We start from the raw sequence: 58,313 nt of genomic DNA, 5'->3' as shown, positions 1-58,313 counted from the left end.
TTAAACCAAGCTTACATCCCTTGGATAAAACCCACTTGGTCATGATGTATTATCCTTTTTATATATTCTTGTATTAGATTTGCTAAAATGTTAAGAATTTTTGCATCTGTGTTCAAGAGGAATATTGGTCTGAAATTTTCTTTTCTTGTAATGTCTTTGTCTGGTTTTGATACAGAGCAATACTGGCTACATAGAATGAGTTGTAAAGAATTCCTAACTTCAGTTTTCTGGAAAAGTCTGTATAGAATTGGTAATCTTTGTTCTTTAAATATTTGGTAAAATTCACAGTGCAGCCATCTGGACCTGGAATTTTCTTTGTGGGAATGTTATTAACTACAAATTCAGTTTCTTTAATTGATACATAGGCTAATCAGCATATAATAGATATAGGGCTAATCATTTATTATCTATTTGTTATTGAATAAACTTCATAGTTTGTGTCTTTCAAGGAATTTATCCATTTCATCCAAGCTGTCAAATTCATTGGCATGAAGTTGTTTATAACATTCCTTTGTTATCCTTTTAATATCTGTAGAATCTATAGTGATATCACCACTCTTGTTCCTAATGTTGGTGAATTGTGTGCTATCTTTTGCTGATCCATCTAGCTAGAGGTTTATCAATATTATTTGTCTTCTCAAAAAAAACCCAGCATTTGGTTTTATTCATTTTCTCTATTACTTTTCTGTTTTCTATTTCTATTTCTGCTCTGATCTTTATTATCTCCTTTTTCCTATTTATTTTAATTTTCATTTTCTCTTCTTCCTCTAAGTTCTTAAGGTGAAAGCTGAGGTCACTGATTTGAAATCTCCTTTTCTGGTATAGGCATTTGGTGCTGTAAATTTCCCTCTAAGTACTGCTTTACCTGAATCACACACATATTTTTATGTTTTCATTCTCATTCCATTAAAAGTACTTTGATTCCTCTTCTAATATTTTTCTTTGACCCATGGATTATTTAGACACATGTTATATAAGTTTCAAATATTTGGAGATGTCCCAAATATTGGGACACCTTGTTATTGATTTCTAATTTAATTCCATTGTGGTCAGAGGACATAAATTACCATCTGAATCATCTTAAAAGTATTGAGACTTGTTTTATGGCCTAGAATATAGTCAATCTTAATAAATGTTCCATGTGCACTAAAAAAAAAAAAAAAAAAAAAAAAATGTGTACAGCAGTTCTCCCTTATCCACGGTTTCACTTTCCACAGTTTCAGTTACCCATGGTCAACCAGAGTTTGAAAATATTAAATGGAAAATTCCAAAAATAAACAATTATAAGTATTAAATTGTGCACCCATCTAAGTATGATGAAATCTTACACTTTCCTGCTTCATACTGCCCTGGATCCCCAACCATTGACATTGTCTGCTCCTAACATTCAACCACTGACATCATCATGGCCTGATGACCCAGGATCACCCAAAGTAGATGACTTTCCTTCTGACATATCTTCAGGAAGTCAATAGTAGCCCAATGCTACATCACAATGCCTATGCCATTCACTTCACTTCATCTAATCATGTAGCCACTGTATCATCTCACATCATCACAAGAAGAAATGTTGCTACAGTACAATAAGATTGTGAGAGAAAATTTTTATCACATAATTTTTATAGTATATTGTTATAATTGTTCTATTTTGTTAGTTATTATGGTTAATCTCTTACTGTGCCTAATTTATACATTAAACTTTATCATAGGTATGTATGTATAGAAAAAACGTATTATTTATAGGGTTTGGTACCATCTACGGTTCCAAGAATCCACTAGGGGTCTTGGAACATATCGACCAGGGATAAGGGGGGACTACTGTATTCTGCTGTCATTAGGTTGAGTGTTCTATAAATGTCACTTAGGTCAAGTTGGTTAATAGTTATTCAGGTCTTCTATATCCCTACTGACTTTATATCTACATAACCCATTGGTCAGGGAGGCCCTTAGGTCATTAACTCTGACTCAAGCCTGCAGCACCTGAGAAGCATCTAGGGCAAAAAGCAAGAACTATCAGCTTCTAAGTTGACCTATCCCAATTATATATATTTAAGGACTGTAGAAATAAACAAAGAGTGTGGCCAGACCCACTGTACCCACTGAGATGGACTTCGGCCAGGACTTTATTTATCATTGGGCTTCCATAAAACCAGAGGACCATAATGGTGTTTTGGGTCCTTTGGGATCCATATCAGCTCAGATCCTGTCCAACAGTCCTTGGTTTAAAATCTTAATATTCCTCTTTCTCCACTGCACAGTTACCCTGGTAAATGGTGTTAAATGACTGACCCTTTAGGGAAGCATCAAGGGGATGTTTATCATATATACTTGAGAATCCTTCCTCAAAGAGATCTGGGCTTCCCCTTCCATCAATGGGCTCTAGATCTGAACTGCCTTAGATTCAGAAATTGAGTGAGTAACCTTGGTTATACAAGTCAAATAACATCCTAATCAGCCATGCTTCTATCTTTCCCCTTGGAACATCATGATCTTAACCTTCTTCACAGATCCATGCCTTCGCACCTATTAATTATGTCTATTGGGCCTCTGACAGTTAAGTTCCACAACCTGGCCTTTGACATTTCTGCATCCCATCATCTACACTTATATAAAGGAGCCCAGTATCATGGCAGCATCTTCTACCATCAACTCTACCCTGCAGAGGTTAGCCACTGCCAAACTTCTGTGTTGCCAGTATATTCTTCACCATTACATTTCTTAATGCCTTAGTTACAAGCATCATCTGAGCCTTCCCAAAGAAAACAGTCAAGTGGTAGCTTCTCCAGTTTTAAACAACAAATCCATTCTAACATTGCTGTTTTCTTGAGCTTTCTGACCCCCTCCTCAATACTATGCCAAATAACTTCTGGCATTTCTACCATTTCTTCCATATGCTATCCTAGCATTGTGTTAGGACCAACTCCAGATACCCTTGCCAGGACATTAAAGCCTGAGTCATGAGTAAGTGCTACGATGTCACTCTTTCCTGTCAAGCCTTATATTCCACTCCCTGATCCAACACTCTCAAGATCTATTCCCAAACATGTTTCCTAGGTTCCTTCCAGTACATTTAGACCAGAACCTGCAGTTCATGCAGATTGTAACCTATCCTCCTATAGGAAGGACAGTATATCTGCTCTAAGGGTATGCTGAGATCTGATCCTAGTTATCAGTTTAGAGTCAATGAGGCATAGCAGGGATGGGTCTTAAGGAGAACAAGTATTATCTTGCAATGCAAGCGCCTCAAATAGTCTTTGCAGGATCTCCAGGCAAGGGCAGGCTGCTCTCCTCTAGCAACGTGGAGGAGACTGCTTCGGCCAGCTCAAAAGTTCAGGAAAACCTGAGGGTTCAATATTTCTCAGTCTTACCAACACACATGTCCCCATTGCATGTTTCAGGGTTCCTTTTCCTGTAGGCATGCTAACTTTGGTGGAGGAAATGATCAAGGCTGTGCATTCAGTTTCCTTTGCAGCCTTGCCACCTTTACTATTAAATTTGGGCTGGAATGTCAGCACAGACGGCCTACATCCGCATGAGATGAGATTTTTCTTGAAAGGTGCTATTGAGGCACTCTGGTTTCCACAGCATGCCTTAAGTGGCTAACATGAACCTATGCCATATTCTTTTTTCAAGGTTTCCAAAGCAGTTAACAAAGGCTAAAGAACACCTCCATCTTTATAGTTTCCGTTAGTCCCATTCCACAGTAATGTCACTGCTACAGTATAACCTAACACTTCACCTTCCCACCTGCTATTCACGCAAATCCACTACAGTAACTGTAATGCATCTACATGCCAGGAGTTATCACTAGCCCACTTATCACCAGCTATGGGTCTTTATTGTCATCTATTCAAGGAATATTGCAGTCACAGAATCCCATCCTGAGGGTTTGCTTTTTAAAGCCATTCCTGATACCTATCATAGCCTGGGTTTAACCCCTCACAAAAAAGCAAAGCCTAAGACAAATGTTCAAATACAGGTAAGTATATTTGGGAAGTGATCTGAGGGAACCAGAGGGAGGAGTCAGGGAGTGGAAAAGGGGAAAAGAGAAAGTTAACATAAGGATGTATTATGGGGTTGACCATTGCTATGGGTGACTAGTGCTCAATCCTATTTTCTGAGAAAGATTATGAAAGGCATCTCTGAACTGTCTTCCCAGCAGAAGGAAGGGGAACTGTTTATCTATCTATTGGCTTCCACCTCCCATTAGTCAAGTTTGGTCCCAAGGTCATTAACCCACCCGTGTATTTCATACACGTATGATGCAGAAGGGTTCCAGTGGGCATCCCAAGCCACAGTGTCAGAGGATCTTTCGAGAAGACAGCAAGACAAAGTGCCATCAAATGGCTTCCACGTGAAGCTGTCAGAAGCCTGCTTGGAAGTGTCTCACAACAGTACCGGAGTTAGAGGTGCACCAAGAGAATCTGAAGTGGCACACGGGAGGCATCAATACAGTTATAAACAATGCATAGTTAACAGAGCAACTTAAAAATCATTAGATACCACTAGAAAATGATTATGTATTTTTAAAATACACTTTTTTATTTTAAAACAAATCAACATTACAAAGTTTGAAAAATAAAAATTAAGGATTTTCATGTAACTATTTTGAATGAAATACATTTGTTCAAAACCCTCAATAACATCTTTAATTTTTAAAATAGCCTGAAAAAGTTAAATTATTATAAACTAAAAATATTTACTGTACGTTAAGCTTTTGGCTAATATGAAAATAACCTTATTTGTTAGGAGAGATAAAAAGTTTATATAAAGTAATAAACCATGAATTTTGACAAAAGTAGTATAAGGTATTTTCACTTAAATTAAGGAAACATTCAAAAAGATATTTTTACACAGAAAAAGAAGTAAATTATTTAAGGAAAAATAAATTGTATTATTATACTTAAATAATTAACACACAAAAGACATATTTGGATGCTGGTTTTAATTTCCCCAGTAGTCTTCATGAAGGTTTTGTAGTTGATGGCAATGGTGCTTTTCCCTTCTGCTTAGCAGCCTTTTCCATTTTTATCTGAAAATTTAAAATATTTGTTGATATAATAATTTGTAAAACATCCTGAAGAAACAAAAAGGTTGCACATACCTCATTTGGGTTCATGTCTTATTTATCACAGCCATTTTACACAGTTACTTAGCGGTTATTAAGCTGCTAAATACTAAAGCCACAATCTGATTGTCGAAGGGACCTAACTGCATTTTTAAAATATGGTTTGTTGGGGTATGCAAGCTCCCAACTCCTCTCCCTCCTGTGTTTCCTCTCTTCTTCTCTCTCAGAGACAGGGCAGACTTCAGTAACACCTTAGAGACAGAGAATGGGTCAGAGGGAGGGGGAAGAGGCAGACAGTCTCACTTCCACACACACACCCCTTCACACACACAGCCCAGCACACGGGAGAGATTTGAGGAGTGCTGACTGAACAGAGGACTCGGAGAATAAGCACAAAAGCGAGAACCCTGCAGAGAGGGGTCCTGTCAAGGGCTCTGTCTCTATCTCAGTGTGTGAGTATGTGTGTGTGTTTGTGTGTGTGTGTGTGTCTGTATCTCAAACACAGTCAAAGAATGACAAAATTTTTTAGTTAAAAACGTAATCAGGGACTACCCTGGTGGCGCAGTGGTTAAGAATCCACCTGCCAATGCAGGGACACGGGTTCGAGCCCTGGTCCGGGAAGATCCCACATGCTGTGAAACAACTAAGCCTGTGTGCCACAACTACTGAGCCTGCACTCTAGAGCCTGCGAGCCACAACTACTAAGCCCGCATACTGCAATTACTGAAGCCCGCGTGCCTAGAGCCCGTGCTCTACAACAGGAGAAGCCGCCACAACTAGAGAAAGCCTGCACACAGCAACGAAGACCCAACACAGCCAAAAATAATAAATAAATAAAATTTTTTAAAGTCATCAAGTACTGTTTGATTTCAACTTTACAAAAGCATTTTAACAAAAATAACATATAATGAATATTGCTTTGGAGAAAGGATTAAATTAATTTTAATTGCCACTAAAGTTAAAAAAAAGAAAAGCTTAAATGCCTAACCTTACATCCAGCCTATGCACATTCCCTACAGCGTTACAGGATACACCTAATCCAGTTGGATTATCTCTGGAACACATACTGCTTAAAGGACAGTTACCTATAATTCTGATTTCTACATTTCAACAGTTACCTTCCTGAAGGTTGTCCTTCTCCACTGTAACTGAAACAAAGAAGAAGCTTGCATACCCTAAGCAGCAGCCTTCTGATCTTTTAGAAACATATAAACCCTTTCCTTGGGGGAAAAAAAAAAAGACTCCATAGAACACAAAACCCACCTTCCTTTTACTGCCACTCACACTCACACACGCCAATTCCAAGGCAGCACCACTGCCTTACCCCTGCAAAAGAAGGGGAGAGAAAAGATGGGGCATGGTGGGTGGTGGCAAGGCCTCTTTCTTCCTAATATGATGGGAATAATACAAAGAAACCAGAAGAGGCCTGGCAAAACCAGTCTACCCAATCTCACCAAACTGCAAGTAACCTCCTAAAAATAAAAGTGAATGAATCTCACCTCTGTCTCTTCCCCATTTTCTCCCTCTCTCTCTCCTCTTTGAGTTGGCTGGGAACCTCATTCAAAAATCATACACTCGGGACTTCCCTTGCGGTCCAGTGGTTAAGATTCCACACTTATCTGCAGGGTGCACGAGTTCGATACCTGGTCAGGGAACTAAGATACTGCATGCTGCGCGGCATGGCCAAAAAAATAAATAAATAAAAATCGTACACTCATATCACTCTTGTACACTGTAAAGGTCAACAGGCCTACTGAAGGACCCCCAAAGAACACTCTGTTCTGAGGCAAAGATTATGGGCCTCAGAGTCAGAAGAATACCTGAATCCTACCTCTACTGTTGATTAACCATCTGAGGCAAACTACTAACCAACAGTTTTGCCTTTGTAAAAAAGGTCATAGTAAGAGGCACTATGTAATAGGGTTGTTCTAAAGGTTTAAATAAAATTTTATATATATATATATAAATCTAGGTACTTAATAAGCACTCAAATGCTAATCCCCTTACCCCTCTCATTTAGGGCGAAGTGTTACATTTGCAGTAACATCAAAAAAGATCAAATATGCTAAACAAATTAAAAAAGCCAAAGCAGCGTTTACTCATTTCAAATAGTACTTAGCAAATACAGCCACCTAATACATTATCCAAAGAGCAAAAACACCTCCTCTTTCTCCTCCCTAATTTTTTGAAATTCTTTTATACAGCAGGTCCTTATTAGTCATCAATTTTATACACATCAGCGTATACATGTCAATCCCAATTGCCCAATTCATCACACCACCACCCCGACACCCCCGCAGCTTTCCCCACTTGGTGGCCATACATTTGTTCTCTACATCTGTGTCTCAATTTCTGCCCTGCAAACTGGTTCATCTGTACCATTTTTCTAGGTTCCACATATATGAGTTAATATACGATATTTGTTTTTCTCTTTCTGACTTACTTCACTGTGTATGACAGTCTCTACATCCATCCATCTCTCAACAAATAACCCAATTCCGTTCCTTTTTATGGCTGAGTAATATTCCATTGTATATATGTACCACATGTTCTTTATCCATTCGTCTGTCGATGGGCATTTAGGTTGCTTCCATGACCTGGCTTCTGTAAATACTGCTGCAATGAACATTGGGGTGCATTTGTCTTTTTGAATTATGGTTTTCTCTGGGTATATGCCCAGTAGTGGGATTGCTGGATCATATGATAATTCTATTTTTATTTTTTTAAGGAACCCCCATACTGTTCTCCATAGTGGCTGTATAAATTTACATCCCCACCAACAGTGCAAGACAGTTCCCTTTTCTCCACACCCTCTCCAGCATTTGTTGTTTGTAGATTTTCTGATGATGCCCATTCTAACTGGTGTGAGGTGATACCTCACTGCAGTTTTGATTTGCATTTCTCTAATAATTAGTGATGTTGAGCAGCTTTTCATGTGCCTCTTGGCCATCTGTATGTCTTCTCTGGAGAAATGTCTATTTAGGTCTTCTGCCCAGTTTTGGATTGGGTTGTTTGTTTTTTTAATATTGAGCTGCATGAGCTGTTTATATATTTTGGAGATTAATCCTTTGTCCGTTGATTCATTTGCAAATATTTTCTCCCATTCTGAGGGTTGTCTTTTCACCTTATTTATGGTTTCATTTGCTGTGCAAAAGCTTTTAAGTTTCATTAGGTCCCATTTGTTGATTTTTTTTTAATTTCCATTACTCTAGGAGGTGGATCAAAATAGATCTTGCTGTGATTTATGTCAAAGAGTGTTCTTCCTATGTTTTCCTCTAAGAGTTTTATAGTGTCCGGTCTTACATTTAGGTCTGTGATCCATTTTAAGTTTATTTTTGTGTATGGTGTTAGGGAGTGTTCTAATTTCATTCTTTTACATGTAGCTTTCCAGTTTTCCCAGCACCACTTACTGAAGAGACTGTCTTTTCTCCATTGTATATCCTTGCCTCCTTTGTCATACATTAGTTGACCACAGGTGTGTGGGTTTATCTCTGGGCTTTCTATCTTGTTCCATTGATCTATGTTTATGTTTTTGTGCCAGTACCATATTGTCTTGATTACTGTAGCTTTATAGTACAGTCTGAAGTCAGGGAGTCTGATTCCTCCAGCTCCATTTATTTCCCTCAAGACTGCTTTGGCTATTCGAGGTCTTTTGTGTCTCCATACAAATTTTAAGATTTCTTGTTCTACTTCCATAAAAAATACCATGGGTAATTTGACAGGGATTGCATTGAATCTGTAGATTGCTTTGGGTAGTATAGTCATTTTCACAATATTGATTCTTCCAATCCAAGAACATGGTATATCTCTCCATCTGTTGGTATCATCTTTAATTCCTTTCATCAGTCTCTTATAGTTTTCTGTATACAGGTCTTTTGTCTCCTTAGGTAGGTTTATTCCTAGGTATTTTATTCTTTTTGTTGCAATGGTAAATGAGAGTGTTTCCTTAATTTCTCTTTCAGATTTTTCATCATTAGTGTATTGGAAGGCAAGAGATTTCTGTGCATTAATTTTGTATCCTGCAACTTTACCAAATTCATTGATTAGCTCTAGTAGTTTTCTGGTGGCATCTTCAGGATTCTCTATGTATAGTATCACGTAATCTGCAAACAGTGACAGTTTTACTTCTTCTTTTCCAATTTGTATTCCTTTTATTTCTTTTTCTTCTCTGATTGCCGTGGCTAGGACTTCCAAAACTATGTTGAATAATAGTGGTGAGAGTGGACATTCTTGTCTTGTTCCTGATGGGTTTGTCATATATGGCCTTTATTATGTTGAGGTAGGTTCCCTCCATGCCCACTTTCTGGAGAGTTTTTATCATAAATGGGTGTTGAATTTTGTCAAAAGCTTTTTCTGCATCTATGGAGATGATCATATAGTTTTTGTTCTTCAATTTCTTAGTAGGGTGTATCACATTGATTGATTTGCATATATTGAAGAATTCTTGCATCCCTGGGATAAAACCCACTTGATTATGGTGTATGATCCTTTAATGTGTTGCTGGATTCTGTTTGCTACTATTTTGTTAAGGATTTTTGCATCTATATTCATCAGTGATATTGGTCTATAATTTTCTTTTTTTGTAGTATCTTTGTCTGGTTTTGGTATCAGGGTGATGGTGGCCTCATAGAATGAGTTTTGGAGTGTTCCTTCCTCTGCAATTTTTTGGAAGAGTTTGAGAAGGATGGGTGTTAGCTCTTCTCTAAATGTTTGATAGAATTCATCTGTGAAGCCATCTGGTCCTGGACTTTTGTTTGTTGGAAGATTTTTAATCATAGTTTCAATTTCATTACTTGTGATTGGTCTGTTCATATTTTCTATTTCTTCCTGGTTCAGTCTTGGAAGGTTATACCTTTCTAAGAATTTGTCCATTTCTTCCAGGTTGTCCATTTTATTGGCATAGAGTTGCTTGTAGTAGTCCCTTAGGATGCTTTGTACTTCTGCAGTGTCTGTTGTAACTTCTCCTTTTTCATTTCTAATTTTATTGATTTGAGTCCTCTCCCTCTTTTTCTTGATGAGTCTGGCTAATGGTTTATCAATTTTGTTTATCTTCTCAAAGAACCAGCTTTTAGTTTTGTTGAACTTTGTTACTGTTTTCTTTGTTTCTATTTCATTTATTTCTGCTCTGATCTTTATGATTTCTTTCCTTCTGCTAACTTTGGGTTTTGTTTATTCTTCTTTCTCTAGTTCCTTTAGGTGTAAAGTTAGATTGTTTGAGATGTTTCTTGTTTCTTGAGGTAGGCTTGTATAGCTATAAACTTCCCTCTTAGAACTGCTTTTGCTGCATCCCATAGGTTTTGGATCATCATGTTTTCATTGTCATTTGTCTCTAGGTATTTTTTGAGTTCCTCTTTGATTTCTTCAGTGATCTCTTCGTTATTTAGTAACGTATTGTTTAGCCTCCATGTGTTTGTGTTTTTCACGTTTTTTCCCTGTAATTCATTTCTAATATCATAGCATTGTGGTCAGAAAAGATGCTTGATATGATTTCAATTTTCTTAAATTTACTGAGGCTTGATGTGTGACCCAAGATGTGATCTATCCTGGAGAATGTTCCATGGGCACTTGGGAAGAAAGTGTAATCTGCTATTTTTGGATGGAATGTCCTATAAATATCAATTAAGTCTATCTGGTCTATTGTGTCATTTAAAGCTTCTGTTTCCTTATTTATTTTCATTTTGGATGATCTGTCCATTGGTGTAAGTGAGGTGTTAAAAGTCCCCCACTATTATTGTGTTACTGTCGATTTCCTCTTTTATAGCTGTTAGCACTTGCCTTACGTATTGAGGTGCTCCTATGTTGGGTGCATATATATTTGTAATTGTTATATCTTCTTCTTGGATTGACCCCTAGATCATTATGTAGTGTCCTTCCTTGTCTCTGGTAACATTCTTTATTTTAAAGTCGATTTTATCTGATATGAATATTGCTACTCCAGCTTTCTTCTGATTTCCATTTGCATGGAATATCTTTTTCCATCCCCTCACTTTCAGTCTGTATGTCTCCCTAGGTCTGAAGTGGGTCTCTTGTAGACAGCATATATATGAGTCTTGTTTTTGTATCCATTCAGCAAGGCTGTGTCTTTTGGTTGGAGCATTTAATCCATTCACATTTAAGGTAATTATCGATATGTATGTTCCTATGACCATTTTCTCAATTGTTTTGGGTTTGTTTTTGTAGGTCCTTTTCTTCTCTTGTGTTTCCCATTTACAGACGTTCCTTTAGCATTTGTTGTAGAGCTGCTTTGGTGGTGCTGAATCCTCTTAGCTTTTGCTTGTCTGTAAAGCTTTTGATTTCTCCATCGAATGTGAATGAGATCCTTGCCGGGTACAGTAATCTTGGTTGTAGGTTCTTCCCTTTCATCACTTTCAGTATATCATGCCACTCCCTTTTGGCTTGTAGAGTTTCTGCTGAGAAATCAGCTGTTAACCTTATGGGAATTCCCTTGTATCCTATTTGTCATTTTTCCCTTGCTGCTTTCAATAATTTTTCTTTGTCTTTAATTTTTGCCAATTTGATTACTATGTGTCTCGGCGTGATTCTCCTTGGGTTTATCCTGTATGGGACTCTCTGCACTTCCTGGACTTGGGTGGCTATTTCCCTTCGCATGTTAGGGAAGTTTTCAACTATAATCTCTTCAAATATTTTCTCTGGTCCTTTCTCTCTCTCTTCTTCTGGGACCCCTATAATGCAAATGTTGTTGCATTTAATGTTGTCCCAGAGGTCTCTTAGGCTGTCTTCATTCCTTTTCATTCTTTTTTCTTTATTCCATTCCACAGCAGCGAGTTCCACCATTCTGTCTTCCAGGTCATTTATCCATTCTTCTGCCTCAGTTATTCTGCTATTGATTCCTTCTCGTGTAGATTTCATTTCAGTTATTGTATTGTTCATCTCTGTTTGTTTGTTCTTTAATTCTTCTAAGTCTTTGTTAAACATCTCTTGCATCTTCTCGATCTTTGCCTCCATTCTTTTTCTGAGGTCCTGGATCATCTTCATTATCATTATTCTGAATTCTTTTTCTGGAAGGTTGCCTATGTCTGCTTCATTTAGTTGATTTTCTGTGGTTTTATCTTGTTCCTTCATCTGGTACATAGCCCTCTGTCTTTTCATCTTGTCTGTCTTTCTGTGAATGTGGTTTTTGTTCCACAAGCTGCAGGATTGTAGCTCTTCTTGCTTCTGCTGTCTGCCCTCTCCTTAATTTTTTTTTTTAATTTCCTGGCATTAACTCAGTGTCTTGCACCTAGCTGACCTTTAATAATTGTTTCCTTAATAAAATTCTCCTTTATTGAGGAAAAGAGACCAAAGGCCATCCACAATTGAAGAAAATAATTTGACCTGATATATTACAGAAGCTAAAAAGCAACTCTTTAACAATATGTAAAAGTAGGTAGCAAACTATGTTACCACAAAGGCTTCAATTATCAAAACCAATTGACACTAATCATAGATTCTTCCCCACACCCAATGATACCAATGAGTAGCAAAGGATACAAGCAAAACCAGATTCAGATGTAGCACTGCTTTCTAAAGGGGCCCTGAACCCATCAGATTTAGTTTCCTAATCATCCTTTTTCCCTCAATGGTGCTGGTCGTAGTTTTTTGGAGTAAAAGATGAGTACTAACAACGTGTATGATACACGTCAGCTCAGAGGAAGTTGTTTAGGTTTTGAGTTTCTTAGGTTTTATACTCCATTCATCACACAGGCTGGAGAGGTTATAAACTGTATCTCATAAATCCATAAATTACACAGTCTGAAGAGTTATAAACCACATCCTATAAATCCATAAACTCTAGGTCTATTTATAATAAGCAGACTGTATGGGCCAGGTATATCCCCTAAAACATTCACAGATAAGAACTATCCCCTTTACCTTGCCACAAGCAAATACCATCAGCATGTTTTTCAAGGCAGTCAACACTACCCAAGCTCCTGGATGAGGGAAGGAAGGAGTTCTAGAACACTGTCCCTCATAAGCCTATGAGGAAAAAAAGTTCAGCTGTGAATGTGTGTGTTCTAAGAACACAGATTGATTTGATTAAAAGTCTATCCTTGATGATGCTGCAAACATAGCCTCTTGTTTCCTCACTCTATTTCATCCTCCCCCCTGAAATTCTACCACCACCTCTTTCTCTTAGATCAGAGCTTTCCAAAAGAACTTTCTGCACTGCCCAACAAGGTAGCCACTAGCCACATGTGGCTACTGAGACCCTGAAACATGGCTAGTGTGACTGAGGAAATAATTTTTAATTTATTTAAATTTAGACATATATAGCCACATATGATGAATGGCTATAGCACAGACAATATTTATCACTGCCTTAAGTCATACCAAGGATTGTCCCCCTTTACTTTAAAATTCTTCATTAGGAAAGACATGCTAATCTCTCTGTCCCCTACTCACTTCCTCTGCTCTTGGATGGTGAATTTATTTAATGGTCTCCTTTTTCCACACCTTTAGTTACTCAACAAGCTCTTGTTTAAGAGTTGTAGAGAATACAAGAAAAAGTGATGAGTGTCTTTACTTTCATGGCACTTACTACCTAGTCAGAGAGACAATGAATGCCCACAAAGCAACTATGAAATAATCCTAAGGAAAGCACTTTGGGGAATGTACCATATGGCTGGATACAATCCCCCATGCCTCATCAAGCCAGCATCCCCTCACCTGGCAATAAGCAAGAACAAAACAAAACTTTCAAATATGAACACTGACATGAAACACATCACATGTGTAAGTAGATGATGTGTGAAAGCAAATATCAATTATACCTGTATTTATCTTTTCAATTTTCCATAAATATTTATTGAAAACATGTTATGTACAAGGCACTGTACTTAGTTCTGGGGAAAATACAGATAATAAAAAATACTATACTTATCCCCAAGCAGTTTATAGTGTGGTGGTGAACTGATGAAAATCATCATTACTGAAAGCAGGGAACACATCAACACTGTAGTTGCTGAGCCCTGAAAATTGTTAAAATATGTTTATGTTTAGTGTTCTGCTTCTTAAAGGCTATTGGGTAATTCTAACTTGAGTCTGCCTATACCTAGAAGCCACTAAGGAGAAGAAATACTATACATTAAGAATTCAATATACAGGGACTTCCCTGGTGGCCCAGTGGTTAAGAATCTGCCTGCCAATGCAGGGGACATGGGTTCGATCCCTGGTCCAGGAAGATCCCACATGTCACGGAACAACTAAGCCTGTGCACCACAACTACTGAGCCTGCGCTCTAGAGCCCACAATCCACAACTACTAAGCCCACATGCCACAAATACTGAAGCCCGCGTGCCTAGAGCCCGTGCTCTGCAACAAGAGAAGCCACCGCAATGAGAAGCTCGCACACCGCAACAAAGAGTAGGCCCTACTCACTGCAACCAGAGAAAGCCCGCACACAGCAATGAAGACTCAACGCAGCCAAAAATAAATAAATTACTTAATTTTAAAAAAAGAATTCAATATATATATAATTTACAAATCTGCTCAGGTTGATCTTTATTATTGACAATTTTATGTGTATATTTAGTCAATCTTTATGGCCTCCATAAATTATCATATTCATTAGTCCTGTTTCTCTCTGAATTGTTCTAAATAAGCCTCAAGGCCTAACACTAGCTATAAGTAGACGTTATAAATTATTTTTAATGATGATCCACAATCAATATATAGTTGTTCTACAGTGCCTCTGTTACAAGTAAATGCTTAATGTAAGCATGTTTTCCTACAGACTTACCCTTTCCTGGTATCGCCTTTCAAAGAAAGCCATATCGTCCTCTTCAGGTTTCCTTAAGGAAGAAACTTGACTGCTTGTACCTACTAGTAAGGAAAAAAAAAAATCTAAGTACAGTTGACCCTTGAACAACATGGGTTTGCACTGTGTATCCACTTATACTCAGATTTTTTTCAATAAATACCTACTACACTACTGCATGCTCCTGGGTTGGCTGAATCTGCAGATGTGAACAACCGTGGATACAGAGGAACTGTGGATACAGAGGCCCAGCTGTAAACTTATACGAGGATTTTTCAACTGCACAGGGGTGGGGGTCCCTAACCCAGCTGTGTTGTTCAAGAGTCAACTGTATTCATATAATTATAAATTCTTCTGAAATAAAAAACAGAAAAAAAACTTTCCTCCTACTGAGTGATTATTTTGTTTTTCAAACCAGAAATGATCTAAATGAATCATTGATCCTACTCCCTCTTTTTCAGAAAGCAGGGCATCATAAGACAAAAGTAATGTTCATTGGTAAACATTCTCCAAATATTCAAGTGGTTCATATTAAATAACACCATATAGCTATTTCACATCAGAGCTCATTTAGCTTTGTTCAACTACTTTTTACATTTTATAGCTAGAAATTCATGTAACACTGTAACAGATAATGTGCAGAAGTAACTATTGAAGGTTTGCACTAAGATCTGAATGTTTGTGTTCCTGCCCCCTCCCCCCACCACCCAAAATTCATATGCTGAAATCCTAATGCCCAATGTGATGGTCCTAGGAGGTGGGGCCTTTGGGAAGTACTTAGATCATGAGGGTGGAGCATTCATGAATGGGATTAGTGTTCTTATAAAAGAGACCCCATAGAGAGTCCTCAACCCTTCTACCATGTGAGGACACAAGGAGAAGGCACTGGCTGTGAATCAGGAAGAGTGCTGTCACCAGAACGCAACCATGCTGGCACCTTTATCTGGGACTTTCCCACCTCCAGAACTGTGAGAAATAAGTTTCTGCTGTTGATAAGCAACCCAGTCTATGGTATTTTGTTACAGCCACCTGAACGGACTAAGAGAGTTTGTGTACGCAACCAAAAGTGATGCTACTTCCTGCTTTGAAATTTTTCAAAACTAAAATAATTTTAACCATTTCCATGGTATTTACTGTTTTAAAACTTGTCAAGAACTAGTTTATGTGCTGAAAGGAATTTAAAATTGCTTCAGGAAGGAAAATCTGGTTTTCCTTGTAGGTAAGCCAAGCACCTAATTCCATGGAAGAGTTCACCTTCATTTCAGGTGAATGTCTTGGTTGGGTCCCTTCACATCCAAAATAGAATATCAACCTGAACACCTGTTCTTGTTTTTAAAGCATATGAATTCACCCTCAACCAGCAACACAAAAATCATATGACTCCAGATGATCACCACAGAGTATAACCACACTGCCAACAACTACCTAATACAAATCTTGTTGAGAAAAACAAGAAAAATTGCTTAGAATATATGCTCTCTATCCATTCGTCTGTAAACCCTGGGTCTTTCCCTGGATCACACTGGACCATCTGAGCTAAGCTTCTTGCAGAATCACCTTCACTGAGTTACATTTTTTTTTTTTTTTTTTTTTGTGGTACGTGGGCCTCTCACTGTTGTGGCCTCTCCCGTGGTGGAGCACAGGCTCCGGACACGCAGGCTCAGCGGCCATGGCTCATGGGCCCAGCCGCTCCGTGGCATGTGGGATCTTCCCAGACCGGGGCACGAACCCATGTCCCCTGCATCACCAAGCGGACTCTCAACCACTGCGCCACCAGGGAAGCCCCTGAGTTACATTTTAATAAATGGTATGTTACCATTTATCTGGTAAAATGGGATATTACCACTTTTATCAAAGGTAAGTATCAGAATTAACCAACCAGAGGCTGCATTTGCTGAAAAAAAGTTTTTAAGAAACTTGGGCTACTGCATCATTGAGGGTCACTACATAAATTTCTTTAAAATCCAGCATTGGGGGGCTTCCCTGGTAGCGCAGTGGTTAAGAATCCACCTGCCAACGTAGGGGACACGGGTTCGATCCCTGGCCCCAGAAAATCCCACATGCCGCGGAGCGACAAAGCCCGTGTGCCACAACTACTGAGCCTGCACTCTAGAGCCTGTGTAGCACAGCCACTGAAGCCCACGTGCCTAGAGCCCATGCTCCTAACAAGAGAAGCCACTGCAATGAGAAGCCCGCACACCACAACGAAGAGTAGCCCCCGCTCTCCACAACTAGAGAAAGCCCGTGCGCAGTAACGAAGACCCAACGCAGCCAAAAATAAAAACAAATAAATAAATAAATTTATTAAAAAAAATAATCCAGCACTGGTACAACTTTCATGTGCACCAAGGAATTCATGGCTCCTCCCTTCTAATAAGGAAAAGTATTTAACTGATCTCACCTTCCTTTTTGTACCTTGGCTACCACTACAACTCAGTCAAAACTGCAGCTTAGGGCTTCCCTGGTGGCGCAGTGGTTGAGGGTCTGCCTGCCAATGCGGGGGACACAGGTTCGTGCCCCAGTCTGGGAATATTCCACATGCCGTGGAGCAGCTAGGCCCGTAAGCCATGGCCACTGGGCCTGTGCGTCCGGAGCCTGTGCTCCACAATGGGAGAGGCCACAGCAGGGAGAGGCCCGCATACGACAAAAAAACAAAAAAAAACAAAAAAAAAACACTGCAGCTTAATGTAATAGTTACATCAACTTTGAAAGTTGACAGAACTCACAGATATAGAGAATGAACTAGTGGTCAGCAGTGGGAAGAGGGAAGTTGGGGAGGGGCAAGATAGGGGAAGGGGATTAAGAGATAGAAACTACTACATATAAATAAGCTACAAGGATACATCGTACAGCATAGGAAATATAGCCAATATTTTATAATAACTTTAAATAGAGTATATTCTATACAAATTCTGAATCACTATGTTGTATACCTGAAAGGAATATAATACTGTAAATCAACTATACCTCACTAAAAAAAAGTGACACAATTGTGTCCTTTTCTTTTGTTTTGATTTCTTACTTCTACCTACATTTTATAATAACTTCATTGTGCAAGTCCCTTGCTCAAAAACTCAGTGTACATGAAAAGGTTGTATGAAAACACAAATAGATCAAAGAAAATTCTCATTTCAGAATATTTTAAAATATTAAATACCTCATAAATCAAACAAATTCCTTCTTCATTTTTATTATTGTTTTCAATAAAGGAAATAGAATACTTAAGAATGTATAAAAATGAACTTTATTCATTTTTATGTGCAATTTATAAATGGTAAAACCTTGCTAATCTATAATTATCAAGGGATTACACCTTGTTTGCGAGAGCCTAAAGGATCAAGGCAATTAGTCCACTAGAGGGCTCTCTTATTCAGATCAAAGCAATAACATGTACCAGAATAAGGTTTTAAAACTCCAAAGTTTTGTATTATCAGAATCCTCATAATTCCAAGATTTAACAATTTTTCCCAATTAAAATGAAGATTCTTGCTTTTTCTTAGTGCCTGGCCAATATAAAAGTGAAATGATAATCAAATTGTGATAATACTGGAAAAAAAGAGTAATCTGGAAAATGTATCAATCTATATTCTTTACTACATCCAAAAATATTTCTCAATTTAATTTCATTACCATCTGTTAGTGTTTCTGGAGAAGAGCTAGATGATGCTTGAAATGCTTTTAGAAATGGGTGGTCCATGGCTGTAACTGGAGAGTCTAAAAATTCACCTGAAGGTGCACCTGAGAACAAAATATGTGAGGAATGAAAATTAAATCTTTATTTGTTAGGATACAAAGAAGTTATTTCAAATGTGAAATAAATTAGAACCCCAAGCAGAATCATTAGAAAAATCCTTTCCATACAATGAAAATTTTTGTTTATATAAATTTTTGTTTATATAAATTTTTGCTATATAAAGTAAAGGCAAATGGATAAAAGGACTTCTGCATTTCTCAGAGACCTTTCTCACAGAAAAAAAAATGCACGAATGTAATTGTATGTCAGCAAAGAAGTATAAGACCTTAACATAATCACAAAACATTATCAAAAGCAAGACATTCAGAATTAAAAAACCTCTAGTTCAAGAGGATAGAATAAGTGTATTTTTCCTCTATTCCTTACTGGGAAACCATCTAAAAACAAAATATGAAAAAATAAAGAAAACTTCTTCAATGAAATGAGGAAACAATCACAATCCTAAACCACAAACTACAAAGACCAACTGCTACATTCACTTTTGGACCGAAAGGAAGGAAGCTGCAGAAAAAATTAATAAGTCCTCTACTACTTCACAAACCACCCCTCCCCCACATGCCTATCCCCATCCACAGGTAGAGAGAAGGAAATAAACTCTTAGTCCTTTCCTATAAAGTGAATAGTGTGGGACAATTGCTCAGCCTTTCAGATTCCTGCACCCCTCCTTCCCCAGCTCCTCCCTCTTGTGACCTGTGGGAAGATCAGAGAAGGGGGCTCAGGTCCAGCCAGGTCCTTGTGTATTCTCTGGTGGCCGTATGCGCTACTGATCTCAAACGCTAAAGGCTGGCAAAAGTTGCAATTTAGTCTCTCAGCTTGGTAGGGCCTGGTAGCCTCAAACGCTCTCACTAGAAGTACAGACCTCTCAGCTGCCTGCCACTTTTTCTACCGAATCCCCCAGAGCTCAGGGGAACCACATCTAGCTCTGCTCTGCAGTCACCTTTGCCCCTTGCTATGATAGATGCTACGGCAGGCCCACTGCTTCACTGCTCCCCTGCCTTCCAAGCACCCCACAGGAGCTGGGAATTACTACGGGCTCCTTCAGTATCACAAAGGAACAAATTCCAGCAAAAGATCATCTCTGTCCAGGACTCTACATGGCTAATGGAGCAGACGTCCCTCTGCTCCAGGCTCCCCTAAAATCAAGACAAAAACATCTTATGTTTCCTCTCCTCATTCTCATCTTTCTTCACCCCACCTTCCAGAAGAGGCTAGAAGGAAAAGGGTTTTTTTCTTTATATTATAAAGATACTTAAGTGATAAAATAACAGAAGTCACAAAAAGGCAAAGATGCCAGCTACTACCACTATTACTTAGCATTGTTCTGAAAGTACCAGTCATTCTGATTAGTCAAAGAGTAAGAAGAGTCACAAATATTGGCAAGGAAGAAGCAAAACTATCATTACAGTTGACCTTTGAACTGTGCAGGGGTTAAGGGTGCCAACCCTTCACGCAGTCAAAATCCACATATAACTTTACAGTCAGCCTTCTGTATCCATGGTTCCACATCTGCAGATTCAACCAACTACAGATTGTATAGTATCATAATGTTTGCTACTGAAAAAAAATCCATGTATAAATGGACCCTTGCAGTTCAAAGCCCTGTTGCTCAAGGGTCAACTGTATATGCAAAATCAACTAAAGATATACATTTAAAATCTTAAGATTAAGTAATAATGACTGGTAACAAAAGCAGCATACAGCATTTCCTTTTTCATAAGCAAACAATAATCAGCTAGAAATATGGAAGGGAAAAATCCATATATGATAGCTATAAAAATGATGAAATATCTAGAAATAAAATTAAGAATTGTGCAGGACTTTCATGAAGTTAACTTCAGAATTCCACTAAGCTACACAGAAGAAGACAAAGAAATGAAGAGACTCAATATTTTAAAACAGCAAATCTTCCTATATTAATCTACATATTCAACTAAAATAATAGAATGTTTTGTAATAATAGAATGTTTTTAAAAAACATTGCCAAAGGTCTGAAAGAATTAAAAGGGAAGAATAGGTCAGGAAAATTCTAAAGTAAAAAAATGAAGTCATACATATTAATTTATTATAAAGCTGTAGTAATGAAAACAATATGGTAGTCGCACAGAAATAGACAATAATGAGGCTGACTAATGAGCCCAGAACAATTTTGGGGGTGAACCCAGTCCTACCACTTACTAGCTGAATAACACAGAACAAGATGTTTTACTACTCTGTGCTGAATTTCCTCGTCTGCAAAAAGGATTAATAATAGCACCTAACTCAGAGTTGTTGTGAGGATTAAATGAGGTAATAGATATAGAGAGGCTGGAACAAGCCTCGCAGTACAAAGTCGTAATTATCATCAACAACATCATTACCATCATTTTTTGTTTGCCACTGATAACTGGGTTTTCTGTAACTGTTGCATGAGCCTAATATGATCATGTATCCATAAAAATTGAAAAAGGATTTATTTATGGAATTTAATAAGCTAGTTATAAAATAACCTAGAAGAGAAAATGCACAAATATATCAAGGCAATTCTGAAAAATGAACACAAACAGCAAGAATTTACCATACCAATTATCAAAGCACACTATGAAGAACGATAATTAAAAATACGAAATATTGGCACAAAATATGCAATTAGGCCAATGGCACAAAATAGAAAGTATGATAGAATATGGTAAAGGTAAAGTTTCAAATTATTTGGGAAAAACTGTGTTTGTATAACTTGCCAATGATTTAGACAAAAACTGAAGTTATACACACCTCACACTTTCACAAAAAATAAATTCCAGATACATAAGAAAGCTAAACATAAAAGCAAAAAAATTAAGCATTAAATGAGCATTAAGCATTAAATGAAGGAGAACATATTTATAAAATTAGAGTAGGGAAGGCCTGCTTCCTACATTTAAAAACTGTAAAACAACAACAATAAGAAGTAAAAAACCCAAAAGACAAATGACATATTGGAAGAAAATATCTGTAAAATAAATACAAAGGATTAGTATACAGAATATATAAGAAGACTTCTTATAAATCAATGAGAAAATATAAAAACATAAAAATGAGCAAAGTATATGGACAGACAATTCACAGAAAGTAAAACGGCCACTAAATATAAGAATACTCTCATCTCACTAATAATGAGGGAAATCAACTGAACTGAAACAATGATAACATTTTCACACATTAGACTGGCAAAAAAACTAAGTTTAATGACATCAATGATCAGCATAAATGTTTGGAAATAGGTAAGCTAAAACATCACTAAAGGAAGTATAAACAAGTACAGCATTTTTGGAAGGCAATTCGACAGAACATATTACAATTTCACATGTGCATACTCTTCAACCCAACAATTCTACTTCTCTCCATCTGCCTTCGAGTCAAATTCACATAGTACACAAGGAAGCAAGTTCAAGGATTTGGGGGACACGATGTTTGTAAAGGAAAAAAAATAAAATGGAAACAATCTAAATGCCATGAACAAGGAAATGGTTCAGAAAACTGATATTTATCTATAGTGTGGAATAATATGAAGCAGTTAAAAAATAAGTAGATTTGTATGTCCTGATATAATAGGCCTTCAAAAATTATTCTAAGTTAAAAAAAGTAAACTATAAAAATGTACGTTAAAAAGAGAAATACAAATCAATTGATGACAGCAAATTACCCTCTAGGAAAGAATCTGGGGTTAAGAAGTGTTCAAGGGAGACTTGTTTGAATCTATTTTAACAAGAAAATATTCATTTATGTTTTTGAAATTTTTGTAATAAAAAATAAAATACATGCTTTTTATGAAAAAAAAATCCACACACATAGAAGTATTTAAAGTAGATAGGAACCATAGTTCTTTTCCCCAGAAGGATCCAGCTACCTTCAATAGTTTGAGATATATCCAATTAAACTTCTCCGTATATTAACTTAAGTTTTTATATATGCAAGCAGATATATTTGTGTGAATACATGTAGACATACATGCATATGATCATACATTACTACAGATGTGATAACGTGTACACACATGCATATACATACACACATGGACAAAAGCCTATGTTTCCAAAATGAGATGGTTATAATGGCAAAAATTACATACAATAGGATAACAGGTAAACTGTATCATATCAAATAAAACAAATTATTATTCCGCTATTACAAACAATGGGGTTGTGAGTTGGGATTTCGGTACGAGCATTGGGGTAGGAGTGATTTTTTCTCTTATGTTTTCTAATTTTTCTGTAATAATCATACATCGGATAGTGACAATAAAATCTTTTTTAAAAAATAAAAATCAGGGCTTCCCTGGTGGCGCAGTGGTTGAGAGTCCGCCTGGCGATGCAGGGGACACGGGTTCGTGCCCCGGTCTGGGAAGATCCCACATGCTGCCGAGCGGCTGGGCCCGTGAGCCATGGCCGCTGAGCCTGCGCGTCCGGAGCCTGTGCTCCGCAACGGGAGAGGCCACAACAGTGAGAGGCCCGCATACCACAAAAAAATAAATAAATAAATAAATAAAATAAAATAAAAATAAAAATCAAATGAGAGAACATTTTTTGAAAATAACATGAAGAACTTAAAGTGCAAAACAAATACAAGGCTTCACTATTGTTAGCACACGTAACACATATTGTGTTAGCACAATATGACAAGCTCACAGTTCATATATCATCACTTACCAATTCCACTGTCATCTAATCGCATGTAGTCTTCTGCCAGCGAGCTAAAGCCAGTTAATCCTCCCATTGCTGCATAAGGAACGTCCTGTCCCACCGGTTTTCTCTGAGCCAGTCTTTCTTGCTTAGTTTCCACTACTGTGTCATGGGCATATGCAGGCTGACCACAAGCACAAGTGAAGCAACTATGGAATCCTGAACACTTAGAACCTGAATCAAGATGTAAACCAAGTTAAACGTTTTAAAATGTAGGTAATGAGCTGTATGCCCTATAAACCACTTAGCTTGGCCAAAATCACCTGAATCTGGATGCTTCATACACTGTGCTCTGGCCCCTGTACGTCTTACCCCTAGCCCCTGAATTCACTCCCTCCCAGCCACTGCTCTTACTTTTAAAAGATGCTAAAGTGGTAAGAGAGTACGTAGCAAAAAAAAAAAAAAATTGGAAAAATCAATCAGGACTAAAGGAAACTGAGCTAAACATTGGAGAGCCAGGAAACACAGGCCCTCTCCTCAAATACTGAGTTAAAAGCAGGTATGGAGGGACAGCCCAGTGGTGAAGAAATAATGTGGAAATGTCTCTGTGGGTCAATTCCCCATAAAAGCCATATTGGAAGGCCAACCCAAAGACATAGAAAGATGCAACAGAATACTGTTTAACAACAAAAAGGAAGGAAGTACTGATGCATGTTACAGCATGGATGAATCATAAAAACTTACACTAAGTGAAAGATGCTAATCAGAAAAGACCACATACTCTATGATTCCACTTATATGAAATGTCTAGAACAGGCAAATCCACAGAGACAGAAAGTAGATTATTGGTCGTCTAGAGCTGAGGGGAGGAAGAAATAAGGAATGACTACTAATTGATATGGAATTTCTTTTTGGGGTGATGAAAATATTCTAAAATTTATTGTGGTGATGGGTGCACAACTCTGTGAATATATTAAAAAACATTAGGTTGTACCCTCAAAATGGATGAATTATATAGTATGTGAATTATATCAATAAAATTACTGTTTGTAAAAAAAAAAAAAAAAAAAAACAAGCCACATTGAAATGGAGTCCAGAATACACCATTAACAAAATCTTTACACACTCACACTTCTGACAAATGTGTATGGGAACCAAGGCACATAATAAATAAGTTTTATTCAAATACTTCCATACTTTATCATGAAACATATTTATTTCTGCCACTGTCATTAAAAATGTTTTATAACATATTTCATCATAAGATTTCAATTCAAGATACTACAAAAAGAACTGGAAAAACTATCTCCTGAAGAAAAATATTTTACCTATTTTTAAAAAAATCCTACCTAGGGCTTCTTTGGTTGCACAGTGGCTAAGAATCCGTCTGCCAATGCAGGGGACACGGGTTCAAGACTTGGTCTGGGAAGATCCCACATGCCGCAGAGCAACTAAGCCCATGCACCACAACTACTGAGCCTGCACTCTAGAGTCCGTGAACCACAACTACTGAGCCCATGTGCCACAACTACTGAAGCCCGCGTGCCTAGAGCCTGAGCTCTGCAACAAGAGAAGCCACCTCAATGAGAAGCCAGCACACCGCAACAAAGAATAGCCCCAGCTAGCCAAAACTAGAGAAAGCCAGTGTGCAGCAATGAAGACCCAATGCAGCCAAAAATAAGTAAGTAAAAATAAAATAAAATTTTTAAAAGAATTAAAAAAATATATCCTATCTATTTCAAAGGGTTTTTAAAAGGATGATGAAGAGAAAGGGTATATATGGGATGGTGGCTGGGATTTGGGTATAGGTATTGAGATAAGGGTGCTGTTGCCTACAAAGTATTAAAAGCATCATGTTACATTTTGTTTTTCCCATCAACCTATGTCTTAGGCAATAACATAATAATCTGCCAGCAAATTATACAAATTTTTTAGACTTATAAAATCCTTTTTAAGGATTATTATTCTGTAAATAGAATTCAGTTGGTAAAACGTCCATGATTCAAAAATTTGAATCAGATCACGTCTAGTGATTCTTTAAAATCTATTACTATTACTTAACTTATTTGAATTACATGAGATTAAGGTTGAGATTAGAGATTAAGGTTGATGACTGCAAAGCATATAAATAACTGAGATTTTCCACAAAAATAAAATTTTAGAGTAGCTATCCATCATCCTAGTTGTTTAATGTAACTGTAGCTGAATGAAACTGGCACAGAGACACATTAAACATTCAATAAGGAGATAAAAGTATTCTGTTTGTGTGTTTATCATAATGTAACTCACAGGCATTGCACATAAAGCCAGGCCCAGCACTATGCTGATTAGCAAAGTGCTTGCACCTGCAGCGAATGGGCTGCATGCCATTCAGAGGCACGTAGAGGTAAGCCCTGCATGGGCAGCCCGTCACTTGACAAGGCAGACTGATGGGGCGCTGCTGAGGAATCGTTTCAAAGTCAGTTTTATGTTGCTTATACCTAAAAAAAAAAAAAAAAGAGAAGAAATAAAAGCACAATGCAGGTACTGCCAGAAATGACAACTGCTGTTCTGTTAAATGCAAAATGATTCTTTTTCATTTTTATTTTTGTTTCATTGTTCTTATCAGTAAAGTTGAAAATACACTCCCCTGCATGTAGTATTTGTCAGCTATGTTGCTTTGGTCAGATAAAATCTTTACCCACCTAGATTTTTATTTTTAATTATTTAAGAAGAATTTTCACAACAATATACAAAGAAATAGCAAATAATTCTCTTAAAATACCACTACAGATTCTTTAATACAGAAGCACAACCCAAGAGTATGAAAAAACTTCTTCATGAAAATTCTTTTTATCAAAGTGCATTATTTACATTTATTTTCACAGATTTGCTACTTAAAATTGAAATAAGTTCAATAAATGTATAATAATGCTATTTATTTTAATATAATTTAATTTTTAACTTTAAACTTCAAAATAAATTATCAACGCCTTTCAAAGCCAAAGCTCTTTGTTAAAATGCTGTACGTAATTTTCTCAGGCTTCCTTCTCATTAAGTGATACTCAGTAAAATAATATTAAATTTATTATTCTCAATATTATCCTAGGTAATAGAAGTTAAAATAACAATGAGATACCATTTTTCACTTAGCAAAGAGAGCCAAAGTTTTCTTAACTGTACAAATTTCACAATGCTGTCAAGAGTGTTACAAAAAAAACCAATCCCATTTAATAGGGTTTCAAGAAACATAAAAAGATGCATCCTTTAACCTAGATGGTTCATTTTTGAAGAATATACCCTAAGAAAATTATTCCATGTATATAAAGAGCTTTGTGCATAAGGATAGCATTAGCAACAGTACTTACAAAAGCAATATATATAAAGCATACTCATAATAAGGGAATGGATAAGTATATTACTAGAAGACAGTTTTCAAACTCTTTTACCAGTGAAAACTTTTCTTCAAATAAAATCTTTCACAGAACCATAATACTATACAAAATAGATAAAAGCAGAATTGGTTAAAGCAAGGCAAAGAGCCATAATTGGAGTCTGTCCTTCCCCTAACCTGCCCTTCCACCTGGTACGCCCCTGAGACTCCGTCATAGCTCTGGGGAAAACACAGTGAACACCACTGGACTAGCTGGAATATCAAGCAGGTATTAAAAATCTTGTTTGCAATTACTACGAACCATGTGGAAACATTTCCGTGATTCTGTAATGAAAAACTGGTTCAATATTTATACATACATATAATTAACAACTAAATGAACTATGTAAAGAAAAAAGTACATGAACATAGTAAAACATATTAACAAAAGCTGGCTTTAGGTGGTGAGTCTTCTTCCTACGTTTCTATATATTCCTCATTTTCCTTAAATAACCAATGTTTCACATCCATAATAGGGAAAAATTAATTTAGACAGAGATCTCACTGAGTGACTGGTACTAAAGAACTTTTCCATCCAAGTGGGGTTGGGTCACTTTTGAAGGTTAATTCCATGCTGTACAATTATACATAGATATGAGACTGGCACTAAATTTTTACAAGGATAAATGATAAAACTAACATAAAATTACCAAAGTCCTCTTCATTTCTGAAAGATATCAACATAACCCTCATCCTCCATTCCTCCACAGTGTTTTTATCTGGGGTTGCTAGATAAATTTCAAGTCAATCTATACACAACATTACTTATCCTAGCAACTGCCTAACAACCTCCAGCAAACTGCAAGTCTGTAAACAGCAACTACACAGAGTACCTCAGGAAAGAGCCCCAGAAACTATCAGAACAGGGCGGCTCTCCCATGGTTCCTTTGGAACAGAAAATTGAAGTCGTTACCTAAAACCACATAATAGTTTCTGTGATTTTTCCTTGAAGCAGCTTTGTCCTTTTGAGCTTTACAACTAAGACCTGTGACTCATAAAATTTAAAGTAGAACAGGATAGACAGAGCAAAATGCAAACCTCAGGTATAGGTAACACACATCAATGGTTGGAGCCTCATGTATTTCCTTTCCTCCATGTGCTTTTCTCAGAAGACAATCACTTGTAATAAAAAGCTGTGTGCTTATATTTTTGTTTAAAGAAAGGTATATATATATATATGTACACACACACACACACACACACACATACACACACACACAGAGTTGACCCCTGAACAATACAGGTTTAAACTGCAGATTTTTTTTTCAGTAAATACGCAGTAGGCCCTCAGTATCCATGGCTTCCTCATCTGGGCATTAAACCAACGACGTATTGTGTTCCTACTATGTTTATGATCTGAGGGTGGCTGAATCCACATCCGCAGACAGGAGGGCCCAGCTATGGGACTCGAGCTTCCCCAGATTTTGGTGTCCGCAGTGGGTCCTGGAACCAATCCTTCACAGGCATGTGTGTGTATGTATGTGTGTGTGTGTGTGTGTGTGTGTGTGTCTGTGTGTAAATAAAAGAGAAAGGTATTCATACAACACACTTAAAGTGTAAAGGGAGATTAGTAAATGTGAGGAGAAATGCTTCTATTTGTAGATTGGTAACCTGTTCTATTTGTAGATTGGTAACTCAAGCAACTCTAAAAATCAGTTCTGCATAACTTATGTAAGCTGAAGAATGGCTATGTGGGGGTCGATTACACCATACTCTCCAATATTGAGTGTGTCTGAAAATGTTCAGAATGAAAGGTGAAAATGAAAAAATAAAATAAACTCTTTCTGCAGAGAAAAAAATAAAAATAAAATCAGTTCTGCAGTCTGATGACCCATCCTCTACTACCTTGTCCAGTGGTGGGAGAGGCAGACTCTGCTCCCCAGCCTAACTGAAAGACCCCTGGCAAAGCCACAGGGGCACCAATATCCTTCTAACCAATGGTAAGAGAAAAGATGCTTAAGGTGATAGACTCCATAATGAGTTCTAATAGGATACAACAGAAATTTTTAAAATATAGCCCCCAAAAACCTTAAATAATTTCCGGCATATTATTGGTATATAAAGGCCTGTTTTCAAATGTTTCCCAATTATCACCAGTAATGGTATTTATAGAAGGAAGATATGCTCTGCTACAGTTTTATACTTCCTAATCACCAGAAACCTTAGCAATAAAATATCTTACCTATGGGTACAAAAACACAGTGTCTCTGGACCCACAAGTTTACAATCCATTCCAGTAGGTGATCGCCAGCTCACGAATAATCTGTTCTGTAAACGCATAGGTAAGACTTTTCTTTTGTATTCTTCATATTCTTCAGGAGTAAAAAGTTTCCCTCCATCATCCTCACCAACAATTCTACAACAAAAAAATACTTCTCTTAAGCCTTGTGCATTTATTTTCCAGGTTAAAAATACTAAAATTAAACTATACTTGTATAGTCAAAGGAAACGCTGCTTCGGCTTTGTTTTTTTACTTAGGCTCATGTTAATAGCAAAATTACACACAATAGTAATAAAGCTTTTGCTTCCCATATAAAAGAGAATTATGAATAAGAAAGTCAATGAATTCATAACATCTGATTTCAATGATCCAGGTTTACCACTAGAGAATTACCACATATTCATCTCAGTTTCTCCTTTGATTCTGAAGCAAACATGCTCATTTTTCACATTAAAAGCCGGAGCCTAAACTGCTAAAAAATTCTAATATTTTCCTCCTTAAAAAATAGTCCCCCCCCGGGCTTCCCTGGTGTTGCAGTGGTTGAGAGTCCGCCTGCCGATGCAGGGGACACGGGTTCATGCCCCGGTCGGGAAGATCCCGCATGCCGCGGAGTGGCTGGGCCCGTGAGCCATGGCCACTGGGCCTGTGTGTCCGGAGCCTGTGCTCTACAACGGGAGAGGCCACAACAGTGAGAGGCCCACATACCGCAAAAAAAAAAAAATAGTCCCCCCCAAAAAAACAAATGGTACAAAAAACATCGACGCTGAAGACAACATGACTAATGCCCACACCTGACTCCAAACCCTGGCCAGGAGTTTAAACTAAGATGGGACCCACAAACACCCTTGGATCTGCACCAGCTCAAACCCAACATATGCATTGAGTAATGAGGTGCAGTATTGTTTAATTCCAGAAGACCGACCTCAAAATTTTATGGGAAAAATTAAGCCAACACTATTTCTTAATTTCTTAGGAAATTAAGAATTGGACTCCCTGGAGGAAAAGGAAGCACAATTAAAATTGAAGAAATATCTCCTTGAAAATACCCCCTTTAGAAGTCATGAAAAGTGTTGTTTGCAGAATGCTACATAATTTTTGGTGTAATCCATACTCTTTTCCATACTTTCAAGCCCTTAGCTGAGGTAGATAAATAAAACCAACTCAGAGGCTATGAAACCATTACAAGTTTCTTCCTTACTTAAATAATTTAGATACACAATAGTAAAAAAAATAAAAACAAAGGGCATTTTATTCTGAGATAAGTTTTGGGCCACTTCACTTTATTATAGCTACCAAGAAGTATACCAACAGGTACTAAAAAGACCTTAAGCTCAATGCAGATCTTTAAAGAAAGAGATCATTTGATTTTAAGTTCTAAACCAGTGTAGCTCAAACTTTATTTACAGAATCCCCAAGAAATCTAGTTCAAATGCAGATTCAGATTAAAATGCCTGAAGAGGGCCTGGTGATGCTCCCTAGTGATGCCATGACTGCTACACTTTGAGCAGCAAGCCCCTAACTTTTAGAGAATTATTCCAGGTAGTTTATGTTTGAAAAATAATTTCCTCCCAGGCCCTAACATTTTCTGGGCCAGGCAAGAGACTACAACTGAAGGCCCACATTCCACATACCTGAATATCTAAATATCTAAGTTATCAGTCAACATCAGGACCCAGCAACTTGCTCCCAGGAAAATGTAAGACTTGGAGCCTCAAAGAGCCCGCTCTGCCCTACGTGAGGGCTGGGTGGAAGCTGTTCTGGGCACAAGTCTCCTGCATTACCCGAAACAGGAATGAGGCCTGACCCATCAAGCTTCTCACCCTCACTTTTTCTGGCTCAGAATTACCAAGACATTTCTACGCATTACCCAAAAGTATGTCACCTAGACAGCCAGAGGGAAGTGCAGTCAGATAGGAACTCATTTGCCCAAGTAATTTGGGGCGACCACCTTTAAGCAGAGCAACTCCTCTGGCTTGGGTTTCAGGCCGCTCAAATTTCCCAGGTGAGGATAGGATCCTCGTCTCACTTCCCCCTTACACACACACACACACACACACACACACACACACACACACACACGCCTCAACTCCCCTTCCTCCTGCCTGTCCCTCTCCAGTAATTCCCACTCACCCAGTTTCCCAACTGTCAAAAACAAATACCGTATTCTAACACATATATATGGAATCTAAGAAAAAAAAAAAAAGGTCATGAAGAAACTAGGAGTAAGACGGGAATAAAGACACAGACCTACTAGAGCATGGACTTGAGGATATGGGGAGGGGGAAGGGTAAGCTGTGACAAAGTGAGAGAGTGGCATGGACATAAATACACTACCAAACGTAAAATAGATAGCTAGTGGGAAGTAGCCGCATAGCACAAGGAGATCAGCTCGGTGGTTTGTGACCACCTGGAGGGGTGGGATAGGGAGGGTGGGAGGGAGGGAGACGCAAGAGGGAAGAGATATGGGAACATATGTATATGTATAACTGATTCACTTTGTTATAAAGAAGAAACTAACACACCATTGTAAAGCAATTATACTCCAATAAAGATGTTTTTTAAAAAAAACCTTTCTTGGGAGACCGAAAAAACACATCGCTACAGGTGCATTGGTCTTTGTCAGGGCCCCAGGGAGTGAATCACTCCCTAAAGCCCTAGGAGCAGCTGCACTTCCAGTTTCCAGAGGAGTTTCTCCAGAACCACCAACACTACACCAGTGTCTTTCTCTTAAAACCAGCCCCTCGGGGTTGGGAGCATGTTTAGAAGTTCACGACTTACCCTATTACTAAGTTAACATGCAAACTTGATGTCTGCTCTTACAGGCCCCGAGTACTCAATGTGTAATCTACACTGGCAGTTTAGAAGAAAATAAAGGATCTTTGCATAAATCTAGTTAATAATCCTTCCTCAATGAGGTCAGAGCGGGAGGCCTTTTAAATTGCCTCGGAAGAAACTTATTAGAATAGAACTGCGTGTCAGTACAATATTTAATTACAGAAAGAGAAAACCTGCAATTGAAAACCTGCAATCAATGTAAGCCTCCCCCACCAGCCCGGGAAGGGATTCCGGGAGCCCCCGCGAGCCAGCGCTGGGCCCCTGCCTGCGCCTCCAGCGCTCCTCCCGCGAGGGGGACCGGGCCCGCCCGCGCCTCCAGAGCTCCTCCAGCGAGAGGGGCCGGGCCTGCCCGGGGTCTCCTGGCCCCGCGGAGCCGCCGCCTCACCTCCGGTACTCCATGTACATGTCCACGGCCGCCGCGCCGCCAGCGGGCAACGTCAGCCGCTCCATGGCGGGCGGGAACCGGGAGGCGCCGGCTCTGGGGCCCCAGCCTGCCCTGCGCATGTGAGCAGAACCCTGAGGAGCCAAAACCGGTTTCGCCCCGGCCGGCCGCCCCCCCTCCCACCCGCCTCCCGATTGGCCCGCAGGAAGACCGCGGTGACCACGCAGGGCGCGCGCTTCCACCTGGCTGCCCACGAGAAGCCTGGCCTCCACGCTCCACCCTGCCGCGCTCGGGATGCTGTTTACCGCCCTCCGCAAACCTTGTCCCTCTCGTTTTCCCTGGTCTGGCAGGTGTCCTTGTAAAATAACGAGTGACGAGGGAGTGCAATGCCTTGCATATAATGGATGCACAGAACATGGGTTATTTCTTTGTGCAGCGTTTTTCGCTGGTTGTGAGAAGGTTCTGGAACGTGTGAGGCCCACCTCCCCATAATCGCCAGCCGTGTTTTCAAATTTGGCGTTTAAAAAACTGTGATGTAAAATCAGTAGTCCTGAGTGTCTGCGTCCAGTTTGGTTGTCGCTAAAGCAACATGTACTTCAAAGAAATTGAGTAGCGGTTTAAGCGGAAACACGGAGAAACAATTTAGTTAAGATTTTTGTAAACCTTTGGAAATATTCTCCACAAAATCCTTTTCAAAGTTGAATTACAATGCGATTGATAATTTGCACAGAATCTGGTTTAGTAACCTGGAAAAAGGTACGAAATCCATCATTATTTAGTCAAACTCTGAGGCTCCCTAGAGGTCAGCTTGAGCGCCCTCTATAAATTATCTGGGAGGGAGAATCTACAAACAGTAAGACAAATAATTCGTTGAGCTCCAATACTTTGTTTCAAAAATACCTCCCTGGGGCTTCCCTGGTGGCGCAGTGGTTGAGAGTACGCCTGCCGATGCAGGGGACACGGGTTCGTGCCCCGGTCCGGGAAGATCCCACATGCCGCGGAGCGACTAGGCCCGTGAGCCATGGCCGCTGAGCCTAAGCGTCCGGAACCTGTGCTCCGCAACGGGAGAGGCCATAACAGTGACAGGCCCGTGTACCGCAAAAAAAAAAAAAAAGCCACGAATGGCAGCATCTCGTGTGGGCTTTGGGGAAAATGTCTTTTTGGGGGGATAGGCACAACTTTCACAATCCACTCCCGGTTGGCGCAAATACAGAATCCAGGGGACAGTAAGTGTTGAAGAATCTCGAGTTTTCCAGGCAAGCTTAAGATTTTTGAGACAATTTTCCCCCCAAATTTAGTAGCCTTCAAGTGTTTTTCTTTCTTTTGATCAACTTTTTTGTATGAGTGTCCACAACCAAACACCTGTTTAGACAAAATCAATGTTTCTTATTTTTATTTAACTATATTATTCATACAAAAGCACATATATAACATATATGCACAGTTTAGTTTTTTAATAATAATAATAATACCCAAGTAGTCATCAACAAGCTTAAGAAATAGACCAATGTCTTTTTTTTACTAATGTTTCCTTTCTTTTTTACAGAAAATTTATCACTAAGTCATATGTTTAATTTTGCACGTTTTTGAATTTCATAGGATTTGTTCTTCTGAAAATTGTTGTTGAAATCATCTTTATGTTTTTGAGATTCATAAACATTGATATCTGTATTAGATTATCCTTCATTTATGAATAGTAATTAAGCAATTATATAAAATTTACTCATCCATTCTACTGTAATGTACATTTGGGCCCTTTCCACTTTTTATAAACATTACTATTATGAATGTCCAAAGTACATCTCTCCTGGTGCAAGTGTTTCTCTAGGGGGCACTTAAAACAATTTTATGACATGTAAATTATACCTCAATAAATCTGCAAATATAAATATAGATATATATGTATATATATATATACATATATATTGTCTTAAAAAGTATCTCTAGGACAATCGTTTTTTAATTTTAGTGTACATTAAAATCACCTGGAGGGCTTGTTAAACTAGATTATTGGCCCCATCCTCAGAGCTTCTGATTTAGAAAGCCTGGGGTAGGACTGAGAATTTTTATTTCTAATGCTTGTTCTGCTGGTCTGGAGACTCTTCTACGGTATCTATAGAGGTGTGGAATTGCTTAGTCATATGACACGTGAGTGTACTCCTTTCTAGATAATGTCAAATTGTTTTCCAAAGTGATTGTGCTCCAAGCAGCAGTATAAAAACATTCAGATTGCTCTGTATCCTCACCAGCATTTGAAATTGTCAGACTTTTTTTCATGCATACCAACATCATTGTATTAATCTGTATCTTCCCAATAATTAATGACATTGAGCACTTCTTCATCTTTATTAAGCATTTCTATTTTCTCTTCTGTGAAATGCCTATTCACCAATTTCTCCCATTTTGATTGTTTCTTCCATTGATTTATAGGAGTTCTTTACACATTCTGTATAATAATCTTTTGTTGGTTGTACATGCTATAAATATCTTCTCCAGGTTCTAGCATAAATGAATGAAAATTATTTAATGTTGTCAAATTTATCCATCTTTTTGTTTATGGTTTGTACTTTTTGTATCCTCTTTCAGAAATCATTCTCTAACCAAAGGTCATAAATATAGTCTTCTACATTGTTTTCTAAAAGGTTGACATTTAGAGTGTTAATCCACCTAGAATTGACTTTTGTGTATGGTGTAAAGTTAAGGACCTAGCAGGTATGTTTCTGCTAAATAATTTCTGCTGATTCTCATTCATGTACCATTGCTCCTTAAAAACAATTTTTGAGGATTCTTAAAGGCCTAGTTTGAAGTTGCTTTCTTCCAGAGATGTTTTGCATTTGCTTCTGCCAGGTGCTCAGAGGAACTACTAGTCTGGAACCATTTTGTTTCTTTTCTTCTTACAAAATTTTATAATAGAAATTTTAAAACCTGCAAAAGTAGAGAAAATAGTAAAATGGACCTGTCACCGAGCTCCAAAAATTATCAACATTTTGCCATTCTTATTGTCGGAGAGGTAATTGAAAAGATATAACCACCAGTTGACCCTGGAGCTGGACCCAGGCAATTGGAGGCCCCTTGCCCCCTCCCCTTGTTAGTGCAAGTTTGTGCATCTGACACACAGTGAGGCCAAACAAACAGAAATGTCAGAGTTTGGAGCAGAGAAAGGTTTACTGCAGGGCCATGCAAGGAGACAGGTGGCTCATGCCCCTCCAAAACCTGAACTCTCTGAAGGGTTTCAGCAAAGCATTTTTAAAGGCCAGGTGGTGGTGGAGGGCAGTCTGCAGAGTATGTGATCAGCTTGTGCACAATTCTCTGATTGGCTGATGGTGAGGTAACAGGGCAGTGTCACAGGGGTTAGCATTATCAATCTTATGTGTCAGTAGGTCTGGGGGCTACATGCTCATATGATCATCAAGTAGTTAACATCTTCCAGCTGGTGGGGGGTTTCCACATTTGTAAAAACAACTCAGGAATGTGTATTAGATACTGTTATCTAGGTACTTCACAGAGGAGATAAAGCAGAGGATATGAGGGAAGGGCCCGTCCTGGGAAGCCCCGTAGTTTCCTGCTCAGTTACACCCTGTCCTTGGAATGTACAGTTCTACCCTCCATTCCTGCAGTGGGAGCTGTTTCAAGGCTGCAGCCTTGAGAGAGTTGTTGAGACCTTCTGGATAGTATATGTGACTGAACCTACTTAAGGCCTCTATGTAAACGTTAAGATTCTATAAGGCTGGTGCAGAGATCTACCTGTCTTGTGGCCACTCAAGACAAGCCTTGTAAGGAAGTTCCCTTGCTTATTAAACCTGCCACCTGCAATCTGGAGTGGTCTGCCTCTTTCTTTAGTCTCTCATGCCCTCTGTGTATGGGGGCTAGTTTGTGAGTAAACAATTTACCTATGCTCCTTCTAATATATTTTTAAGTGTTTTAGAGCAAAATGCCAGATGTCATATATTTTTACTCATAAATATTATATGTCGGCATGTATCTTTAACAAATGACTTTTTAAAAATCCACAATATCATTATGATACCTAATAAATTAAGCAATAATTCCTTGATATCATCTAATACCCAGTCCTTATTCAAATTTCCCTGTTTTTCTTATTAGAATCCAAGTAAGGTCTACACTTCGTTGCATTTGGTTTATATGTGCTTAATATATAACAAGTCTTTTGTAATCTTAAACAGTTCCCTGTTTCCCACTCTGACTTTTTGTGCCATCTATTTGTTGAAAAAAACTGGGTCATTTTTCTTGTAGAATATCTTTCTGGATTGGATTGTTTACCAAAAAGTGTCATTTAATATATTCTTCTAGCCCCTATCTCCTATAAATTCATACACAAATCTGAAGACTTCACTGGGTATTAAATTCAGAAGTTCTTTTCAAAGGAGTACTTCACTGATGATGCTGTGTCCTGAATTCATGACTTTTGGGGACAGGCTTGCCTGCAAATTCCCATAAGGCCCACATAAGATGGTGCTGTATACTTAAGAACCAGTTTCCCTCCTTTCCCCATCCCTCAACCCAGCTCAGTGCCAAGGCGATTTTCTCTGTAGTCCTCTGTGGATGAGGGGGAGATTTTGGATATACTTCATTCATCCTTACTCTGGGCCCTTTGGGGTCCCAAGTTAATGTGGAGAGGGTCTCCTATTAGACTTCTCCTCTTAGGCTTTGACCTCAGTCCCCCTCACAGAGCTAAGCCATCAAAACCAAAGTTCTGGGACTTCTCTGGTGGTCTAATGTTTGGGACTTCGCCTTCCAATGTGGGGGTGAGGGTTCGAGCCCTGGTTGGGGAGCTGGAATCCCACATGCCTGGCAGCCAAAAAGCCAAGGCATGAAGCAGAGGCAGTATTGTGGCAAATTCAAGAAAGACTTTAGAGATGGTCGGCATCAAAAAAAAAAAAAAAAAGAAAGAAAGAAAGTGATTTCTCTGGTGGCGCAGTGGTTAAGAATCCGCCTGCCAATGCAGAGGACACGGGTTCGAGCCCTGGTCCGGGAAGATCCCACATGCCGCAGAGCAACTAAGCCCGTGTGCCACAACTACTGAGCGAGCCTATGCTCTAGAGCCCGTGAGCCACAACTACTGAGCCCACGTGCCACACCTAATGCAGCCTGCACGCCTAGAGCACATGCTCTGCAACAAGAGAAGCCACTGCAATGAGAAGCCTGTGCCCCACAACAAAGAGTAGTCCCTGCTCGCCGCAACTGGAGAAAGCCTGTGCACAGCAACGAAGACCCAATGCAGCCAAAAATAAATAAAATAAAATAATAATAATAAAAGAATTGAACTGTAGGGAAAATAAATTAACTATTAAAAAAAATCTTTAAAAAAAACAAAGTGCAAGTTTGCCTGGAACGGCTAATGTTCTCAGGACCTTTTTAGTCTAGGAAACTGCTTGCTCTTCATGCACGGGCAAAACCCAGAAGGGCAAGTTAATGCCCTGGGAGCAAACTTTGACCAGTGGGGAATGTAAGCCGATAAATTTTTCCCTCTTTCTCCCCTACGATGTTTCAGAAATGTGTTTCATATGGCGCCTCAGAAGATCCCATGGGATTGAAAGATTTCCTGATCAGTAACCTGTCCTTACTCTTTTTCTTTCTCTGTTTTACTTCCTTAATCTCTGGGTTCACACACCCACGTAAAATATTCACTTTCAGGAGGACCCAGGCTAAGACAGTGTCCTAAATCTATTGTAATGTATACATTTATCCTTTTCTCCCCTTTAAATGTATTTATTGAAGACACTGGGCCCATTTGTCCTGTGTTTTTCCACATTCTGAGTTTCACTGATTACCTTCCTGTGGTTAGGCTTTATCTGTTCCTCTGTACTCTGTATTTCCCATGATCTAGAGCCTTGATCAGATTGAGGTTCAAATTTTTAGCAAGAATACCTCAAAAGCGGTGGTGTATACTTCCATGTGCAATGCACAGATGCGGTTTGGTTGTCTCTGTAATGTTAACATTGATCAGAGTTCAGTTCTTGCAGCCTGACCCATAATATTCCCCTTCCACTTTTCACCTAATCATTTCCTTCACTTTCTGCTTTATACATTTTGAATACTAAACTTGTTTTAGGCAAGTATTAGGCAATACAAGTTTAGAATTGTTACAATTGGTGCCTTAAGCTATATATCCATATGAAGTAAATCCATTTCTAGTGAGTTTTTTTTTTTTTGGTTCAAAGTCTATTTTACTTGACATTAATAAAGCTACACCAACTTTATTTTGATTGTATTTTTTTTTTTTTTTTTTGCGGTATGCGAGCCTCTCACTGCTGCAGCCTCTCCCATTGCAGAGCACAGGCTCCAGACGCGCAGCCTCAGCAGCCATGGCTCATGGGCCCAGCCGCTCCGCGGCATGTGGGATCTTCCCAGACCGGGGCACGAACCCGTGTCCCCTGCATCGGCAGGCGGACTCTCAACCACTGTGCCACCAGGGAAGCCCCTGATTGTATATCTTTTTCCATCCTTTTATTTTCAACAACAAGAAGTAGCCAACGCACATGAAAAACCTGAGATTTTCCAAACATTTCTCCTAACACTCTTGGTCCCCAAACACAGCAGATGATAATTTGACCAATTTTTCCACTGTTATCAGCAGCCTAGGAAAGTTGTAGGTCCTCACTGCCCACTATCTTAACCCCTCTACCCAACCAATTCCGTATTTTAAAGCCTCTTGCTTTTAGTACTCCATTGTGGTATTGGATTCTCTAGAGTTAGGAATGCATTTTACAAAAAATAATAGAAAACTCAACTGAAGTAGCTGAAACAAATTCAGCTGGTTCAGCAGCTAAATGATGTCATTGCTGACATCTCTGCAGTGTTTGGCCTTTCCTTCACCATCACACGATGGATAATGCAGCATCAGCCCTCCTTCCTGCCATCTCTACTTATCCAACTCCCATCCTAAGGACTCAGCTCAAATTTCCCCTCCTCTGGAAAGGAGGTAACTCTATTTCCCAGCCCTGCAGTATTGGGACCTTTGAAAACATAGAGATAGCTAAGCATATGAAAAGTTTTCACTAATGTTTAGAATTTTCAAATTTCTAGGTCCTACTGCTTGTGCTGGCAATATTTCTGGAACACCCACCTTTTTCTTCCCTTGTCCATCATAGAAACTCCTCCTCACCTCTAAAATTCAGGATGAACATTCAGTCTTCTATGATGTCTTCGTTGATTTTTTTAAACCATTTTCAAAATTGAAGTATTCTTTACAATTTTTTGTTAGTTTCAGGTGTATAGCAAAGTGATTCAGTTATATATATAACTTTTCCATTGTAGGTTATTACAAGATATTAAATACAGTTCCCTGTGTTATACAGTAGGTTCATGTTGTTTAACTATTTTATACAAAGTAGTGTGTATATGTTAATCCCAAACCCCTAATTTATTCCCTCCCACCCCTCCATCCCCTTTGGTAACCATAAGTTTGTTTCCTATGTCTGTGAGTCTATTTCTGTTTTGTAAATAAGTTCATTTATATCATTTTTCTTTAGCTTCCACATAAAAGTGATATCATATGATATTTCTCTTTGTCTGGCTTACTTCACTTAGTATGATAATCTCTAGATCTATCCATGTTGCTGCAAATGGCATTATTTCATTCTTTTTTACAGCTCAGTAATATTCCAGTGTGTGTGTGTGTGTGTGTGTGTATACATACACCATATCTTCTTTTCTTTTTTAAAAATTTTTATTGGAGTATAGTTGATTTAAAAGGTTGTGTTAGTTGCTACTGTACAGCACAGTGAATCAGTTATACATATACATACACACTCCTTAGATTCTTTTCCCATACAGGTCATTACAGAGTATTGAGTAGAGTTCCCTGTGCTATACAGTAGGTCCTTATTAGTTATCTGTTTATATATAGTAGTGTGTATATGTCAATCTGAGTCTCCCCATTTATCCCTCCCCCTCTTCCCCCATGGTAACCATAAGTTTGTTTCCTACATCTGTGACTCTGTTTCTGTTTTGTAAATAAGTTCATTTGTATAATTTTTCAACATATAAGTGATACCATATAATATTTGTCTTTGTCTGACTTCACTTAGTATGATAGTCTCTAGGTCCATCCATGTTGCTGCAAATGGCATTATTTCATTTTTTTATGGCTGATTAATATTCCATTGTATATATGTACCACATCTTCTTTATCCATTCATCTATTGATGGACATTTAGGTTGCTTCCATGTCTTGGCTATTGTAAATAGTGCTGCTATGAACGTTGGGGTGCATGTATCTTTTCAGATTAGAGTTTTCTTCTGACATGCGCACAGGAATGGGATTGCTGGATCATATGGTAGTTCTATTTTCAGTTTTTTATGGAATCTCTGTACTGTTTTTCATAGTGGCTATACCAATCTACACCCACCGACAGTGTAGGAGAGTTCCCTTTTCTTCACACCCTCTCCAGCATTATTCTTTGTAGACTTCTTGGTGATGGCCATTCTGACCGGAGTGAGGTGATACCTTATTGTAGTTTTGATTTGCATTTCTCTAATAATTAGTGATAGTGAGCATTTCTTCATGTGCCTGTTGGCCATCTGTATGTCTTCTTTGGAAAACTGTCTACTTAGATCTTCTGCCCATTTTTGATTGCATTATTTGTTTTTTTGATATTGAGTCATATGAGCTTTTGTATATTTTGGACATTAATCCCTTGTCGGTTGCATCATTTGCAAATATTTTCTCCCATTCTGTAGGTTGTCTTTTCATTTTGTTTATGGTTTCCTTTGCTGTGCAAAAGCTTTTAAGTTTAATTAGATGCCATTTGTTTTTTGTTTGTTTGTTTTTACTTTCATTACTCTAGGAGGTGGATCCAAAAAGATATTGCTGCTATTTATGTCAAAGAGTGTTGTTCTCCCTATATTTTCCTTAGGAGTTTTCAGTATTACATTTAGGTCTTTAATCCATTTTGAGTTCATTTTTGTATATGGTGTTAGAGAATATTCTAATTTTATTCTTTTACATGTAGCTGTCCACTTTTCCCAGTACCACTTATTAAAGAGACTGTCTTTTCTCCATTGTATATTCTTACTTCCTTTTTCATAGAGTTATTGATCATAGGTGCGTGGGTTTATTTCTGGGATTTGTATCCTGTTCCATTGATCTATATGTCTGTTTTTGTGCCAGTACCATACCATTTTGTTGGGTTTTTTTTGTTTGTTTTTGTTTTTGTTTTTTTTGCAGTACGCGGGCCCCTCACTGTTGTGGCCTCTCCCGTTGCGGAGCATGGGCTGTGGACGTGCAGGCTCAGCGGCCATGGCTCATGGGCCCAGCCACTCCACGGCACGTGGGACCTTCCTGGACCGGGGCACAAACTCGCGTCCCCTGCATTGGCAGGCAGACTCTCAACCACTGCGCCACCAGGGAAGCCCCATACCATTTTGATTACTGTAATTTGTAGTATAGTCTGAAGTCAGAAAGCATGATTCCTCCAGCTTCATTCTTCTTTCTCCAGATGGTTTTGGTTATTTGGGGCTTTTTGTGTTTCCATAAAAATTTTTAAATTATTCATTCTAGTTCTGTGAAAAATGCCATTGGCAATTTGATAGGAGTTGCATTGAATCTGTAGATTGCCTTGGGTAGTATAGTCATTTTAATGATATTGATTCTTCCAATCCAAGAACAAGGTATGTCTTTCCACTTGTTAGTGTCATCTTCAATTTCTTTCATCAGAGTCTTATAGTTTTCGGAGTACAGTTCTTTTGCCACTTTAGGTAGGTTTATTCCTAGGTATTTTATTCTCTTTGATGCGATGGTAAATGGGATTGTTTCCTTAACTTCTTTTTCTGATATTTCATTGTTGGCATATAGAAATGCAATAGATTTTGGTATATTAATTTTGTAATCAGCAACTTTACCTATGTGCTCTGGTAGTTTTCTGGTAGCGTCTTTAGAATTTTCTATGTATAGCATCATGTCATCTGCAAACAGTGACAGTTTTACTTCTTTTCCAATTTGGATTCCTTTTCTTTCTTTTTCTTCTCTGATTGCTGTGGCTAGGACTTCCAAAACTATGTTGAATAAAAGTGGTGAGAGTTGGTATACTTGTCTTATTCCTGATCTTAGAGGAAATGCTTTCAGCTTTTCACCTTTGAGTATGGTGTTAGCTGTGGGTTTGTCATATATGGCCTTTATTATGTTGAGGTAGATTCCTTCTATGACTACTTTCTGAAGAGTTTTTATCATAAATCGGTATTGAATTTTGTCAAAAGCTTTTTCTGCATCTATTGAGATGATCATATGGTTTTTATTCTTCAATTTGTTAATGTGGTGTATCACATTGATTGATTTGCAGATATTGAAAAATCCTTGCAGCCCTGGGATAAATCCCACTTGATCATGATGTATGACCCTTTTAATGTGTTGTTGGATTCTGTTTGCTAGTATTTTGTTCAGGATTTTTGCATCTATGTTCATCAGTGATATTGGCCTGTAACTTTCTTTTTTTTGTGGTATCTTTGTCCGGTTTTGGTATCAGGGTGATGGTGGCCACATAGAGTGAGTTTGGAAATTTTCCTTCCTCTGCAATTTTTTGGGAATAGTTTTAGAAGAATAGGTGCTAACTCTTTTCTAAGTGTTTGGTAGAATTCACCTGAGAAGCCATTTGGTCCTGGACTTTTGTTTATTGGGAGTTTTTAAATTACTGATTCAATTTCAGTACTGGTAAGTGGTTTATTCATATTTTCTATTTCTTCCTGGTTCAGTGTTGGGAGATTGTACCTTTCTAAGAATTTGTCCATTTCCTCTAGGTTGCCCATTTTATTGGCAAATAGTTGCTTGTAGTAGTCTCTTAGGATCATTTGTATTTCTGTGGTGTCGGTTGTAACTTCTCCTTTTTCATTTCAGATTTTATTGATTTGGACCCTCTCCCTCTTTTTCTTGATAAATCTGGCTAAGGGTTTATCAATTTTGTTTACCTTTTCAAAGAACCAGCTTTTAGTTTCACTGATCTTTTCTTTTCTTTCTTTCTTTCTTTTTTCTTTTTTTTAGTCTCTATTTCATTTAATTCTGCTCTGATCTTTATGATTTCTTTCCTTCTACTAACTTTGGGTTTTGTTTGTCCTTCTTTCTCTAGTTGCTTTAGGCATAAGGTTAGGTTATTTACCTGAGATTTTTCTTGTTTCCTGAGGTAGTCTTGTATTGCTATAATCTTCCCTCTTAGAACTGCTTTTGGTGCACCCACAGATTTTGGATCATTGTGTTTTCATTTTCATTGTCTTTAGGTATTTTTTGATTTCCTCTTTGATTTGTATCTGTGGCCACAGTAGAGTCACAGACTGGTCTGTGAGTTATTGGATCCCACTGACCTCTGATCTTCTGAACCAGCTCCCTGGAGCAGGGTGCTTATAACCTCTTATAACAAGGAGGCAAGTGGAAAGCAGCCTTCCAGACAAGTGTCAATCAGTATTAACATATTGCAATGTTATTTGGGTTGTAAAATACCTTTACTTCTTTAAGTGTTTTATGGCCTGCATCTTGGAGGACTTCATACTGACAAGATTGTTGGGTACCTAACACTGCACTCTTTTCAAGCTGACATCTTATGGGTTTCTGATGGCTTATGGCCGCATCACCTGCAAGCCAAACCTGATACAAAATCAAATACAGGGCCTCCCTGGTGGCGCAGTGGTTGAGAGTCCGCCTGCCGATGCAGGGGATACGGGTTCGTGCCCCGGTCTGGGAGGATCCCATATGCCGCGGAGCGGCTGGGCCCGTGAGCCATGGCTGCTGAGCCTGCGCATCCGGAGCCTGTGCTCCGCAACGGGAGAGGCCACAACAGTGAGAGGCCCGCGTACCACAAAAAAAAAAAAAAAAAAAAAAAAAAAAAAAAAAAAAAAAAAAAATCAAATACAAAAATCAACTTCATTTCTTTACATTAATAATTAACTCTCAGAGAGAGAAATGGAGAAAACAATCCCACTTACTATTGCATCAAAAAGAATAAAATAACTAGGAATAAGTTTAACCAAGGAGGTAAAAAACGTGTACACTGAAAACTATAAAACATTGATGGAAGAAATCAAAGAAGACACGAGTAAATGGAAAGGTATCCTTTGTTCATGGATTGGAAGAATTAATATTGTTAAAATGTCCATACTACAGATTCAATGCAATCTGTATCAAAATTCCAAAGACATTTTCCACAGAAATAAACAAAAAAATCCTAAAACTTGTATGGGACCACAAATAGCCCAAATAGCCAAAGCAACATGGGGAGAGAGAAACAAGGCTCAGGGATCTTACTTCCTGATTTTAAACTATATTACAAAGCAATAGTAATCAAAACAGTATAGTATTGGCATAAAAACAGACACATCGATCAAAGGAACAGAATAGAGAGCCCAGAAATAAACCCATGTATATATGGTCAATTGATTTACAACAAAGGAACCAAAAATATACAATAGAGAAAGGACAGTCTCTTCAGTAAATGGTGTTGGGAAAACTGGACAGCCACATGCAAAAGAATGATACTAGACCCCTATTTTATACCATACACAAAAATCAATTTAAAATGGCTTAAAGACTTAAACGTAAGACCAAAAACTCATAACACTTAAGCCTAAGACCTGAAACTAGGAAACATATGGGATAAGCTCCTTAATATTGGTCTTGGTGATGACTTTTTTGAATTGACACCAAAAGCAAAGGCAACAAAAGCAAAAATAAATAAGTGGGAAACATTAAACTAAAAAGCTTCTGTACAGAAAAGGAACCCATCAACAAAACGAAAAGTCAGCCTTCTGAATGGGAGAATATATTTGCAAATCGTGTATCTGATAAGGGATTAATATCCAAAATATATAAAGAACACATACAATGCAATAGCAAAAAAACAAAATAAAACACAAAAAAGTAACAAAAAACCCCACAAAACAAACAAAAATAAAAACCCACAAATAATGCAATTAAAAATGGGCAGAGGAACTAAACAGACATTTTTGCAAAGAAGACATACTTTTTTTGGCTCTGTGAATGAAACCTTAATAATGTATAGCAGAAACTGGACAGACTTATTCTTATATGAAAACAAAGATTTCCTATATTACATCTTATTTATATTTGCATACTGAAGAGGTAAAATGTGTAAATGGCTATTTTATAGTCCTTTCTAATAAAATGTACAAAAACAAACAGAAGTAGTGAGAATGCCTTTTGGGGGCCTTGATGGTGACATAAGAATGGGCTTGGACTTGATCTGTGAATCCAAAATCCAGAGGTGCAGGTAGCCTTATGAATCAGGGTAGCCTCAGGGGGTCAAAAACTATGGTTTAAGTTTCTCCCCAAACCTGTAACTCCTAACTCTTGGTGTTAAGAGTGGCGGGGCTGGAGTGGGAGCTTCTCCCCAAACTGCTGCAGCCCCATGTTCATTGAAGCATATTCACACTATCCAAGATGTGGAAACAACTGAAATGTCCATCAAGAAATGAATGGATAAAGGAAAAGTGGTGTGTATATATATATTGGGTTGGCCAAGAAGTTCATTCAGTTAGGGAATATGTTGTTCAATAAAGTTCTTCATGAAAATGAAAAATGTGTCTTTTATTTTTACTTAAAACTGAACGAACTTTTTGGCCAAGCCTATATATATATATATATATATATATATATATATATATATATATATATATGTATGTATGTATATGTGTGTGTGTGTGTGTATATATATATATCTACACACACACACACACACACACACACACACACAGGAATATTATTCAGCCATAAGAAAGAAGGAAATCCTGCTACTTGTGACAACATGGATGGACCTGAAGACATTATAAGTAAATAAGTCAGACAGAGAAAGACATAGTGCATGATATCACTTATAGGTGGAATAAAAGAAAAGTAAAACTTATAGAAATAGAGAGTAGAAACGTGGGTACCAGAGGCTGGGAATGGGGGAAACAGAGGTTGGCAAAAGCATGCCAACTTTCAGCTATAAGACTAATAATATCTGAGATCTAATGTAAAAAATGATGACTACAGTTGATAACACCAGTATTAAATAGAGATTTGCTAAGCATAGAACTTAAATTCTCATCAAAAAAAAGAGAGAAATATGCGAGGTGAGAAATGTGTTAATGAACTAGCTGGTGGGAATCAAATGAAAGAAGAAAAACAGCAAAAATCCCACAAATATGTAGATATATATATGAAATAGGAAAGATGTTGCCAGAAATGCACTACCTTCCAAGAGATTCAAAGGAGATTGTGTCCCTATAGGATGGGATGCTGTGTTTTGAAGTGCTACTGAGACAAGCTTATTCCCACTCCTCTGCCCCCATAATACACTGCTTGGGAAACTGTAGCTTAGTGCCAGAGGAATCTTCTCACTTACCTTGCCTCTCAGGAGGTCCATTCTGTCCCAGGGAGATGGAATGGTTTAAAGGCATGTATTTATTACGTTTAAATAATGCGCAAACCCTGTGAACCAAGCAATTTCTTGTTTTGGTATCTGCCTTAGAGAAATGCTCACAACACATGTGCAGGGAGGCATTATTTATAACAGCAAAAGATTTAAATTTAAAAATTGTAGGGTATACTTAGAGAAGCACAACAGTTACAAAACCTGTAAAATTAATTCTCCCAACTGAGAGAACTGGGGTAAGGATTTGGGTCCATAATGCAGGGAATGAAGGTAAAGGGCTTTTCCAGGCCCTTGGGTTCTAGTTTTATTTTACTGTAACTATTATGGAAACTTCTGCATCAAGGTCTAAAGTGCACTATTGAAATTTCGTAGTCCTTATTCAGGCTTCAGTTGCATGTCATATATAGAATTCCTAAGGGTCTCATTAGTTGAAGATTTGGGGGAAATTTTTTGAAGCGACAATAAGCTCAGTGAGATGTGGTTACTGAAATATGATAGATTTTTCTCTTAGGCAAGAATTTAGAACAGAAAAAAGAGTCCCTCTCTACTGTTTGCTTGGGAAACCATGTCTAAGTCGTATTTAATTCTGGATAACACACTTGGGCTGGGACACTGACACACTGGAGAGTATTTTCAAATCACCATGATGGTGCGTGGACTTGAAACCATGTCAATAGAGGCAGGGAGTTAAAAAAAAATTCTTCCAGGGAAGGAGGAAAACATCTCTGTACTGTACAAAACGGTATTCACTCAATATATCTGACAGCAGTTGCCTCATACCCATGTCCTTCACTGCTGTGTCCCTTGCTCTTGTCAACCGCCATGCACATAGTAGGTGCTCAAACAATGTTTGTTGAATGATTAACTTACCATGTACTCTTGAGGGCACGATTGCCTGGTAATAATTTAAATTAACTACTAAATCTGCAGTAAACATTATTACAGTTCTTTGGGGACGCAGTGCCTGAATCCGGGCTCCCGCGTCGGCGCATTCGGGCATGCTCGGTGCCGGGAGGCCTTGCCAGCGATGACCTTTCTTTCTTTCGACCTTTTCCTCCCTCCCGTCTCCAGTCTGTAGATGACCCTGTGGTCACGAGGTCGCGACAGTCCGCGCCGTCTTGGAGACGAGCAGGAAGTGGAGAGAGAACTACATTTCCCAGCTGACTCTCGTGCGCGCGCCCCTGCCCGCGCGCGGGGGAGAGTGCGACCGGCGCTAGCTCCCCGCCGAGCTCTCGTCGCCCGCCGGAGCCTCTGCCAGGGGATGAGGTGGGTGGCGCTAGAAACCACTTAGCTACAGCCAACCGCCCAATGCAGCACTCGCTCGCTCCCCCCGCCAGCGGAAGCGCCCGCGGAGCACAATGCAGCACTGAGGCAGCGCCGCGGTCGCCTCAGCACCGGCCGGGGCTGGGAGGGGGTGGCCCAGGCGAGCCGGGGCCGCGGGGCGCGGGATTCGGACGAAGCTGCCCGGGCATGAGGAGCTGAGCGTCTCGGGCGAGGAGGGCTGACGGCTGCACCATGCAGGCGGCGGCGGCTGTATCCGTGCCCTTCTTGCTGCTCTGCGCCCTGGGGACCTGTCCCCCGGCGGGCTGCGGCCGGGCAGGTAAGTTCGCCGCCCTCTGTGGCTCCGAGACGTACCATTTTCCGGGCATCTTTGCAACCCTCAAGCGCATTTGTAAAAAGGCATCCCCATTTCCGAGTGCGCAGGGAGATTTTTTTGTTATTTTAGAAGGGTGGAGAGAAGTGAAGCAAAAATACAGTGTGGATGCATTAGAAGCTTTAGGTCAAATGCCTCTTTTTCTTCTGAAGTAGAAGAGGAATGCGGAGGATGGGAGAGGGGTGCTCTGCTTCTGGGCCCCGATCCTGGATGCTCTCAGATTAGCTGGTCCAAGGCTCTGCGTCTTGTGTCTCTGCATCCTTACCAGATGGGGTCCGGGAGGGAGGGGGAGGTGGGATCTTCATAAGGGAGACGTTGGACCGCAGGATGGACGAGTGTGGGTCAGGGTCATTATTTTCGCCTTTTCTCCCCAATTCCTCCTTCCCCCTTTCCTTCCTGGAGGAGACGCCTCGTTGACGGAGCTGGAGAGGAGGAAGGAAAACCGCTTCCTGGAGCGCCAGAGCATCGTGCCACTCCGACTCATCTACAGCTCGGGCGAAGACGAAACTGGGCACGACGCGCTCGATACGCGGGTGAGGGGCGACCCCGACGGCGGGCAGGTGAGAGGCGTGGTGCTGGGGGTGGTCCTCCGCGCGGCCCGGCCCACCCTGACCCCGCGTTTGCTCTCCGTTGCCCTGGAGATGCAATGTCTTGGGTGAAACCAGTGCAATTCTAATGCGAGTCATGCGTGGCGCTCCCTGTGCAAAAAAGAAGAGAAAGGGGCGACGAACCCCAAAAGAGCCACAGGCCGGGGGCTTTGCTGGAGAGGAGTTTGTGCGGGTTGCCTCCAGTTGTGTGGCAACCTGAGCGAAGGGGCGGAGACCCTCTCACCTCTTCCTGACAAAAGCCATGCATAGGCAAGAAGGGATATAATATTTTAGCAGGATTTGCATCATCATTATTGTTGTGGTGGTTGTTTTAATTTTCAAAGAGAAGACTTTATGTGATTTAAGCCAAGATTGGTACTGTAGGAAAATTGGAAAAACAAACCTAGACATCCCTAATTAAACTCAAACCTTAAAATTAAGCTGAACTGCAAGGTTCTCAGCTCACTCAATTTGTGCACATCAGAGATGTACCCATTCACCTCCACCTTCCAGAAAAGGTGTCCGGCTCCCCCCTTTCTTCATTGGTAGCAGTCCTCTTGGTGTAATTAGGGCCCTGTTGCTTATTGGGCATTTATAAAGTATGTTTTTAAATAAAAATCTAACTACCGTTTACCCATATTTAGGTCAATATCACACATCCACAGATATACTTGAAAATTATTTTGAATTTTCTGGTTAATTTAAGTAAATATTTTGGGGCTATGTAAACATTTTTTGTATTTACATGTATCAACCTGGCAACCAGTTCACCCACCTGTAAGGACACATTAAGGTAGAACTTGTTCATGTAGTTGAAAATTTTGAACACTTCACTGAAGCAAAGGCAGGCTGAACATTTTCACATGTATAAATATATTCTTAATATTTTAAGATGTATCTTGATGATGTGATACTCAGTAATTTATCTGTAAGTGTAAAATAAGTAAAAATAGAAAACTACTACTTAAATCTGTATTTGTAGCCAAGTACTTAGTTCTGTTAACATTTTAACATGATAGAAATTAATTTAAAGGTCTATGGTAATATCCATTAGTTACATTATTATAGTAGAAAATCTAATATGCCAAACATTAATGAAGAATCCCATCATTTGAATTGTTTGGTAAATACCTATTTTATTTATTTTTTATTTGAATTTTATTTACTTATTTGAATTAATGTTTGAATTAACCTTTTCCATTTTGACTTTTTTCCATAGTAAAATTGAAGAAGCATAGGACACTGTCTTATTTTTCAATACATGACAGTTATTTCTGTAGAGGAATAGTCTCACGCTCAGTTACAACTTTTGATTCTAAAAAATTTCAAACACACACACAAAAGTAGATAGACTATTATAATGGACTCCCAGCTTCAACCATTAGCAACTCATAGCCAATCTCGTTTTATCTACATCCTACCTATTTTTTCTCCCTTTCTGTATTATTTTGAAGCAAATCATATCATTTCATTTATAAAATTTCACTGTGCACCTCAAAAAGATGAAGATTTTTTAGAAAATGTAACCATGATATTATCATAGCTAACATGTATTAAATATATAAATGTGTTAAATATATGTAAATATATAAAATAGATATATAAATATTATATATATATTTAAGTTTGTTTGATCCAGGACCCAGATAATGTCTATAAACTGCAATTAGTTTTTTTATTTTTATTTTTTAAGTCTCTTTAATGCATGGTTTCCCCCTCCATTTCCTTGCTTTTTTCCATGCAATTTATTCATTGAAGATGTGGGGTCTTTTATGCAGTAGAGTCTTTCACAATCTGAATTTTTACTGATATAGACAGTGCTTTAAAACAAGTCACAAAGAGTTTCTCAGAGAGGAAGAACGTAGAGATGCAGAAAATGCTGCAGGATTGCACCTCTAAACTCCAGAGTCTCTGCCTCATGCTGGTGATGTCTTTAGGTACCCTCTGCCCTTCTCTGTGTTGGTAAAGACCACCACTCTTGGACAACAGGCAGTCCTCCTTTTTTCTCCCCATTTCTGAAATACCACTTCTGTAGATTTTTTTGGTTCATAGGCCTCTCTACTTGGGGCAGAAGATACTTGGGGCCTGTGCAGCTTATACTTCCTATAAGAATAAACCTCAGTATTGAGAAGAATGACTCTGGCTTTTGGTGAGGTGTGAATGAATCGGTAGGATTTAGGTTAAACAGCGTGAGTAGATTATTCATTCAAGTCAGATATGAGAGTGAAGATCCTGTTTTATCATCAAAGTAATTATGACAAGCAATTATCTCAGTGCTGGCACATGGTGAGGTATACATAGTGCGTCTGGTTGGATGCCTGGATCACCTGGGTGCTGTAGCAGTTTACCATGCTCCTCAACTACAGTTAGTGATTACTGACTAGTAGGACTGAATCTGGCAGTTAGAGTTGTAAAGACTTAGTTGTCATAAGCCAACACTTCCCACAGTTAGGAAACTAAAGAGTGATCCTGCAATTTGTCATTTCTTGTTTCGTTGAGAGCTGTCATGGAACCCCAAAACATAAGTTAATTCTGTATGGGCCTTGTTATTTCTTTGGTGCTTAAAATAGACGTAATTTATACTCATAAATATGTTTAGCAACTTCCTTTCTACTTCAGAAATAAAATTAGGATGTTTTTCTGTCAGCTCACAAAGGTATATATTGATTTGTTTATTTGTTTATTAAAAAGGCATTTATAGGGCTTCTGTGGTGGCGCAGTGGTTGAGACTTCGCCTGCCGATGCAGGGGACATGGGTTCGTGCCCCGGTGTGGGAAGATCCCACATGCCGTGGAGCGGCTAGGCCCGTGAGCCATGGCCGCTGAGCCTGCGCGTCCGGAGCCTGTGCTCCGTAACGGGAGAGGCCACAGCAGTGAGAGGCTCGCGTACCACAAAAAAAAAAAAAAAGGCATTTGTATACTTGAGCTCATACTGTGTACCAATTTTTTTGCAAGACCCTGGGGATTAAGAGATAAAAGACCCAGTTCTAGCCTTTAAGGAATTTACAGACAAGTAGGAAGATGGGTGAATGGATAGGCAATTACACTGTACTCGTGTGTGATTTTCTGGAGGTGATCACAGAGAGCTGTGGAAGAGAGAAGACAGTGCTTAACCCAGGTGAGCAGTCAGGGCTCTCAGAGAGAGGTGTTATCTGAGCTGTGTTTTGAGGGTGAGTAGGAAGTGGCCAAATTAAAGGGAAGGGGTGGGCATATCAAACAGAAGGGGCAGGAGGTACGTGGGCATGTGACATCAAGACATTTTAAACTGCAAATAGTTAGGATTTAAGGGACAGATGAAACAAAACAGGAAACCAGAAAATAGATGCTGCAGCACCTTCATGACTTGCTGAGGAATTTGGACTTGTTCTGAAAGCGATTCAAGGATTTCAGTAAGGAGAGTTACTGACCAGATTCATGTTGTCGTGGAATAACCTTAATTGTTAGAAATGAATAATCTTTTTTTTTTTGCTGCATTGGGTCTTCGTTGTTGCGCGTGTGCTTTCTCTAGTTGCGGCAAGCGGGGGCTACTCTTCGTTGCGGTTCATGGGCTTCTCATTGCAGTGGCTTCTCATTGCGGAGCACAGGCTATAGGCGCGTGGGCTTCAGTAGTTGTGGCACACGGGCTCAGTAGTTGTGGCTCGTGGGCTCTAGAGCACAGGCTCAGTAGTTGTGGCGTAGGTGCTTAGTTGCTCCGCGGCATGTGGGATCTTCCCAGACCAGGGATCTAACCCATGTCCCCTGAATTGGCAGGCAGATTCTTAACCACTGCGCCACCAGGGAAGTCCCAGAAATGAATGATCTTAACTTCAAAGGCTGAGTGAAAGTGGTTGTTCACTTTAATTCATTGTTAAATGCCAATTCACATACTCATTAAGCTTGTAAGAACTTAGTTACTAAGTATACTTATCTGCTTAGTATAAATGAGTTAATATTTATAAAGCACTTAGAACAGTGCTGCATATTCTGTAAGCACTATATGAGTTTTTGTTAAATAACATTAACTCCCTCAGGCTGCTTGAGTACTGTTTAGAAATTTTATGACATTGCCTTAATGCAAAATGGTGCCCTAATTACCTGAATTTAACACATTCCCAGAAGTTACAAATTACTCGAATTTATGTAAGTGGAATCTTAACAGTTGTATAGATGGAAGAAATGTTATAAGTCATCTAATCTAATTCAAGAATCACTTCTCACCTGGTAAGATAGAGCCATTAACCTAGAGTAAGGAAACCAGCAATGTTTTACTTAATGTTTCAGAAAGCTCACAAGAACTGTGATGGTATAAGACACCTTAATTTTACTTTTAATGTGTCCTTACTTCAGTTTTCATCACTAAATGGAACTGCACAGTTATATTTTTTGGAAAAAATTTTAATATTGTGGAAATATTAAAATTCCACAATACTGTGGAAATACTGGCAGTTTGATTGGTGTGAAATAATCATTCTGTTTGTATGAGTCCATATTGTAAAAGATTTCTTTACTATCTGGCCAGTTACTTGAACGCATACTTTATTTTTATTCTGAATCAGATGATCAGCCCATACTGAAAGCTTATTGTGCCATGAAGTTCTAGAAATGGTAGTCAAAGAAATTACATTTGATTGTGGGTAACCTTGCTGTCCTAAAGATTGTCTGCCTAGTCTAAAGTAATTTTAGTCCTGTAAAATAGCCCTCAGAACTAGAATATTCAAAGTATTCAGTCTTCCTTTCCTCTGACTTGAAATTTTTTGTGCTGAAAAAATTGTATGTTGCAGATAATAGGATAAAATATATTTTTAACTGGACACCCATATGGGCAAGATATCACCTACTGAGTCCTACTGTTGGTTTGATACTGATGATCACATAATTTCTGTTTTTAAGAGTAAGCACCTTAATGGTTACTCCTTTTTTGCTAGCCAAGCATGATACTTTTACTGTAGCATCAGAGGTTATTTGGTGGCTTATTTTGCTGTGTGGTCACCCCATACATTTTCAATAATTTGTTTTGCAGCCAGTAATTGCTCTTCTCTACAAGTAGCAGAATTTCTTTTTGTCAGAAGTTTTTATTGCCAGTGAATAGAGAGGCTACTTATTTTTCTATCTCATTCCCTGGAAAGTGTTGTAAGCTTCTCAAGTAGTCAAGTGCCAAGAACATAGATCTACCATTTATTATAGTTTTGATAATCAGTAATGAATGGGGAAATGCAAGATGGTCGCAGAATGGCAAGCAGTAGCTGTGCTCCATTCGTTTTTTAAAAACTTAATTAATTTTTGGCTGCGTTGGGTCTTTGTTGCTGTGCGCGGGCTTTTCTCTAGCTGCGGCGAGCGGGGACTGCTCTTTGTTGTGGTGCGCGGGCTTCTCATTGCGGTGGCTTTTCTTGTTGCGGAGCACGGGCTCTAGGCGGCGGGCTTCAGTAGTTGTGGCACGCAGGCTCAGTAGTTGTGGTTCACGGGCTCTAGAGCGCAGGCTCAGTAGTTGTTGCGCATGGGCTTAGTTGCTCTGCAGCATGTGGGATCTTCCTGGACCAGGGCTTGAACCCATGTCCCCTGCTTCGGCAGGCGGATTCTTAACCACTGTGCCACCAGGGAAGTGCCTGTGCTCTGTTCTTATGAATATAATTATCCATATGCCTAAGCATGGATGAGCTGTACTTAAAATTGGGTTGTTTCACTTGGGAGCACTGAGTCAGCTTAACCATAAGTTGTCTGCAGTACTGCTTCCCTGGCGGAAAAGTACTCCTAGGAGTTACAGCTTTAGAAGTATTTTGCAAGGATAGCACAAACATCTTTTTTTTCCCTTAATGTGCGTTTGTTAAACCTAAGTAGCTCAATATTAATAAAGTTTGCCACCAGTCGAAACTTTGTTTCACCACCATAAATAGGAAGGAGACATTTCCTAGCACATTTTTATTCTCCTGTCAACCTCCTCTTACAGTTAAATAGTTAAAAGAAAATAAAATTTAGAATTGTAGGAGTTTTCCTTACATCTTGCTTTTAATCTATGAGATCCCAATTTGTATATATTTCTTTTGGGCATCTTTGAAATTCTGCCCAGTGGTTTTACCATGCACACTGTGCACAGAAGAACCTTGTCTTTCATTGCTTCTTTACAGCTACACATGGAAAGCTATGAATGACTCTAAAAGCTTATGGGATGATACAAATTGTCCTTAAGTTTTATTTCTTTTCTCTTATTTCAAAGAATGCCAAGTGTTCTATCATTTTTAATGATTAAAGCCCCTTCTAAAAGTACATGGAGGGAGGTCTGCTTTCTTGTCATATAGGGTTAATAGTACTCTATAACTCCATTGGGGCCCGGATATTGCCACATTTATCATTGAGGATTATGGATAAGCCCCAAAGGGAAAAAGGATGTTATTAAAAAGAGTGGGGGAGGGCACAAGAAGAGGAAGAGACCTTGAGGAGAATGGCAAGAAGGAGGAAGGAAAGAGAAACCAGGAAAAGAGAAATACTTATAATAGTGTTGTCATGTTATAGTATACACTAAAATATTTAATAATATTTAATAAATATTTAATAAATGGTAACTCATGTGGTTACTTTTTATGTGCTGAACAATTTTCTGAGTACTTTTGATCTGTACAAACTCATTGCAACCTCACAAGAATCATGACAGGTAATATTTAGCTGCAAAATCACAAAGCTGGTAGGTAGCAGAGAGGGTATTTGAACCCAGACACTTCAGCTCCACTGCACTGCCTATGTGCTGAAGCACTAGGCTAACCTGGCCTTAGCACAGGAGGTCACCAGCATTTCCTTAGATATCTTTCAATGGCACTGGGGTAAAAGATGTCTTACATCTGTCCCATTGGAACTATATATTTCTTGCAGCACTTGAAAATGTTTTTAAAAGTTGTATAGTAGTGAAGAAACTTGCGGAACACAGTAGGAATGCTTCATTTCTACTACCTTGAGAATGAGAATGGAATATATAAAGATATTTAACATTTAAAAGGTTAGAAACACCTCTCAAAGGATGTTGTGTTTTGTTTTGGAACTGCATGTGAACATTGATTGTTATAATCTTTCTGTGTAAATCAAAGATTTCAGGATCCAGTCGTCAGTACCAAAATTATACATGCTCTTCTTCTGCTTTAAGTTTCATAAAGAAACATGAAATGCTAAAAAAGAATCTGTGTTTGTGTATCCTTCTCCAAATGAAAAGATACAAAATATCTTTTGTGTCTTCATAGAACAAGTAGCTCTAGAGTCCCAGATGTCAAAGCATTCAGGTCAAAGACATGTAATAATAAAAACCAAAATGATAGCTTCTGTGAACATCTAGCTGGATGTGTTTACTTTGGTAATAAAAGCATTAGAAAGCAAATATTGAGGTAAAGAGTTGAAAATAAGAATTAATATTTACTGAATATTTACCATGTGTCAGACACTGTGCTGAGCAATTTACATGTGTTATCTCTCATTATGAGGTAGATATTATTATACCCATTTTATAGATGAGGAAACTGAGGCTTAAGGAAGCTAATTAACCAGCCCAAGGTCATACAACTGACAAGTAGTAGAATTGGGTTAAGAATTCTCAAAGAAAATGTTAGAGATCCACATAAAATAAGCCTCTTGTAATCTTTCTTACTTATTTAACATGTGGTTACTGTGCCATCTATGTATTGGAACAAACCTAACATTTCTTTAAAACTCTTGGCCCTGCCCTGGTCTCCTCCCTTGCTAGCTTCATTCAGGGGTGAATTGATGTCCTGCTTCACACTTGTTATATGTCTTCATTTCTAGAAATGGGTATAATTTCTACCTCTACCTCAGATATTCTTTTAACCACATGGAAATATCTGAATCTTCTTCTAAATGGCAGCAGAGAACATCTGCACTCTGTATACTTGTTGGAGTTTAATCTGCCAGAAATTCACTTAACAGAAACTATTTATGGAGAATTATCATCTATTCCTCCATAGTGCATTCTGGTGTGGGAGTATTTTAAAAAGTCTCTCCAGGGGATTCCAGTTTGTACCCAGGGTCTAGGAGCTCTTTGTATTCTCAAGGTTTAAGATATTTTTTCTTAACTCTCCTTGGATTTCAGTTAGTCACAAGGGAGTTTGGTATGAGAATTGGTATCAGTTTTCTCAGTCACTTCCCTGACCTCTTCAATCACCTTCCAGGCTTTTTCTAAAGGATATTTTGAAGGACATTGTAAGAAATATTCCTGAGAAACCAGTTACATTATTCATTGAAGTCTTGGAGAACATTACACATGGTGTCTCAGCATGACCAAGAGGAGAGATTTATCTTGTAACTGTGTTTCCTTCCTTGACTTGGATGCCGAAAGTTTCGAGGCGAATTGTGTCCTCCTCCAAAGCGGAAGTCCCAGCATAAGTTTTCATAGCAGCTTCATTCCTAGCTCATTGTCCTGTTCCTTCTCATCATCCCCATTTCAATGCAAAAGTCATCTGAAATCTCTCTCGACTAGTGATAATTTATCAATCTGGGAAGTCATATATGTGTACATTTTCAAGCGCATGTTAGACTAAAATAAATATTAGGCTTAAAAAAAGTGATCTCAAGAGGTTTCCTCTGTCCCACTTTTCTAAAGTATTCCCATTCCACTCCCCTCCTTGTCACCATTAGTCTTTTTTCTTCCTAGCACTTGACATTCTTTTTAACGATTGACTTGTTTATTGTTTTTCTTTCAGTATGCCATCACTGGACTGTAAACTACATGAGAATAGTGATCTTGTCTGTTCCGTCACCACACATCTCCACTGCCTAGAGCAGTGACTGGCACAGAGTTGGTGCTTAATAAATATTTATTTATTTTTATTTTATTTTATTTATTTATTTTTTTGTGGTACGCGGGGCTCTCACTGTTGTGGCCTCTCCCATTGCAGAGCACAGGCTCTGGACGCGCAGGCCCAGTGGCCATGGCTCATGGGCCCAGCCGCTCCGCGGCACGTGGGATCTTCCCGGACCAGGGCATGAACCCGCGTCCCCTGCATCAGCAGGTGGACTCTCAACCACTGCGCCACCAGGGAAGCCCTAAAAATTTTATTTTATCTTGTAATTGTCCACATAAAAAAAGCTGAAATCTTTTTTGGAATAAGGTTGGGCTCCGTATGAATAAATGCATGAATAATTTTAGTCTTTTCAAATATTGAATTTACAACCCCTTTGATAATTACAATGATTTGACACAGAAATGGAGTTCAATATGCTGTATTTTAAAAAATATGAAAACATCATTTAAAAAAACGGATTTTAAACTTCTAGCTGTTCTTTACTTTTTTTTTTTGGCGGTACACGGGCCTCTCACTGTTGTGGCCTCTCCCTTTGCGGAGCACAGGTCCCGGACGCGCAGGCTCAGCGGCCATGGCTCACGGGCCCAGCCACTCCGCGGCATGGGGATCTTCCCGGACCGGGGCACGAACCCGTGTCCCCTGCATCGGCAGGCGGACTCTCAACCACTGTGCCACCAGGGAAGCCCGGTGTCCTTTACTTTTTGATTTTACCTTCTGAGTTGCTTTCAAGACAGAAATCTGTTTTCCCCAGAGCAGAGTATTATATATAACTTGATTTTGTAGATAAAATTTAAAATGTTGTACCATGATTCAGAAATATCAGCAGTTCTAAAGCTAGACAGAGAAAGAGTGAGG

The 58,313-nt window shown here is 38.9% G+C and overlaps 2 protein-coding genes across 7 annotated transcripts in view; one reads left to right on the top strand and one right to left on the bottom strand.

Moving 5' to 3' along the window:
• Nucleotides 1–4,628: 4,628 nt before the first annotated feature.
• FAM221A (family with sequence similarity 221 member A) lies at nt 4,629–32,154 on the bottom strand (the record flags this gene model as incomplete). 6 transcript variants are annotated; one of them, XM_079711438.1, is made up of 8 exons in its annotated part: nt 4,629–5,032; nt 14,808–14,890; nt 14,989–15,057; nt 18,456–18,563; nt 23,244–23,450; nt 25,506–25,696; nt 28,811–28,984; nt 32,070–32,154. In XM_079711438.1, the coding sequence occupies 8 exons, from the start codon at nt 32,132–32,134 to the stop codon at nt 4,964–4,966; spliced, it is 966 nt and encodes a 321-aa protein (XP_079567564.1). In that variant the 3' UTR covers nt 4,629–4,963. The 6 variants fall into 6 exon arrangements, with proteins under 6 accessions (XP_079567564.1, XP_079567565.1, XP_079567566.1 ...); XM_079711439.1 differs by lacking the exon at nt 14,989–15,057; XM_079711440.1 differs by lacking the exon at nt 14,989–15,057 and having other exon boundaries at nt 14,808–14,887.
• A 15,805-nt stretch (nt 32,155–47,959) lies between these two features.
• The window catches only part of ADAM22 (ADAM metallopeptidase domain 22), a gene marked incomplete at its 5' end in the record, with an annotated part of 228,826 nt that continues 218,472 nt past the window's right edge, over nt 47,960–58,313 (top strand). Inside the window, 2 exon segments of the mRNA XM_079711160.1 lie at nt 47,960–48,044; nt 48,501–48,658. Coding sequence (XP_079567286.1) covers nt 47,960–48,044; nt 48,501–48,658 — 243 coding nt within the window.

Source organism: Hyperoodon ampullatus (genome assembly GCF_949752795.1).
Source record: "Hyperoodon ampullatus genome assembly, chromosome: 9".
Taxonomy (NCBI): Eukaryota; Metazoa; Chordata; class Mammalia; order Artiodactyla; family Ziphiidae; genus Hyperoodon; species Hyperoodon ampullatus.
The sequence above is the reverse complement of the archived record's forward strand: the minus strand, read 5'-3'. Positions and strand labels throughout refer to the sequence as shown.